General features: G+C 38.5%; 1 protein-coding gene and 1 long non-coding RNA gene across 3 annotated transcripts; one reads left to right on the top strand and one right to left on the bottom strand.

The window, feature by feature from the left end:
• Window positions 1-17830: 17830 nt before the first annotated feature.
• Window positions 17831-31574, top strand: LOC149088291 (uncharacterized). 2 transcript variants are annotated; one of them, XR_016194377.1, is made up of 5 exons: window positions 17831-18135; window positions 25229-25347; window positions 25794-25890; window positions 27534-27664; window positions 29487-31574. It is a non-coding gene; the product is annotated as an uncharacterized LOC149088291 (long non-coding RNA). The 2 variants fall into 2 exon arrangements; XR_016194378.1 differs by having other exon boundaries at window positions 17893-18135; window positions 27534-27691.
• Window positions 31575-34338: 2764 nt separating this feature from the next.
• LOC149088290 (BMP and activin membrane-bound inhibitor homolog) lies at window positions 34339-57020 on the bottom strand. Its single transcript, XM_089246449.1, has 3 exons — window positions 56664-57020; window positions 36348-36701; window positions 34339-35788 (listed from the first exon to the last, which is right to left on the bottom strand). The coding sequence occupies exons 1-3, from the start codon at window positions 56785-56787 to the stop codon at window positions 35289-35291; spliced, it is 978 nt and encodes a 325-aa protein (XP_089102575.1). The 5' UTR covers window positions 56788-57020; the 3' UTR covers window positions 34339-35288.
• Window positions 57021-61852: the final 4832 nt, after the last annotated feature.

The raw sequence follows: 61852 nt of genomic DNA, 5'->3' as shown, positions 1-61852 counted from the left end.
AATTCCCCAAACATTAAAAAAAATTTGCTGTCGTCTACCGGTAAAAATACGTAATAAAGTATTTACCATTAGTAAAGTATTGCACAGCATTTATATATACATTTTTAAACAAATTCTTTTGTTTAATAAAATCTCAATTTCCCACAAAAAAAAAAAAATTCCCACGAGGAACGATTTTGGCCAATTTTTTCCACGAATATGGAAATTTCCCACGAGTTACCATGACTGACCAGTGGGAAAGGCTGCCTACGCACTTGACCAATGTTCCTCGGCGAATACTTCCGGAAATTTTTCCAAAGATACTCCCTTGGGATATCGTTGGCGTTTTTCGACCAATTTGTGGCCTGGCGGATTGGACGATCGGGAAGGTAGGAGGCTCCTTTGACTTGGGGTGGGGGCTGGAAGGTTCTGGTCGTTCTCTTCGACCAGTCTTCCAATATCTTCTAGTCTCCAACATTTGATGTTCATTGCCAATAGTTGAGCGTTCTTCGCCCATGAACCTCAGAACGTATTGGGCCAGGCTGGGCACGAGTGTGGCCTCGGCTTTAGAGTATAATTTAAGATCTGCTACACCAGTGTTTCTTAATATTTTTTTCCTGTGCCTCTCCGTCTTAACCAGGATCAACCAACATCGAGGAGGACAACATTTTCCACTTGTCAAGTAAATTTTGAATTAATTCACATAGCGTACAAAAATTTCATAAAGACGACGGATCTCCGCACTCTCTGCTTCCTTCTTGTTGGGGGGGGGGGGGAAAGGTGTGTCTACGGGTATTCTATGATGATTCACGTCTGCTTTTTTTTTTCACAAATCTATGTGGCCCCCTTAATAACCTATGCGTCTCGTCACCTAAAATACAGTAGACTCAAGACTGCCTGGCCTAATGTGGCGTAAGAGCAGGTTAGATAACAGAAAAAAAAAAACTGAATAGGCCGGAGTTTTATAAATGTTCACTTCCTACTTCATACATACCATTGAAAATACCCTTTTTATACCAAAAAAAAACCCGGTCTTAGGCCGGGATTACACTATAAAAGTTGGATAAGAGATCTTTTATAAAACTTTTATAGTGTGATCCCGGCCTTATTTCCTAGCCTCTAAGTACAGGCTAATAATGTGTTTAGTAGTTTTTGTACTGTACAATAGCGTACATAGACAGATCTTTCTTGGGGGAAGGTTTCAAATTTTTGTTTCCCACACAAGTGTTTCATTTTTTTTACTGCATAATACGCTATAATCTCGGCTCTAACTCCCTTAAAGAAAATCTTTGGTTTCAGCGCGTTTTCTTTGCCCCTCTTAACATTTTCAATAACAATGAATGTAAGCTGAATGAATGTAGACTGACACGGTCGATTTAGTGAGTGTGAATAAGTCAGCGATGAGAGAGAGTTTGTTCTGTTTCCGACAGAGAAAGCTCGATGAGCGATGCTCGAGGTTCACCATCGATACGAACGAACATTTAATCGATCGTTGCGAGAGGAAATAATGGATGGACGCACGCGAAACGGCTTTCCCAAACGAATAAGCTTCGGCCTTTAAAATGGAATATGCGGCTGCGCGATGAAATAAGCGGCTCTCTTTTCTCGAAACAATAACAACTGGATTATATTCACACACACACACTACGTTCGACTTGAATTGATCGATATCGACCCGTCCAAATTTTGAGATATTAACGTCATTTTGTAAAACGTGTTTCTAATCATGTTTGAGCAAACAGAGTGCTTCAAACGGCGGCGCATGTTGCTACTTGCGTCCCAAGCTCCCGACATGTCTCGACTTCATTTTGGGGGTCATCTAAAGGATTTTGTGCGTATGTAACTCTCATTGAAGCCCCCGAGTATCCCGTTGTCAGAGTTATCGTCGGTGTTATTACCGTGTTTTCCACCTCAGCCCCTAATATTCGACCACGCATTTCCATATGAAGACAAATACAGCGATCTCTAACTTATGCGTCGGTACAAGAAAAAAAGACGCATAAATGAGAGAGGCGTATAAGTAAATAGCACTATTTAATTATAGCTTTGACGGGGTGTGTAGAAAATTGTCTTGAAAGTGAGAGGGTGTATATAAAAAGACAGATCACTGCTTGTGTTCTATCATCCCTAAGGTTTTAGTTTTGAAACATCCTGTATGCATTTCAGTTTGTCTTCCTGGTACAGTGGTTCTCAAACTTTTGCCAACCAAGGCTCCCTTGCCGTAGTCAACGATGACCCGCGGTCCCCCAGAACAGTCTAAAGCCATAGCCGCATTCGTGCCAAGTCTGGGCTTATACGTTCCATGGGAAAGTAGCATAGCCGCTCAACAATTTGCAATGATCGTCGAAAGTTGGAGGCCGGAAAGTATTAGAAAGCTGGTCGAGTACCTTCCAGCTTTCAACCCAAATCAAAGGAGCCGCCTTCCTTTTCTATCTTCCAATCCGTATGGCTAAACATTAGTCGAAGAACGCCGACAGTCGCAACACGAAGTCTTTTTTGGAAAAACCGGTTCTATTGTTCTTGGCAAATATTCGCCAAGTAATATTAAGCCAAGCTTTGCCGCTGCTGCTTCTTTGCATCGGGGGAAAGCAAGTATTGGAAGCAAATGTTTGCGAATCACTATTGGGCCAACCTTGACACGAGTGAGGCCGTGGCTCAACAAAGAAGTGCTTCAAAGATCGAACAAGCGCACATCAATATTGCCAGCTTCTCGTGATGTCCCTGACAAAGGCTGGCGATGCCCCTTTGGTGCTGCGACAAATATTTTGAGAATCACTGTCTTATGGTGTGATGTCTTATGGTCCTTAATTTAAAAAAGTCTCGAAACAGAGCAACACACCTAAAACGATACAATTATTCAATCACCACACTTCACTCATAGTGAGAGAAATTGATGACAGATGACAGAACTGCACATAACAAGCATTACAGAAACAAACTTCACGTCATGTTTGCTACTCTTACACACACATTCCAACATGTACCAATTCGTTAGAAATTCCTCAGAGGAATATGAACGAAATGTATGTGTGGTTCAGTAGTAGTAGTGGTCCTGAAGTGTTACAATAAACTCTAATAAAAGCATTTGGATGTAAATTCCAAATGTATTTGTTATACCGTCTCGTTCTCAGAATTTTTTTTTCTCAACTCCCTTTTTTTTTCTACCCATATCACCCAGTGCCTATTACAGCTCTCCCAAGGGAACAATATCGCGCACATTGAAAAATACCGTGTTTGTGATTCGAAATGCAATGTTACGAAATGCAGGGTACAGTCGGCCTCCCGTATTCGCGGGTGTTTTTTTCTTTCATTGATCATTTGATCATTTTTGCTATGCCCGGTGCGGCAAAAATGATTAATTAGACCGGGACCTACAATTTATTGCCGATTCCGAACGGTAGCCTTTTTTTATACCCATGGAGAGTTTGGTGCGCTAACCCCTAGATGTGGGACTCTCTGCGGTAGCAATCTTTTTCTGTGGCCATGTCGCTGTTTCTGTTGTACCCCTGTGTCAGGAAAGTTTCTGACAAGATCGAACCGGGTATCGAACTCTAAACATCCTTTGATACTTTAGTTGAGTATCTTATCGACCTGGGCTACCGCACCCTTTTCCTTCATTGGAAATTTTTTTTGGCAACACTCAGCAATGGCCATTCACGTGTTTTGTTTACAAAATTTGAGTTGCGCGTGTTTAGGATGGATCATTTTTCTAGTGCTACTGATAATGCTTCGGAAAGACAAAAAAAAAGTGATAACTTTACAAGAAAAATAGGGTATATTGACTGCTTGGCTAAAGTAAGTGAATTGCTGCTGTGGTCCGCCATTACGGAATCAATAAATTTACGGTGAGATATATCAAGAAAAAAGAATCTCTGAAATTCGATCAGCCGTGGCTGTAGCTGCACCTGTGGCAGCGAAAACTATTGAATCCATGTGTTTCTCGTGCAGCTGTTTTTTTTTTTTTTTTTGTTCTTTTTCGTGAGTGCAAGACTGCTACAAAAAAGTTATTCCAATTGATTGTAATATTATAATGGAAAAGGGGAAAAGATTATACTCTTCTATAAAAGGAAGGACTGATGTGAAACGTCTATATCATCAGAATTTTATGCAAGTAATGGTTGGTTTCATAGGTTTAAGAAACGATTCTGGATTGGTTTAAACTGTGATTCGTTCCGGAAGTCAGGAGGTACCTTGAAAGTGAAGACATGCCATTCAAAGTTCTTTTGATACTGGATAATGCTCCTGGACACCCAGATGTCAATGAGTTCAAAGCTGATGGTGTGGAAGTCCTTTATATGTCTCCTAGTACAACATCTATCATTCATGCCCTTGATTAGGAGGGTAATTCCAGTACTTAAGGCTCGCTAACACGCCACTCAATGAAGACGATCGGACATGCAATAGAAGATGCAAATGCAGAAAACGTCTTGAAGGTATGGAAGAATTACACTATCGCTTATACCGTTACTGTTATCACTAGAGCCGTGGAAACAGGCAACTCGGGTTGGATTAACCTTTGACTACAATGTGCGTGCGCTCCAGGACACAAACATTTCTACAGAGTCAACTGAAGAGATTATAAAAGATATTATCACGTTAGTGAAACAGGTGGGAGGAGAAGGGTTCAAATATATCGATATGGAAAAAGTCGAACAGCTAGTTAATAGCAATTCAGAGGCATTGATAAAGGAGGAATTAATGCAGCTGAGTGACTGCTCCTGAAACTGAAGCGGTACCAGGTGAAGAAGATCAAGATAAAGAAGTGGAAGACAAGTCCACCTCGAATAACATAGCGGAAGAGCTCCGTAAGTTCAAATCAGCAATAGATTATTTTGATGACAAAGATCCCTCTATGATACGTTCTTCATATGTTGAAAAATTGGTAGAGGAATCCTTGTCATCATACTCCAACATACTTGATATAAAGAAGAAACGGCAAACAGAAATCACAATGCTCTTTCAGAAAACATCGCCAACAATCACTGCAACGCCAACAATCTTTTACATTCCCTTGTTAAGTTCGGGGGAGGGGGGGGGGGAATCGAAATACCTAGCGCCCCTTAAAAAAGGGGAAAAATCATTTCTACATTTCTTTAAATCTAGATTTTTTTATTTCATGACTCGCACAGGAAGTCGCCATATTGGTTGCCTTATACACGGTTTGTATGTCCTTTACAGAAAGAGGGAGATATCACGTGATCGAAAAAGCCTCATTGAAGAAAACCCAAGCAGCGCCGGGTATTACAGCTAGTCTTATATATAAATGTGTGTGTGTTTATTTGTTTGCTTGTTCTTTATACAAATCTGCAATTTTAGACCGATCGTCGCTAAATTTTGCATATGTACCAAACAGGACCAAAACCACAGCTTGAATTTGTGAAATTCTATTTAATGAGATAATAATATATATAAAGCTCACTCAGAATGTGTAAGTACGTGTATATAGTATGTACACTGACAGCCAAAATTCTTAACATTTGATATCATCTACTAGGATGACGTCACTCTCCGCTACCATACGAAGGCTTTTAACAACTGGCTGTTGCGAAGATGAATTTTGGGAAGAGAGAAAATTTAACTGCCTTTGCGGGGAATCGAACCCAATGAATTTTCTCCTCTTTCCAAAATTCATCTTAGCAACAGCCAGTTGTTAAAAGCCTTCGTATGGTAGCGGAGAGTGACGTCATCCTTGTAAAAAGTCGCCATCTGGTGGCAGCGTCAGTAGTTGTGAGCTTAGCCTGAGTCTGGTCCGGCGGTCCATGTACGGTCCCGTTCAGTGTATACGAGCTCCAAGGAAAGATTGAGAGGTTCGTTGTTTTTGTAGTCTAGTGCGTCGTTCACCCGGAAAGTGAAAAGACGTGGGTTCGATTTCCCGCAAAGGCAGTTGAATTTTCTCTCTTTCCAAAATTCATCTTCGCAACAGCCAGTTGTTAAAAACCTTCGTGATATCAACTAGATTCTAGTAGTACTACTAATACTTTCAAGCATCGATGCTCGGAAAATTTTCTTCAAATGTTACGGGGTGAATATTTCCTTCCGTATAAAATTGAGAGTTGCAAATTGGTTCAATTTGCATTTTTTGACTGTTTTATTCTGACTTTTGTTTCTTAAAATTATGATCTCAAACTATTACAACTGAATGAAATCTGATAATTTTCCATCCTTAACTTTAACTCTGGAATGCTTCGTACAATTTTATTGCTTTTTTGGACACTCTCTAAACATCTTTTCTGTACAAGATCGAGATATCTCAGCCTTGAGCAGATGGTAGAAATACATTCGAGCCCCCTCTTTACATTCTTTTCCTTATCGTGACACTTTGTTGGCTTCTTTTAGACGGATATTGATTTTTTTGCTTTACCTCAGCATTCTTTTCTCCCTCGTTTCAGTTCGACGAGTAAAAAAAAAATAAAAAAAATAAAGTCCTGCATATAATAAGAGAAAGGTGGCTGCTGGGGATGGGGGGCACAATGGAAAACACGCTCTTATCTTTTTCTCTTCATTTCAAAAATGCTAAATAGAGCTACCGCTTTCAGAGATGGTATCACCGGTACTCCAACTAAGCATGTATCATTCAAATTTGTTATAAAAAGCCTGTATGTAAAGCGGTTGCACATATTTATACCAGATACGCATGTTGTTGTCTATGAAATCTCATTCTATGGCACTTTAGCGGATCAAGATGGTGTAAGTGTTTCCAAAATTAAAGCTCCGCTATGGAATTCTCTGATAAAAAGTGTTCCGTGTTGCAAAAAGAATCACTGCTCTACGGCATAAGCGGATACAGGCTCCTCGAACGGGAAGGGGAGGGGGTGAATGTCCACCTACGCCATCGAAACAACTTATTCACTCAGTGAGGGCTCCCCAGTATCTGTCTGCGCTCTACGTGAAAATGAAAATTTATGTTTTAAAAATGACAAAATAAATTCTAACATAAAAAGAGAGGATTCTGTACGAAATATTACGTCGTGTCGTAATTAAACAAAGAGATAGGAAAGTAAAAATAAAAATGTTATAAAGGCATAAAAATTCTACGAAAACTCATATTTCATCATTTTTATCAAAATATTTCTCTTAGAAAAATAAATAGCGAGGAAAAAAACAAGGGGGAATTCTCTATCTGAAAAGGGTACGATGAGAAGCGTTTTTTCGCCATCATTCATTTCCACGCAGACGTCACGTCTTTACCAGAGGAGCCGCTCACAATTTCTAGGAGATCTGCCAAGTTTAAGAAAAGTACTGAAAAGAGTACTTACTGTGCTTTCTGTACAGGGGGCTTCCTCTTCTCCGCTCTATGTCCTGGGCTTTTTTTTCTTTCTTTAGCTACGAAACTGAATCCGGATTAATGACAGTTTCCAGTATCCGGAACCAACGCTTAAGAAATTTTTCCTAATTCATCAGCTTCATTTTGGGATTTACTTGTGATGGCTATCATACACTTCACTATACCTACAGATACAATTTGACTTTTCGATTAGTTGGAAAAAGATAGAGATTAATCCGAAAAAATAGCAAATTTATGAATCTTAAATTTTGTGATTGGTAATGCGACGATAGATGGATGTTCATCGTTGCACGCTATTGTCATAAGAATAAGACAACAATCTAGCCAGTGTTTCCCAAAGTGGACAATATCGCCCCTTTGTGGGGGGGGGGGGGGAGGGTTTATGCAAAGGACCGGGGGATGGCAGAAGCTGCACTTATATGAAAAGGACGGGAATAGCAAAGTACGGGAATGTCCTGTATACTGGTCAGTTCAACGAGCAGGTCGGAGAGTCAAGCACTTAGTAAATCTCATCTTCAACGTAACGTATAATTGAACAACATCGCGTTGATGTGATTGATGAGCTCTAATATTCTAGGAATTTCTTGGGGAAAACTCCATATAAACGGAAGTAGAAGTGACGAAAAATTTGTGGTGATATCCGATGACACGGTGTTTTCATCGGCGTTTTAAGTAAAGTTCGTTACCATTATTCTCAATGGGCTCGGACCGCAAATAATCGACGTTATAGCCGGGGTGCCGTTACAGTCAAGGTCGTTATAATTGGGTTTGACGGTTTTTTTAAATGTTTTTTCTATTTTTGTTTATTTTAAGAAGAAGAAAAACACAGAAAGTCCTCTTGACTGAAGAGGTTAGTATTTTAAATTCGAATCGAGCTGTTTTCGAGCTTTCTTCGGAATCAAAAGGTCAAAATCGTCTTTAAATGTCAAACTCGTCTAAATGACTTCGATCAAATGATAAAAATAAATTGGAAATGAGAGAAAATGGAACCCCTCCCCCCCACACCACACACCGTGTCTATATATATATCTATCTCTTAAGTTTATTGAGAATTCTTGTAAGTTATGTTGTATGAAAAACACACGAGGTTGTGATTATAGTAACAGAGGATGAAGTGGAAGGAGACATAAAACATACGAGTAGCCAGTTTGTTGTGGCGCCCTTGAGGGTACGTAAACATTCGTTTTACTCCAGCGACATCAATATTGTCCCTGACATTCAGGACACGGGACACTGTCGAGAATACACACACACACACACGCGCACCACTTATTGATTTTGTCCCGCCTTCAGATCGACCTCCACTTCTCTCTGACCTTCTTTTATTTTCTCTCTGATGATCTTGTTTTGTAAGTTATTCTTTCATCTTAATCGGTTATCTTCGTTTTTTATTTCTCATTCTGCAGAATTAATTCCCTGTTGATAACCGATTTTGATGACAGTAAAATCGATATGAGTAATTACTTAATCGTTCCTTCGACCTTCTTCCTCATTTCTTCGACGACCTTCCTCTTGTTCCGTTTTGCTATAACGTTAAACGTTGTTTCGCTCCAAATAAAAAGTTATCGCGGTGTTTTTATGGCATTTCCACTGCGGCTGGGCAAGCCTATTGCCCGACATACAGGGACATGTAAAAATTTCGACCGGACGTGCATTTTCGACCACAAACCCGACGCGGCCATAAAAAATGAATATTACCGTTTCTAAAATTTTTTCATTGACGTTGATGCAAGTGTTCTTACACACGCATGCGTGAAATTTCATAGAGATGCTTTCTTTGGCAGCTGCAATGCAAATGTGCAGTCAGCATATTTTGATCAATTTTCACGGTTCTAATGCAATAAAACCCGTCTTAACGGACACTCTTCAGATGCGGTCCCCCCTCTTACGGCCAAATAATAATTTTCCTTTGTATAATAAAAGTATGCATTTCAAACCCCTTATTAACGGTCACCCCTCTTTCACGGACGAAATTTTCTGTCTCGCCGGTGTCCGTAAAAGTGAAGTTTAACTGTATTTGGCAGCCCGCTGCTAATGGGCCCTCATGCACTGCAAATGGGATGTTTTGGAAAACCGGAAATATGTCCTGATATTCCCGGAAGAAGAGAAAAGACTCTTATTTGGCCTAAAAAAAGTGTCCGAAAGGGATATACATTCTGTGATTGTAGAAAAAATATTCATGTACATTTTCTCTTCTACACAAAAATGTAGCGAAAATATCCGTCACAAAAACATGTTACCTTCCCCTACTGCCACCTATCAAATGAAAACTAAAGTATCTGTTATAATTTTTTAAGTAACGTGAGTTGTTGGTTTCAAACCAATACGTAACATAAAAAAGAACAAAATATGCTATTAGGAGCCATTCAAGTATTACGTAAACAGATTTTCAGCCATTTTTGACCCCCCTCTCCCCCCCCTCGTCAGCAAAAGTCAGCAAAACACTGGCCCCCCTCCCCCGTCAGCAGCTTAGAATATTTCATATCTTCAAAAAGGGGTGGTTGATGACGTAAGCCACATTCAAAGCCCCTTCCCCCCTTGTCATCAAAAGTCAGCAAATCTGAAACCCCCTCCCCCCTCCTCCTCGGTGCTGACGTAATACTTGAATGACTCTTATGCTAAAAATTATTTGTTTTAATGCTGCTTACCAGTGTAAATTTTATACTCCAAAATACTGGTAAACATGTTTTTATGTTTTCCTTTCAGTTATTATTACTTTTTTAAACACCAAAAAGCATATATTAACCGGTATTTTAGCGCATACAATTTACACCCATATGTAGCTAATTTGATCATTAATCATTTTTGTCAGTGTATGCAGCATAAAAATAAAAAGATTTAAAATCAATAAACATTTTATTTTAATATTATCAGATAGTTTCGTTTTTATTCAATAGGTGTCAGCAGGAGTTTTGCTTAAAGCGATTTTTTTATATTCATAATAGCAGTATATAAAAAAAAAAGCTATAATAAGAGTTAGAAAGTGTTAGGAGGAAATTTTCCCTCATAATTTTTTTTCCCGACAGCTCCCAAATTAATTCTCCCATATTTATGCCGATTCGCGAAAATTTTCACTCAACTTCAGTGGTCTACAATGAGGAAAAAGGGACACTGAACTATACAAGACAAAGACTTTTAGTGCTCTCTGAAAAATGTTTTTCAAGATGTCCCGGTTTTTATCAGGATTTTACCCAGTTTCTCAGCCGCGTGGCGACCCCCTCTCCTTGGCCTGCGCTTGTCCAAGTCCAGTCCCGTACCGTAAATCGGCTATGATTCTATAAGCGAAAATTCAGTTTCCCGGGGCCAGTGTCTATTTTGATATATATATATACTTGAACTACCAGACAGATTACCATGTTAATATTCCTTACGGAACCTCTAACGAATATGTATACACCCCCCTCCCCTACTCAAGTAATTTTTTAACAGAAAAACAGTGAACCGAGTGCCCTTCCTGATCCATTCCCCGGGCCCTACCCTACTTGCGGCCCTGATCATGCTCATGATTTTTTGTACTACTAGTTTTTGCCTTGAATTCCCTCTCAATTTCACATGGCAGTTGATGTGATCGCTCTCGTACTGCCACGAATTTTATTTCGTGTTACCAAAGACATTTTGTGATCGATCATTCCACGTAAAAAGTCTAAGGTCTTTGATTATTCGGACTCCGAGGCAGCGACTGCTGACCGTGTCGAGCATCATCATTGCGTGACGGACCTCATTGACCGGTCAATGGCTCTCTACTGCTGCATTTTCAATATTTAATTTCTGCGAGTCGAAAAGCATCGTGTTTTAGCTTTTTTTTTGCTCGTTAAGAGAGAGGTACTGTATTTATTGCGTGAAGTGAATGGAACGCTTCCCGGTCGGAAGTGTTTCCATTTTTCAACATAAACGTCTTCAGCACCTGATATATAGCAGAGCGGTTAGTGTACCTACTTTCGAGGGCTGCAGTCGAATTTACGGGGTTCGATCTCAGCATCTGCACGGACGTCGTTCGTTTCTTGCGGTATCCAATTTCGAAGCGCAAATGTGATCCAATCTCCCTGTTAAAAAGTCCCGTCGCAGAGTTACATCAGACCCCCCCCCCCCTCAACGATATTTCACTACCAATTCGAAATATAGATAATAGCATTAACTTAGCACAACACTAGTTGCGCAATCTTACTCACTTTCTACACAACTCACTTCCCCAAAAAGAAGGGGATAAAACGGCACTAAATTGAGCATAATTGTGATTGACCAGGGTTGTGATCAGTTTAGAAGAAGTAGAAGTACCTCACGGTACTTCGTACAGTCAGGGAACCCATATTCTAGTGCCGGGCTCCTATGTCAGTTTTTTGTCCGGGCTCCACATTTTGTGTGGCAGCTTTTATACGGTAAATTTATAGTGTAATAAAATTTGTTCCGGATGCCGGCCTTGAGCTCTATCAGCCTATATGCGGACTGTCGTTTTCACTTCAAATATGGGAAACGGATGACATCACCATAGCACACGAAATACGCATATCTCTGGCAACATAAATACGTCAAAGCCACACATAAACCACATACGCAACGCGTTCCGGCTCGCACTAATTCGTTGGAAATTCCATTGTGGAATGTTTAAGTGGAACATATACGGTTAAGTAGTAGTAGCAGTAGTTCATGTGGGGCTACGGGACCCAAAATACAATGTCCTTCCACCCTGAGACTGGAGACAAAATTCTCACCTGTGTGAGACATCTTTTTTGGCACCGCTCTGGCGTATAAGTAGCATATCAGTAAAATGACTCTTAAAACCCCCATAAATTTATGTGCGCCGTACATAAAAAATTACAGGTTTCTTTTTATCCACCACATTCATAGTCTAATTTTATCGACAAAATATCATTTCCACAAAATTTTATGAAATTATAATTTTTTTTCTTCACTCTTGATTTAGCGTCGCTCTTAAAGTGGCGCCGCGTGTGGCTGTCGTACAACCCAACAGCCACCCCCCTCTCACTCCGTGCTGAGGCTGGCCAATATGGTCCTTAAGACAGGGTCACGAATACAAATCAACGAAAAAATAATAATTTAGGCCTTCGATTGGTTGGCGGGATATTTCAACGCCAACCATAGTAAAGGGTTAATACAGTGTAACTTCGTTTACATGCCGTCAAGAGGCTGCATCAAAACTTAGCATAAATACGAAAGGCTCATACTTAGGCTCATCCCCATATACCATCGATCCCACTCATAACGTTTCCCTGCATAGTACGACTTATTTTCGTGGTTCCCCAACTAATTATTATTAAGAATTCTCGCTTGAAGCGTTTTCTCGCTTACAGTGTTTTTCATGACGGTTTCTTGAAAAAAACGTTATAAGTGTGATCCACTATATCTCAATGGAAATATCACAAAAATTCAGTAGTTTTAACCCACTTCGCTTACAATCGATTGGCAAGAAATTCGGATGTCGTCTATTCGACGAATCGGTGGATAAAGAAGAGAGACTTCATTACATTTTTCCAATATGCTTACATTGGATGAACGCAGGTGTCGGGCAGACATGATCGAAGTAGTCAAAATTTTCAACGGTATGGATAGGAGGGACCAAGAATTATTAGTACACCGTGAATCGGCTGCTTTTACAAGGGGGACACCAATATCGATTGGTGAGTGACAATGTAAGGTTATGGTGTCGTAGGGAATTTTTCTCTAGGAGCCATTCGAGTATCAAGTAAGCAAATTTTCAGCCATTTTTGACCACCCCCCCCCCTCCCTTGTCAGCAAAAGTCAGCAGAACACTGACCCCCCGCCCGTCAGCAGCTTAGAATATTTCATATCTTCAAAAAGGGGTGGTTGATGACGTAAGCAACATTCAAACCCCCTTGCCCCCTTGTCATCAAAAGTCAGCAAATCCGAAACCCCCTCCCCTCGATGCTGACGTAATACTTGAATGACCCCCCACTAGAATTGTTGATAAACGGAATAGCTTACCATCCGAGGGGGGCGGGAATTCTGACACAATTGTGTGACACGTTTAACAAGAAATACGATAAACACGTTGGGGTAAATCGAGAAGCTGTTCATACTTAGAGTTAGACAAGCATAAGTATATATTCTTTATGGACTATATATAGTCCATAAAGTATATATAGTCTTTAGTTTTCATAATTGCATTTTTGATTAGGGTTGCTGTCTTTTAGAAATACATAAATGACATCCATATTTGTTATGGGTATCTTTTTCCTCAGCCACCTTGTTGGGCATTTTTCCTGTTTGTGGCCTTGTATTTGTATATGTGGAAAAGAAATCACTATCAGGGTATAGAAAAAACCAAGAGGAAAAAAAAATTATAGGGTTGTAACAAAGCTTCGCGATGATGAGGAGACGGGAAAGAAAACCAAGGGAACTTGTTTCCATTTATTCCACAGGCGTTTGGACGCCATATTAGTCCTTGATCGTAAAGTGGTTAATTACATGTCAGACTTTGTGATATAAAAATCATACATAAGAAAAATACCCAAGAAATTTAATTTTTTAAAAGTTTATTGTTGTATAACTTAAGAAACTGTTGTAATTGGCATAAAATTACTGTTGTTGTTTCAATCTCAAGTATTCGTATGCTATTAACAGTGAGTGCAGTAAAATAAAAACAGTAATATATAATGTAATTTTAAACGTATTTAAGAAGGTGTCTTACTTCAAACAATTTAAATCCGGTTATTTGAGATTCGTTGCGCCTGTAGATTTCTCAGATAAGAGCAATAAATTCTCACGTAAGTGTTCAATTTGGAATGTCCATATATATATATATATATATATATATATATAACTGGCTCAATGCGTCTCCGTATCTGTCAACCTAAAGTTTATGATTTTTGAATTGATAATACGCATGAAAAATAATTTCTGCGACTCATTTTCACAATCTGTAAAAATTGCGTGGATTTAATAGTTCAGATTTGGAGTTCGATTCTAAGTGAAAATGTCTACTAATTAAAATTTTGTTTCGTATAAATGGAATATTTTAACGTTCAAAGGTATATGGATGAATCGTGATCGAAGTGTGTCAAACGTCTCAAAAACGTCAGAGGTATGTAACTGAGAGACACCCCCACCCCTTCTTGCGCACAAGTGGAATTTGGAACATTTACGCACAACGAGCCCCTCTTAGCCATATTTTCCTTTTTTTTCTTTTACTCCATTTCTTTCTTTTATTTCCGTCCTAAGTTGTAAAAGTGACTGCTTTCACATCTTTTTTTTGGAATATTTCATCTCAAACTATTTTTTATGTGTATATATGTTACTGTCGAAGGTCGAAGTGCGGCCAATTCGCGAACTGGCCAAGAGTTTTGACAAATGTCCGAATTGTAGAATCGCTTAGGACTTTGGCCAGTCATTTCGCGAAGTGGCCGGAGACCCCTGGCGAAAGCTTAGTGTGTTAAGACGGCCAATTTGCTGGCTAAGACCACTGAGCTAGAAGTAAACTATCCTTATAGCTCAGTGGCTAAGACGGCCAGGAATGGAGCCAAATCCATTTTTTTAATCGCCAACGTGTGATACATGTCTATATACGGCAGTTGTATTGGATCAGCTCTATGTGACGAGAGAAAAAAAAATTGAAATTTGAGAGAAAAAAATTATAAAAATAATTAATCTTAGTTTCCATTTGAGATCTTGATCAATGTATAAGCCAAGGTATTTTATCGTAGAAACTAGAACTGGGAATCGATTAAAATTTTTAACTGGTTAATCAAAAAATTTTAATCGATTAATCGAATTTTAATCGAATATTTTTTGTGACCATATAATATTAATATAAGATTCTATAAAAATATAATTTATTCATTTCACTCTCCCTATTCGGTAGATGCAGAGAATACAAATACAGGAATAAAGTTGAAAAATTAAGGCTGCCCGTTTCAAGCAATTTAATATATATATATATACATATATGCTGAATATAATAATTGCCAAAACTTGTAATTTCTTCATTTCAGATCTTTTAGTTTTTTTAAAACGGTTATTTTTGGGGATTATTCGGAGATTTCGAAACTACTTGTTTTCCTAGAAATTCTTCCCAAATGGTATTTGTGAAGACAGGAGCTGATGCTTCCGAGAATACTACTATTCATCGTGGAGACAATAAATTTTGGTCCAGACAATAAATTTTAATCGAATCGATCGAGTCGATTACCTCAACTAAAATTTCTAACTGCGATTAATCGTATTCAGCCGTAGTAGAAACCCGCTAAAAAGCTTGGCAGGTGATATAAAGGTCCAAAGTACAGTTGGAGTCATGAAGAATACTATTTATATTAGGCTGAGTCGTTGGACGTAAGGTAAAGTTAATGACTCTATTCTTATTAATATCAATTTGGAGGTCATTAGCAATGAACCATCTACGGACCTTCAAAAGATCGTCATTGACAGTATCCTGGAAGGACTGATAATCAGGTTCAGAGTAAAGAATGGCGGCATCATCAACAAATGTTATTATTTTTCTTTTAGTGTTAAGACTGCAAAGATAATTTATGAAAATAGTGAAAACTATTGGACTGAGCACAGAACCCTGTGGACGCCTTTAATTACTTTCACTGAATCGCTTATGAATGGTCCACATCTTACAGACTGTGTTCCGTTGTGAAGATAGAATTGTTTTAAGGCATATGGGCATTACCTCTTATACCAGAAGTTTCAAGTTTTTTGGAGAAGAATTGTATGATTCACGCTATCAAAGGATTTATATCAAGAAATACAGCAAGGGTTTTTCTGGAAACATCAAGGTTGTCAACTACATAAGAAGTGAAATGACGAAGCAGATTCGGTGTTTTTATTTGAAAATAAAAATTGATTGCAAGAGAAAAAGTTTTGTTGCGAGAGAAAAGAAAGATTTTCAAAACAGTTTCAACGATTTTAGAGATAGAAGGTAATCTCATTGATTCACTCCCGACCCACCCACCCCTAAGCGTATAGGATATTTAGTAAATCTGACATTGCATGCACACATTTAACTGCATTGAAACTTTATTTTACCGATTGTATAAACGTTACAGAAAATACTTTAAAAATTAGAAAACAAAAAACACATTAAATTTTATTTAAAAGAGAGAATTTTTTTTTACATTATCATTTAGGAGAAAAAGTGGAAGGATAATTACTCAACTCAGTGAGAAATTTTTGTCGCGAAAGTGCTGCCATCTTTTGGACAATGTGAAAGATATTTCATGAATTCCCAATATTTTGCACCTCTCTCTCTCTTATCCATTAATTTCTCTGATTCTCAGCGAATTTTTCTTTCTTTTAGCTGAATTTATCACTGATTCCCATAGAGAGAATGTTGTGGTGTTTTCAAGATAGCGCAAGATCGTCTAGAGTAGTGATTCCCAACGTGGGCGATGGAATGTTCCGGGAGGGGGGGCGGTAGAGGGTAGAGGTTACGGGTATAACATAGGATCCTATGGGTTACTAATTGCGTTGGGGGGGGGGGGGAGGGCGATGAGAGAAAAAAAAATTCTGAAAAGGGAGTGATGGGACAAAAAAGGTTGGGAAACTGTGGTCTAGACTCTAGAGAATAGTTTCCCAACCTTTTTTTGTCCCATCGCCTCCCAACGCAATCTAACCCATAGAATCCTATGTTATACCCGTAGCTTCTACCGCCCCCCTGGAAAATGTCATCGCCCACGTTGGGAATCACTGGTCTAGAGGTTTACTGCTTTGAAGAGAAAATTATGAGACAAAGACTTCCAACCACAGTATGTTGCGTCACTTCTCGGTTAATGTTCCTTTAGCTTTATTATTATTTTTATTAACTTTTTAGTGTTGCTTTTTGTATTAGAGTGTCACACGCTGGAAAAAATATGTTTTCACTCGGAAAAGTTCCAAACCATTGAACAGTTTCGATGTGATGTGAGCAGTTCTGCAATTAGGGGGAGAGGGAAGCAGGCGAATCTTGTGCATCGGGAGCTTGACTAGAGGGGACGTTGAATTAACGTTTAAGGGGGGAGGGGGAAGCATTTAACTCTTTTTTTCTACATCAGAAGGGGCACTAAAATGAGTGCCTGTCCTGACTGATAAAATAACCAGTTGCAACCCTAGATGTGTGAACTGTAACTCTTCCGCTTTACATACTTCCGAAAATCATTATACATGATCTCATTATGTAGGTTCGCTCCCACTTTTGAATACGAGGTCCCAGACCATGATCGGATGGACCCCACGCTTTAAAATGGCCATACTTCACTTAAAAACGCCATTTCACATTGGAATTTTGTTTTTCAGCTGTCTGTGGCTCCACGTCATAGCTCCCCTTTTTTTGATTCCCCATTTGATTTTCACCCACGGCCAATTTGGAACAACATCCTAGGACCGCAGGGGGGTGCATATGGACCCAGGTTGAGAAACATTGCTCACGAGAAGCCCATACACGGGAATGCACGAAATGATCGTAGTGGGGAATCACGAAATTTTGGATTAGCATTTTATCCCCCCCCCCCATATTGAGCTTTCTGAAAACTTTATGGAAGAAAACCGCATCAAATGGAAAAAATCATTATTTATTTTGTTTTGGTTGTTGTCTTTTTCTGTTCGTTTCTCTTAGTCATCAGCAGGGGGCGCACGCACACGACATCTTGTGCGTGTCTCTGTCGTGTTTCGAGCCCGTAGAAGCCACTCTCCAGTGTTGGCGGACGACGGAAGATGGATCAATAACAACGCATTCTCGTCGATAAACCACGAAGTCCCTTATGGCAGCCTGACTCTTCCAATTTCGTGCTTTCGCATCGAGTCCCAACCATGAAACTTTTCAGATCTAATGGAATAACTTGAGAGCCGTTTCCTTCATTGCCTCACCCACGAAAGGAATGATCACGCTTCTCGGATATGATGCCCCATACACGCAAAAAGTAAGTAGCAGTTTTTTCCGAAACTTATACCACTAACTTCTTGGATTTTTCAAGGAATCCCCTCCAGCAAGGTTGGTCACCCCGAAAAGAGAAGGAGGTGTGTGTTTTCTTTACGGGATGTCGATTCGGACCAGGGCTGGACAAATCTCCAAAAATTTATATGCACGGTCGGGCACGTAACTTAAAATAAATAGATACCCGAATCAACATTTTAATAGATGCCCGAATAACATTATCGCTTGCTTTTTACGAACTTTATTTTTGTTTTTAAGACAAACTGATTTGAACAAATTGAAATTTTGAAAGAAATACGGAAATTTAAAAGGAATGTGGTCACATAAATTAAAAAAATCTAAAATTAGTTAAACCGTCAATTTTAACTTTCCGCGCAGTTTGGAGTCGGAAAAAGAAGTCACCAAGTTACAATTCACCTCGCTTACAGAATCATAGCCGGCACGAGATCGAACTTGGGCATTTGCGGGCCTAGGATAGGATGGCCGGATGGTACGACTGAGAAATCGGGATAAAACCTGATTAAAAACCGGGACATAACGCCAAAATTCCCTGGTAAAATCTGGGACATCTTGGAAAAAGCTTTTCAGAGGGCATTATAGTTATTCGAATTGCGAGGCAGTGGATAAAATTCCCTATTGGCACTAAAAGTCTTGCACGGTTATGTTCAGTGTTCTTCAATCTTTTTCCCCATTGTAGGCCGCTGTAATTAAGTAAACATTTACTTGCGCGAACCGACGTAAATGGGAGAAATAAGTTGGGAACCAGTGAAAAAAAAAAAGTAAGAGGAAAATTTCCTAACTTTTCTGACTTGTATTTCATATTTATACTTTGCTATTACAGTTGAAATATCGGACACCGCGTTGAGCTGGGACGTCTGCTGTCACCTATCGAATAAAAACAAAATTATCTGTTATAATTCTTAGAATTAAATGGTTTTGGTTTTAAACCGATGTGCAGAATGAAAATGAACAACATGTAGAGTGAAATTATGTGTTTCTTAATTTTTAAGCTGTATACCGGTGTAAACTTTATGCACCAAAATAGGGGTCACTGTATTTTAATAGATACTCGGAACAGCATGAACCCGTTTTTACGGGAACTGTTGTACAAACAGTCGTTACTAGCGGTAAACATAAAAACATATTAGCCGGTATTTCGGCGTATGAAATTCATACGGGTATACAGAATAAAATAAATAATGTGTAAAATAAACAGATTTTGTTCGTTTACTAAACCGCACACACATGCTGCTCGTCCATATTCCTCTGCGGAACTTCTAACGTATTAGTATTCATCGTTTTCGTGCTTCATACCACTTTGAAACCAACAAGTAACTTCACTCAAAAAATTATAATACACAGTTTAGCTTTTATTTGATAGATGAAGTAAGAGTCCTATATTTCTGTGATGAAGAAATCTTTTTTGTTCTTCCGTGAATATACCATCAGGATCTTGTATTTCGCTGGAAGTGAGGTTTTCCGTCTTCCAAAACAGCCCAGTTGCAGTATATGAGGGCCCATGGGCTGATAAATATTAGGACCGTGGAAATAGATCAAAATACTTTGACTACACATTTGTATCATGCCCGCTAGAGAAAGCATTTCTGTGAAATTTCACTCGTGTGTAGGAACTCTTGCATCAACGTCAATGGAAAAATTACGAAAATTTTTAATTTTTTTTTTCATATATGTCCGCTTCGGGCGCGTGATCGAAAAAAAAAATCCATGCCCGGGAAAAATGTTTACATGCTCTACGCATGTCGGGCAATTGAACATTCTCATGAGTGTATATGAAACTTTAGACCCACATACTATGAGAAATGGTGGCCCATTTAATTGTTTTAGACATTTTACTGGTCCTTGGGTTCAAAGGGGGTCGAGAAAACACTGGCTTAATAGATTGGGACGCGTGTGCTGTGCTTTTTGTTGTTTTTCTGCATCTGAACGGCATCTAATTAAGGAAAAGTCTAAGGAATTGGATGAAATTTCTATTTGATTTCTAATTCTCATTTAATAAGAAAAAGCAGTGGTTTGTAAAGTGTGCGTCGTGGCTCCTGGAACATCGCCAACTTCTGTGGCGTCGCGCTGACTTCGCGATGCTGATATGTAATATAGTTTCAAAGTGGTTCTTTATTCTTCTATTCTGTGGAGCCGTGTTCAAACGTTGACTAGGACAAGGGAGCCTCGGGGAAGAAAAGTTGAAGAACCTCTGGTCTAAGCTATCAAATGGAATTTTCATGTAATGAGGAATTTCTAAGAAATTATTATTATTATTATTAAATACGAATTATCCGGCATAAACATTACATTTCCGTTCTCTCCCTGGAAACGAAACACCCAATCAATAACTATAACATTCCTAATTAATTTAAACACAAGAGCATGATAATGTACGAAGTGTGAACGAACAATTACCGTAATTTCCCGCGTATAACCCGCGCATTTATACATTAAAAAAATCTTCAGAATTTCCTAGAACGTACCGCTGCGTTTTATCTCCCGATTTTTTCCTAAGAGGTTGGAATAGAAGTGAATATTTTTTAAATTAATCAGTAAAAATATCTTTACAAATATTTACTGATGGTGTACAGACGTGAATAGAAAAATACAGACATTTTTCCTACAGAAACGGGACAATAAACCTTATCCATTCCTTAGTATTTTATTACTGAGGAATGAACGTTTCACTTGCGGATTATACGCCGCCGTGGACTATACGTAGGAAATCACGATGGGGGGTTGAAGAAATATTATTTTCTTACTTGAGGATCGAAATTACATCAGTATAAGGTCTCTAGAGAAAGTCAATTTATTTTGCCAACAGCAATACTTTACGAATGTTTTTAACAGTTAACAGTTAAAAACCTTCGTATGGATAGCGGATAGTGACATCATCCTCGATGATCATCCTTTATCAGTGAAATAAGAGGTATAGAAATTTAAGAAGATCAAAGTCGAAGGGTCACCGTCCGAAAACGTCCAAATTTTTTTTTTCTAGTCCAACGAGCGAACAGACATTAACCCCGTCGTTTACAAGGTATTGGCGAAAAATTCGGAGGATCTCTATTTGACGAAAGGGAGATAAATATGGTAACCTTATCCTAACCTAACTGAACCCCTTTAGAAAGGAAAAGAAGTTGAAGGAAAAAAGTGTAAGAAAAGGAACCGAAAAAACAAAGGAGAGGTAAACAGTATACTAGATAAGTATAATAAATAAGAGAGAGAGAGAGAGAGAGGGGGGGGGGGAGGATGTATAGAGATAAAAGAAAGAGTAGGTATACGAAGTAGATTTCTCTTTTCCCCCCCTCACCCAACCTGTTCTCTTTTGCTGTTATATGTGTATAGTAGAAGGACACATTATAAGTGGGGAAAAAGTCACTAATAATTGTATAGAAATAAAAGGAATGTAAAAAGGACAACTTCGTGTGTGTAGGATTATAACAAAGCCTCGCGATGACGAGGAGAGAGGAAAGAAAACAGAGAGAACTTGTTTGAATTTATTCCACAGGCATTTAGACGCACCATTACGTCTTTGATCGTAAAGTAGTTAAATGATGACGATATATAAGACGAATAAATGAAGTCGATATCAGGACCAATTAGTGAAGTTGGTTTCCCAACCTTGAGGAGCGAATTCCAGTTCGTCGCCTGTTTGCAAGAGACCCTCCACAGAGAGAAGGCAGTCCTTCAGCGTGATACGTAAACTAAACGAGAAAATTCAGGCACATTTCACGTTCACTTCCAATGTGGGAGAAACAGAAGATGGCAGCACTTTTCAAATCGCGCGTAATCCTGACATTACAAATACGTTAGGACCACGAACTACGCACATACACATAACGTTTTCCACAGACTTGCACCAATTCGTTAGAAATTTCGTAGTGGAATGCTTATGAGGCGTATGTGTAGGGTTATATATAGGGTTATACTGTAGTATTTTAGTATACAGTACCTTCAAATATTATACTCTCGAAATGTAAACTACTCCAGATACGCAAGAGAAAAGCCTTGGGGGTTGTTGACCTTTCGCGTTCTATAGACTCCTTGTACCAAAACAATGAAGGTCATACCCCCCCTTTTAAAAGTGTAATAATCAATTGTTTTCTCATCGAAGCTCACGGACCCCGATGAAGGCTACCCGACACCCTCGGTTAAGCGCCTTGATCTAGTGCATACGAGGAAGGTTACTGACACAGTGGCGTCACAAAGCCGGGGTATTCATTTTTTTTTTATCACAAAGCAGAGCACCTCCAAAATCGATTCAGAAATCAAAATCTCGTAAAAATCAAGCCGGGTACCCACGGGTCTAAAACACTTCCGACGCTTCTGTGCCAGCCTACGACTATTTTCTAACGCATGAGGAATCGTTCTATCCGGCACCAAAAAGGGGACCTTGAATAAAATTCGTAAAATAACGGATAAGAGACGATAACTAGGTAGACACTCACGGTATCATATGGTTCTACATCATTCGACATCTCTCGAATTGCAATAATAAGAAAGAAACCGTTGGAGTCGTTTTTCTTTCACGATCCTCCCCAGAAACCGAGTTGTATCTGCGAAATACGATTTCGTGCGAAAGGATGTTTATTCCAAAGTACATACAAAAGCAAAAGCCATTTTCCGAGAAAAAAGGCAATACATACATACTCGTGTGTATGTATTGTTTTCTCGGTTGAAAAGGCAATGGACAGTCGTCACGGGCAACCATCTCTGGGGCGGGACACGCCCGAGCATTTCTTTTATTTCCTCGTTTCTTTCCGGGGATCATGATTTTTGTTTTTTTTCCCGTTTTTAAGGGCCTCGGAAATTAATATTCCCTTCGACTCTCTCGTTGCCCTGCCCTCTTCTTCTTCGTTTCAAAAAATATCGACACATTGGACACCGGTCTAAGAAAAAATAACCCTTTAAGTGTCGTATCTTTCTTCTTTATAATGTCACTTACTACACGCAACAGAAAAAAAACACGTTATTTTCGTTCGGGAAACACAGTATTAGTTGAAAAAGGATTGAGAGTATAGCCTTTTTATTTGGGGCATGAAAGGCTTGTTTCAAACGAATGAAAAGAAGAGGAGGAGTAGGAAAAAAGAGTAGAAAACGGGAGCGAGTTCTACTTTGGAAGATTGAGTGCTATTTTATTTGATATAGTTGGATGTGGGTCCATTTTTTTCCTTCCAGAAAGAGGCTTAAAAATTACATCGTTTTCCGGAACGAGGTCGACTGGTCACCTCACCCGTGATTATGTTGAAAAATAAGTTCACATGATCCCGATATTATGACCTAACCCTTTTCATTCGCCGAATTATTGATTGCCATGGGATTTGGGAGAAAAATAATTGCGATAATACATTTTAATTGCTATTGAAGAGCTGATTCGTATCAGAATATAAGAGCAATGGTGAGTTGTAACTTGCTTCCGGCTACAATTTATAGCTGGCCATTTTAGAGTTACATCAAAAAGATTCACACTTACGCACAATAAGAAAAAAAATCGATTTTCCAAATTTTATACTGTAATCTAAGTTAGTATCAGCTAATTCCACACCAAAGTTTCATTAATATAATTAACGTGATTTGAATTTAATTTCAAAGCCACGCACTTGCAGATGAAGTTTTGATCAATTCCTTTTCAACAAAGAAAATTTCTCCAAATCAAAATTAGGGGAAATTCTGGGAAAATGTAAAATATGTGGCAAAAAAAACAAAACAACAAAATATGCAAATATTTAATAAAAGTCAGGGGAAACTTCTGTGAAGGGAAAAAAGTGAAACTCCAGAAAAACATTTTGTGAATTATATTTCTATCTTCAGGAGCTTTGGCCAGGGAAATACTTGAGTTTTTGTTCAGAGAAGTTCATTGGTCAAAAATAGGGAAAGTTTTGTTTTGTCAGGAAAAGTAAGGGAAATTTTTGAGTAGGGGGAAGTATCGCAACAGTTTTTGCTGGGAATCCTGTAAGAGGGTTAATTTACGGTTAATTGCGTTTAAAAAACGCAATTTTCAAGAAATTGATTATGGACATCTTTACATTATGTTTAAAATATCAACTAATTAAATTGCATCTCTTTAGAATCACAGCTTTTGGATTTCATGATTTCCTTGTTGAGCCATGAAATAAAAATTGTGGTTTCTCGAACAAGGTTCAAAAGGCATTAAAAATTCTACGTAAGAGATTGCACAGACTGATTCAATTATACAGCAAAATGAAAGTGAAATACGAAAAATAAATTAAGCGAAACAAGGGATATTGAGCTACGATAGTTCAACTCGCGTAAAATGATGGAGAAAATAGGCTTAAATAGACTTGAAAGGCTGGAGGGGGGGGGGGGGTTACGATCATGATGCAGTCAATTCATATATATGCATATACATTAGATCAGTTGGCCCCGTCATTGACGCTGCGGGAGTGAACCCCTCCTCCAACGTCAATGTATCTCCCCCACGTTAGGGGAACTAGAGAAATTTTGATTCGACCCTCAATCAAAGAAAAATAAATTGGTATAAAATTTGCACCTCTCCATTTTTTTCCCGAAAAAAATTCATTCCGTAAAAATTGAATAAAAAATTTGCCGAGATATCGATGATTGAAATTCTTGATTCCTGTCACGTTTAACGTATCGGGATTTGTAAAAGGAATATCTAGAGATAGAGTCGTAAAAAGAGTGGGGTGAAAATCAATCATATCTAAATCCCGAAGAATATTTATTTAGCCTAAATGCTATTATATAGCGAGAGGTTCACTTTGATGATTGTAAATTTTTTAGATTGGGAGGGAAGGACGGGCACGCACTGATGAAAACTCAAAAATGTTTATATTTCTTTCAGTTATCTCTCATTTTACGGAAACAAAATCACTACAGCTTACGATTTTCCTATTTTTGATCAATTTTCAAATTTTATACTAAAAATCCTAGAATTTTTATTCTTTTACACTTTCTCCATGAAGCACCCCGTATACATATTTGTGGTTTAGCTACCGTGTTTGCCTTTCTTTTGCACCATGGGGTTCTACATTTAACTTTCGAATTTAAATGATTAAAAACTATTGAGTATATATTTCTTTGTCTCTCTCTCATTTCAGACGCCTTTGTTCACCGCGAGTACTTCCAAATTGATTCCATAGGATACCGTGCAGTAGAAGATGTCCTCTGAACTTTCTTCTTTGATGTAAATAAACCATCAAACTGGATGGTACAGATGGTAAGTTCAAACGAAAGGTAAAGGACCGTATATAGCGCCAAGGACCTTTACTTTCGAAGTTTGTTGTTGCAGTGAATTCCTCTTGATACGTCCTTGTCGGGATACAATACGGTTGAATCCCGCTATAACGAAATCCGAGAGACTGGAGAAATCATTTCGTTATACCGAAATTTCGTTATGAAGGAATTCTAGGTTTTTGCATTGTTGTCAAGTAAACTTATTCATATTATCATTGCGTCATTGTCAAGTAAACTTAAGAATATTCATATTTTTTTTAAGAGTGGTTAATGACATAAGCCTCATTCCAACCCCCCCACGTCATCAAAAGTCAGGAAATCCGAAACCCCCTATCGATGCTGACATAATACTTGAATGACCCCTAACTCGTTATTGATTTTCATTTTTCTACGTTAATTGTAGTATTAATATTTAATTCCTTTACGTAGGACAAGCTGGCGGTCAGGAGCCAACGGTTCCAGCCTTGGCGAACCTCGACCAAGAAATTTCCAGCCTCGCACCTTTTTACTTCGAGTGGTATTTTTGGTAAGTCTATTGCGAGAGAGAATATGTAGAAACCTCCATTCACACACGAATTTTTCAGTTTTTCCTGTCATTTACATTCTTGCAACCCACGGTGTCCATAATATTCAGAAATAGACAGACTAAAACATATCATAGTTCCACTAAAAAACATTATTGCTCTAAATAAATTCGACCTGTTCCATGAAAAAATCTTTTGGAGAAAATGAATGCACTCATTAACCTCGTAAGTTAATTTTAATGAGTAATATTTCTATAGGAACATGATGTAAATCGATAGAAGACATTTTTTGTAAAACGCATAGCGTTAATTTACGTTGGTGTACGTTTTCGCGCTCAGCGCATAAAACAAGAAAATAATTGACCTAAAGAAAAATAAACAATAATAAAAAAATCAAATCACCGTACTGTGTTCGGCTTAGGCTACAGCTCCTTGAAATACCAGGCTAACTCATCCGCCATCTTTCGGCGAAAGTGTGACGTCAGTATTACCGCTACAGACAATCGTTGCTATTCTGCCTTCTTTTCAACGATTTCCGGGACATCACTTGTAGGGTTGAACGTGTTCTCAACTAAGATAGACGACGAGTTACTTCTTTTTTTGGTGCCTTAGCTTGGGGGGGGGGGGGAGAGGGGGGGGGGGCTCTCGTTTTTGTCTAACGCGACATCCGCTTCTATGTTGAGAATATTCAGAGGTGACAATTACTGACTTGGTCACGGGAAGCTGCAGCGAATGAAACTGAAGAAGTTTATAAGAGGAGTAGCTCATCCCCGAAAAAAAGATACTAATTTTACCTCTGACGATGCTCGACATAGCAGCGGGTGAAACGTCAAGAAAAAAGGCCACCGTCTAATAGCTAGACACATTGTGGCTTTTCGGATGTGTACAAACTAACATTAATATTGCTACGAAATTCATGTAGTCTTTATTTTTCATCAATTATACGATTTTCTCGCTTGTAAATAATATGAGCAGCCTTTTCATTCTCTCTAAATCGCGCCAAGTTGGCGACAAACTTTGCGAGTTTGGTGACACTGCTGATGTTCTGATATACGCCCGAGTGTTGCAGTGGTAAGATGCTCGTCTTCCACTCCACTATGAACATTATACCGTCAAGGTCCACGAGTTCGAATCCTAGTTTAGAACATCGGAAACAAGTTCTTTACCTACCGAACCTGGGGCGACCACCGATAAATGGTGCCTTCATTCCCCCGCTCCCCCCAACTCCACTGGATAGAGATTGGCGATGTATGACCGGAGTTGATGTGCGATAAAGTAGTTCTAATGACGTTGTGGCGTGGAAAGAAGCTTGTGGAAATAAAGGGAGAGAACGCCAACCTCTCTCTCTCTCCGAGACTTTTTCCTTTCCTCCATGAAAGAAGCTCTCGCCAAGAGAAACGAAGCATGCGCATTTCGCCCTAATTATTGGTTTTACGTAGAATAAAGTATTCACATTATTTACTAGCAAAAAATGACATAATTAATGAATCATTAATCATATTGGACATATATAATGACTGTTTACATGAATTTCGTAGCAATATCTAACGTTTCCTCTATTTAAATTGAGAAGTTTTTCGCCGAATCATTTTTATGGATTGTCTTTAATTTGTCTTTTAAAAAGAGTTCGTTTAATTCGCTGCAGGGTTTGCCTGGCTGTCATCGGCGGGACGACTGTCAGCTTTACGATAGCATGCCTTTTCTGCTGTCGTAAACCGTACAAGACCGCCGTCGTCAGACTGTCCGAACCAGTGCCAGAAAACATCCTTGGAACAGGTGAAACTGTCAGGATTGAATTATTTGGTACATTTTCTCTCTCAACATGTTGCACGAAAAATAATACACGTATTCATATTATATTTTGTTAACACCGGGATCTGTCAAAAACAAGTTAAAGGCTGAAACACACTAAACTGACGTGGAGGGATTTAACGTCATGTCAGAGACGTTGTGGATTCTGATTCGTGGAAATTCTGTGATGTGGGAATTCCACGTCTTATAATTTGTACGTCACAGAATTTCCACGAATAAGATTTCACAAATTCAACATCGTAGTGTGTTTCGGTCTTAATGCATCAGACCAGTGTACACACAGTATAATGTCTGATATGATATCGCACCATCTGGCGTCACGTGGTTTTACGTCACGTCATACAGTGTGTATCCGCCTTAAGACGCGTCATATAATGCCAGCTCAAAACGAATAATACGCGAGTTCCCAATAAAATTCAAGTCGATGTGTCGGGTGGGCAGAATAGTATAAGTTCTTTGAATCAGCCCGTATTTTACGGGACAGATAATTTTTTCCATATTAATCGGCTGTTGGGAGAGGTGATCTCGTTCCGATTCCCCTTCCCAACTGGACCTGCACCTGAGCGAAGGCAGACATCTTCATCTGCGAATGGAGCAGAGGCAGGCGAATGCGAGGTCATGTGTCGAAGATCGACAAACTATTGTGCATGTGCATTGAAACAACCCGTATTTTACGGGCATATATTAAATTTTAACCATATATTCGGCTCTTGGGAGGCCGCCGTCCGCTCTGGATCCATACTTGGAAATTATCAATTCAATAAAAATTTGAATCTTCTTCGTTATCTCTGCCAGCAGAAATTTTTGTTTTGAGGATATCGTACCCAATTTTCTCTCAAAATCGTAGAAAAGACGTTAATTGCCTTGACGGCAATCTCTCGTTAGCATTTCCCTACAATACAAAGACTTTCAGCGTAAACATTGCGTGCGTTCCTAGAAAAAACAAACTTTATTTTTTTATATTTAGAGTAATAAAAATACTCAGTGATGATGTTATTTGCTTCTCTTACGTTAGATGTGGCTGTGTTAATAATTTTCTGCACATTAAATGCAAATTATAAGTACGAAAAATGACGTTAAGCTGGAATCCCCCCCTGCTGCCATCTATTGAATAAAAACGAAACTACCGCAAAAAATACATGTCCGAGAGCAAATTTTATGTGCCTAGGCCATGTTGGGCAACAGCTCTGTTCAGCCCTGCAAAGGATCCTTGATTACTTCTGCGTTTGGCCAAGGGGTGGTAGGGTAATGTTATATTAGGAAAAACTTTATGGAACTGACTTTATATACCTTTAAAAGTTTATGAATATTATTTTGACTTTTTTCTTCCATTTTATTCCCTTTTCTTCGCTACCGAATGTTTCAACATTTTATGGGAAACAACAATTTATAAGTTGTAGTGATGGCGTTATCACATACGGTTATGTTGATGCAAAAAGTCTAATTTTTTTTGGGATGGCAGATTAGGGGCCGTTCAAGTATTACGTAAGGAAATTTTTAGCCATATTTGACTCCCCCCCCACCTTGTCAGTAAAATTTCGTCATCAGCTCTGTCCCTCCGAATCCTAACTCATATTTTCATAAAGGGTGATTGCTGACGTAAGCATTATCCAAACCCCCCCCCCTCCCCCCTGTCATCAAAAGTCAGCAAATCGGAAACCCCCCCGCCCCATCCATGATGACGTAATACTTGAACGGCCCCTTAATCACTTTTTTTGTCACATTTGGACGAAAAGGATGCAGACACTATTATGTTATTTGATTAATGGTTTTTTTTTTAAAACAGTTGTAGCACCAGAAGGTATAATTCAACCGGACGTGACGTTCTACACGACGCCAGTGTTTCATTGCCAAGACTTCGTGATTCAATCGGAATCGAGGATGAGTAATTCGCCTTTGCCGCGTTCGGCCAAGACACCGAGCGAGAGACTGACCACACCGCTGATGCCGCTGAATCCGGCTTACCAAGCCATTCAGCCGTTGACTATAACAGCCGTGCGCGTGCCTTCGCTCACCAACGATTTGACGCTTCCTCCTGGATACGTCTCTATAAGAGACAACAAATAACTAATAGTGCACTAAAAAAAAAAAAAAAAGTGGAAAACATTGACGCAGTTTCTCTTCCTATTGACATGCGTGCTCAGTGTCTTTTATTGTCTTTCAAATATTCAAACATAAACATACCGTCCACGTTGAAAAGACTGAAAATTTCTTAACTCCTTAAAAAGCGAGCTTTTTTTTAAAATTACGAAAGCGAAATTCATCTTCATACGGCCGTTTTAACCGTGCTTGAACACGATACATAGCGTATTTTATGCTGCCTTGTTTTCTGGAATTGTGCGAATCGCAAGCACATATCAAGAGCAATAAATGTCTAAAAAACGAATCTTAAAATTATGGCAAATAGCCAACGAAAGTTCAAAATTTGACCAATTCAAATTTACTTTTTTAGTAGAAAATATTTAATTCTCATAACTATATATAAACACAAAGTGGGTTTGGCAATGGATAAATTTAGAGCATACCAAATCAGTCAAAAAGAAAATTGTTTAACTCGAAGATGGTAGAGATGAGACTGAAGTGACTGCCGAAAAGCTGTGTAGTGTTCTGCGAGTCATGATAATCGAAGAAGCCCGCCCTTTTCTAGAGACCTTTATCGTTTCTTTCCTGGTGGGCCGGAAAAGCCACCGGTAAACATATCATGTTGTTCAGGTGGTGAGTCGGAAATCGTTAAAAAAACCAGGGCAGGAAAGAGCGATAATACTGACGTCACATTTTTTCCCAAAAATGGCGGGTGAGTCACTGCGTTATTTCAAGGAGCTCCAAGTCCACGAAAGGAGACTGTTCGTCACTAATCTTTGAGCTAATAACATATTTTTCACTCCAAGTGGTATCACAGGAATCGAAAAAAAAATCAGGATAGGTTTCACCGATTAGCCATAGCAATAATACTGACGCTACATTTTTTACTCAAAGATGGCGCATAGGTCAACCCGGGGTTTCAAATAGCTCCATGTCCACGCATACACACCCTCACACAATGTATTTGGGCATCCAACCAACTAGCTGGAAATTACCCATACGAATGTTTGTGAGGAGTCTGTACGGGGATCAATATTAGCCAACACTTTTTGGAAAAAAACTTGTTTCGAACTCAAATTTTGAATTAAAGTTTCAAAAGTATTGATATCTTCGCGACCTTCGACGTTCACCATTTGAATAAATTGTAGATTTATAACATACGCGATTGATATTGCCTTTGAGGACGATGCAGAAATTTAGACTTCGTAAACATAATTTTTATTCATCCGATTCAAGGAATAAAAAATAGAAATGATTAATATAAATCCAAAAATTACCGGGAAAAAAAAGAGATCAAATTTGTCGAATCGGGTACAATGTAGCTAACGCCTAAAACACACGGCACATAAACTCACCGCTTCTAAAGCCTTAAAAAAAGACAACAGCATAATCAATTTACTTTGAATTACTCTTTTTTACTTTGAATCTGATACGGAAGATGCGCTAGAATTATTTTTCATCCAATATATCATCGATAAAACTAATCATCGACATAAACGAATAATTTCTTTTACTGAATCTCAGCCACTGAACGCGAAGAAACCGTGGTTTGGCTCCCCTATAATTGATTGATGTCGTCGGTTTTAATCCGTCGTTTATACGATGAATTCATTTTTGTCGAGTGAAAAGATGGAGCGTCTCTTCTAATCGTAAAGAATTATTGAGTTTCAGAATCGAGATGTTAATCATGAAAAAATGAATTGTATACTTAATCTTTATACCTGTTTATCTAGTTAAATTTGAGATACGGTAATATATAGATACGTATATAAATAAATGAGTCGTTTTTCTTCTAAAAATTCGGTTTGATTTCTTCGCTGTACACTTATATAGATGTGTGTATGTAGTGGCTAAATGTGAAATGAAAGGTGACGAGAATGTGATGTTGCGGTGAACTGAATGATTAGGCGAATGAGAAATATGTACACGTGAGTTCACGAGACCTCCATGTGTGCAGCGGCGTAAGTGGGGCATTAAGTGTTTGCCCCCCACCAAACCATCCAAAAGTTTAATTTTTTTAAATACTTCCGTAAAAAAAATTAAAATATACCGAAACCTTTATCTGTATAATATCATATGCTATCGGAAGCTTACTGTGCCTTTTATATGCTATTTTAACCACAAGTTCCGTTAATTTAAATACTATTTGAAGATTGGTAACTCAAAATTTCTGTAGAAGAAATTCCTTCCTTGTGCCCCTCCCCCCCACTTTCCCAAAGGCCGATTCTGCGTAGGCCCGTGCATGTGTTCTAGCAAACAGCCGGCGATCTTGGCAAGACCGCGTTAAAATCATCATGGGCCACCTTACAGAAAAGTGATCTTTCTGCGCGGGGATTGTCTACCTCTTTCTACTGTGCCTATTTACCACTAATACGCTTACTCGCAAGAAAAATAACCACCATATTTCATTATCTCATGAGGCGCCTTCTGCAATTGAGGTTGGGCCTCATGCGTTAAGACGGCATTGCTTCTTGCTGGACAAATCTCAAAAAGCGTACACGCCCTGTCGGACACGTGGCTTAGAATCATAGATGACCGGATAAATATTTCACATGCCTGAAAAAATTATCACTCTCTGGATTTACTTAAAAATCAAATTTAAAAAAAAAAAATTATCTCCATAAAAATATCGAAAGCGATTTTTGTTTCTAAATCAAAATTTTGAAAGAAATACGAAAACTTAAAAATTTATTCACCAATTTTTTCATCTAAAAATTAGTGAAATTGCTAATAACTTTTCGAGCTGTTGGCGTCGGGAAACAAGTCACCATACTACAAGAAATATTGACCTCACTTATAGAATCACAGCCAATTTGCGGTACGAGACTGGACTTGGACAGGCGCAAGCCTAAGATAGTGACCAGATCATGCGACTGAAAAAACGGGACAGGGCACAAATTCACTGATGAAAACCAGGATATCTTAAAAAAAAAGGATTTTTAGAGGGCATTATATGATGTCAAATTGCGAGGCGATAGATAAAATTAACTATTGGCACTAAACGCCTTGCATGGTTTAGTTCAATCTTTTTCTCGTTGTGGGCCACTGAAATTAAGTAAAACGTTTCATGAGAATGTAAGGGGGAAAATTTCCTGACCTTCTTAATGATTATATTTCACAATTATATAGTTCGTTGTTATAAATACTTTCTTTCAAACCGAGCACAACTCAGGTCTATCACCATCTATGGGCGATTTACTACCTAGTGAGTTGTGCCGGAAGTATAACTGCGTGTATACCTAACAGTTCGAGTGTTATGATTTTTCAGTGCCACCATATCTATATTTCCGAAGTGAAGTGAGTGATGTGTTATGATTGAATTACATTTGTACTGTTTGTGGGTCTGCTGCTCTCTGTGGCGAGACTTTTTAAAGGGGACATCGACTCGCATTCGCACCTTGAAGTTGGGAACCACAGAAAACCAACTTCAGCCGACCTGCTATAAATACTAGAAACTACGTTAAGCTAGGACCCCCCCCCCCCCGCCGCTGTCACCTATTAAATGAACTCAAAACTATCTATTATAATTCTTAAAATAAAATGGTTGTTGGTTTTACACCACGAGTAGCATAAAAACGAACATTAGCATGTGAAACCATAATTAATTATTTTATTTTTACGCGGCACATACCCCGGTATCAATTCTATGCTCCACGAGAGTCATCTATCATCAACCACCGTTGGTCACTAAGTTTGAGTTTTCCGCAAGAGCAATTCCGGTAACAAACGTTGCTGCAAATGGTAACCAATATTTTGGCACGTAAAATTCGCGCAGGTATGCAGCATAAAAAATTATACTTTCATACCACATGTTGTTCATTTTCATGCTGCACATAGTTTTGAAATCAACAACCATTTTATTTGAAGAATTATAGCATCGAGTTTTCATCCAATAGGTGACAGCAGGGGCCCCAGCGTTCAAGAAAAATATTTAGGTGCATTTCGCTTCCATACAAAAATTATAGGTACGAGAAAGCGTATCGCCCACTCACCAATATTCACCACCTTCTCCATTTTTTTTCTTAAAAATAATTTGATTTCGTTGAATCTTTGATTTACGGAGAAAAAAAAAAACCGGAACAACAGTGCATTTATTGGTAAAACGGGACGTCTGACCACCCTAGTCTAAGATACATCCTATAATTTTTCTTACCGGAAGAGTTAAGTTTTCTGAAAAGTTAAAACTACCAGAGAAATTTCCTAGAAAGACCAGTAAAGATTCCAGCTTATGAGCCCACTTGCAGTATATGAGGGCCCATGATCACAGCGGGCTGCTAAATATTAGGGCAGTAAAAAATAAAGCAAAATACGTTGTGTCGGGATCATGGCTGCCAAAGAAAGCATTTCAGCGGAATTTCACGCGTGTGTACGGGCACTTGCACTGTCGTTGCAAAAAAAAAATAATTTTTTTATATGCCCACGTAGGACACGTGGTCAAAAAATGCACTTCGGGCAATGGATTTGCTGCTGAAACACCTACTCTTACAGTCCAGAGGATTACAACAAGGTTGCGGCTTAATAAAAGAACTTGAAAAAAGAGACCACAAAGGAAATGATTCGCTCAAGATTTATTCGTTTGCTTTGAAATGATTTTTCGGTTTTAAAAAATGAGAAGCTCGATTATCATTTGTGGCCTGCGCATAATTGATGCGCAATTATTATGGTATACATATTTACACAAAATACATTTCTATTTACACGAACCGGAGAGAAGTATCAAAGTCCAATCTAACTTTTCTTCGGATTTGTTCTTTCTCCATCGCTTCTTCCTGTTCGTATTGCACTAAGCCACGTGTTTCATAAATTACTGAAATTCACTATTTATATATACTATATATATATTTGCCCGTTCTTCTTTTATATATATTCCAAAAAAGTTCATCATAGCTCTGAAAACGTCGTTCACAAAGCGGTCATAATCCCGAAAGACGAAATTCCCCGACACGGTCAAAAATTCCGACGTTACAAAATAAATTTCTAGAAAATTATGTATTCAACGGACAACAGGATGTTGCGTTAATTTATGACAAATTAAATAAAAGCAAAACGATTTTCAACGAAAACAGCGGTATTTTACATTTCTAATGGCAAGAGGGGCAGACCAAAATTGCAATCAAATATATTTGAAAAATTTAATTAATCGCGCCCCCTTCCTGCGAAAAATGGAGATTCTGAAAGAGGGGGAAATGCAGCTTATACGTAGAAAAATTAAATTTTTAAAATTTATTTAATAATGATTGATCATAATCTTAATTTATTATAAACTCTGCGTTGCAACATCCTGTTGTCCGTTAAATACATGATTTTGTAACGTCGCGATTTCGACCTCGTCTGGACTTTAACCGTGTCGGCTTATCGACATTATGATCCAGACCCGATTCAAAGGTATCAGGCCGCGTAAATATCGGCGGGGCCTAATGCTTGTGTGTGAGGAAGATATTTGGCTGCCCTTTGACGGGGATGAATTAACGGGAGGAAATGCATAGCAATGATGAGTATGAAGAGCTTACACGTCGAAAACGAAGTACTTGTCCTTGGACGAGTCCGAGCACGAGGTGTCGGTCGACAACGCGATGGAGCCGTTCCTGTACAGCGAATTCGGATAATAGTGGTGATGGCGTTCCGTCGCGTTGTCGAACGAAGAGACGGATGCTGCTGCGAAGTCTTTGCTGATTGGTGGATGGATGGTGATTGTGGCACTGCTGATGGATTTGGGGACGAGGACCAGCCTGTGCGGCTGCGATCCCTCTCCGTACACGATCCTCGTGTCTACGGGTTGCCGAACGGTTTCCGGCGACCGGTGATGCGTCGGCAGTCGTTTGCGATCCTCCTTCAGCATCCTGGCCGCCATCACGATCAGAAGTATCAGTATGAAACCTCCGGTGATGGGGACAGCTATGACGGCCGCTTTGAACCACACGTCGTTTTGCTTGTTGGACCGCGGTAATTTGCCACTGGGTGGAACGCCGCCGTGGACGAACAGGTAATCGTCGTTCGAAAAATAACCTGCAATGAAAAAAAAGAGAGATGTATTTAGCCAGGTTGGCGAATGTCCAACTTTGTAGTAAAAAAAACTACTTTTAAGTCGTTGCGTGTGAGCGGAAAATTCACCAACAATTCACCGACATGACAATTCATCACTACGAAAAGTCACCGACAAACAATGAATTGACAAAGTGAGAGTCAGTGAGTGGATAAACTGGTGAGTGAGCAATCAAGTGAGTCAGGGAGTTAGTGAGCAGATAAACAAATGAACGAGTGAATTAGCGGATGAACAAATGAGCTGGTTAATGATCAGGAGAGAAAATTATCGAGTCAGTGAGCGGACAAGTAAAAGGAGTCACTCATAAGCCCAATCACTCACTCGGTGACTCATTTAGTCATTAGCTGTTTGACCCACTTGTTCAAGCACTCGGATAATCACTCACTGGTGACAAGCTGTTGTCGATGAATTTTCCCAGCAATTTTCCGTCGATGAAATTTTCTATCGGTAAATTGCATGGCGGTGAATTTTCGATAAATCTCGTCGTTTTTCCCGGAAACACTAGGTTGAGAGTTTGCTCACCAGTCATGTAGCTTTGATTGAGCCTATGGATCGGACTGCTGTGATGCTGGGCTATGTTGGTGCGCGCATAGTTGCACATGTCCTCGCGGCAGCAAGTCCTGACTGGCACCGAGGAGGTCTTCATCGAAGAGACTTCTTCCTTTGGCGAACATTCCAGGGAAGCTGCCCTCAACACCACCTGTTTCGTTTGCACCATTTCGAGACAGGCGTGCCTGCTACTGCTGATGTAGTCCGAGGCCAGGCTCTCGTCGGTCTCGTACCCGAAGTGATCGGACACGCAAACTCCCAGAGACGACTTGCACATGTAACCCGAGGAAACGCAGGCGGGCAGGTTACAGTAACAGCGCACGTCAGCTGCGTACAACAGAATGAGATACATTTAGCGCAATTACAAATTAAATGGTATTCATTGTTAAAAAAACACAACAATAGAAAATATAGAAATATTTAATAGGACCAGCTAAGCATCGATGTGTTGAGAAATTCTAGTTTACAGCGTTAGTATGAATTCTGGGATACCGGTCAGGGGTATCCGAGGGTCCTGTTCTGGGGGATTTGTATGTTTTAAGACAGCAATCGATCCATAATTCTCAAACACTGAGTCACGGCAATTTAAGGTGCTGTGAGATATTTAAATTTCATCTCAAAAGTGCCTCGAACGGGAAAAACTTTCTGGAGACTACTACAGTGGTTGGTTATGAATGAAAGAAGTTCCGACGACAAAATCGACTATGCATCATTAGATAATGTGAATAAATATCTTTTGGAAATTAAATTGGATCAAATATATAGGGTCTATAAAATCACTGCTTTCTGGGCTCTCTACAGCCCTAACTAAGGTGCCTACGGAGGAAAACGGACTCGTTGTCCATCTTTGAGCAAAGAATGAGTTTGGAGGTGCAATTGATGTCTCGGAAATCGTTGAAAAAAGAGTAGGATAGGGAACCGTTATTGGCTACAGTGATAGTACTGACGTCCCGCTTTTTACTCAAATATGGCGGATGAGACAGCCCGGCGTTTCTAGAAGCTCTAGCTATAGAACTCGATGGAGAAGAAAAAGAAGTCAGTTTGAACATTCACATCATCGGAGGTCATTTATTAATGAAAATGATAGAGTATTTGTTCATTTTTGTAAGCATGGGGTCCATATTCGAAACATGGTAAGACTTCATACAAGGGTAGATAAACATCTTAAGCCCAGAAGCGCGTTTCCGTTCTCATTTCTTCACTAACGAATATGATGGCTAGTTGAACAGAGGAAAGTGCTTTGCCGATGAAGCTCTTTTACCAAAAAAAAAAAGATACTAGAAGCTCTCTCTTTTTGTGGGCGTCTTCAGTCTTTGACGAGGATTTCGCAAATTCTTTCCATCAAGACTTTTCGCAAGTTTCTTATCTTTCTGATGAATGGTTGGGGCTGTAGAATTTTGCATTGAAAACAATCCCAAAGACGAATGTTAAAAGTACTTCGAAAAAAAAAGGAAATGTTTCGCGAGTTTCATTTTTTTTTTCAACTGCCATTTTACATCGACGACGTGAAGATTCCACGCACACTCAAACAAGAAGCAATTTCTGACGTTATAAGTAAGTGTCGCGCGTGTGTGTGCGGTTCAGTCATTCCTCCATTCAATGCGTGGAACTGAATGAAATGAAGGACACGCAATCGATAAAATCACAAAAGACAGCAACTATTACGCGCTGCTCTGCCCAAAGATGGCAGCACCGAGAGACAGAAGAAATTTTATGATCCTGCAAGACGATGTTTCAGACGGAAAACAATGTTTTTCAAAAAATTGAGAACATCACACAGAAATAGAAAAACATACATCCGTTTCAAAAAATTAGAGCATTCTAGAAATTCACGAGGGCAGTTCACGAAATGGCAAAGCTAGAAAGCCCGAATTAAGGGTATGGTTGTATAATTTGTATATATTCCATCTTCTAAGAGGTTCTTCTTGAGCATATCGCCGGCAAAAAATTTGCACATAAAGTAGATTGAATGTTTCTTAGATTGCCAAATTACTTTTTCCTCTTTGTTTAAAAAAAATTAGAACACCTGCGACTGAAAACGGATTATTACACGAATATTTTCATGAAAATTTCATCAATTCGATCGAATTCGTGTTTTATGTACTTCCTCGTTATGTATGTAATCGTAGAATCGTTCAATCTTTGAAATACGGGTAGAAAAACGGGACATTACAGCAAACGCAAAATTACATGAGCATTTGCATATATACACAAGAAACGCAGATTGGATCAAGAATTCGGCAACGTCCATCAAAAACATCATCGATACTTCGATTGTTTCGTGATATCTGATGATTGCACCTGATGCGATCCTACTACGAGATTGCGGAGTCGTGCTAGAAAAAAAGGCTGATCAATTGCAAACCATCTACTATCGGCTCTAAACTAAAATAGCGACGATGGGATTATTGGTTGAGGTCAGATCCAGATCTGTGCCGGAGACATAAATTTAATGTCTTGATGCATCTATCTATCTAGTGAGTGGCATAAAAAACAATAAAAATATAAAAATTGCGCGAGACAAGCAGCGCCACAAGTGATATCAATAGAATCGGGCCGGAAAAATATACTGTATATTCGCTACTCTTCCATTTCTTAAGGCATTTCAATTTATTTCACCATTATGGGACACGATTCGAATTGTTCAGTCTAATAATTATACAATAGAAAGATGAAATTTCTGGGGGTCTTGTTGCAAGAGGGAAAAGCGTCTCTCTTGTTCCACCCCCCCCCCCCAAAAAAATTTTTAATTGCATTTTTTTCTTTTCTTTTCGCAGTTTTGAGCATCAGTCATGATGAATCCCGAGCAGTAGGAGGAAAAAAATTGTTTTCGCATACGCTTTCTTTCCTTAAGTAAGAACCTTCTTCAGTAAGAACTTTCGATTGATCTGCGATCAATTACATTGATTTGCGCCAAAATGAAGAAAACATTGAGGGGGGCTGAAAGTTGCTAGTTGGCCCGTATATGCGGGATTCAAGCTCTTATGTAGGAGCGGGGATGGTGCGTTGCATTGCATATTCATTTATTCATTAATTATTGGGGGAAGGCTCACACCCCCCCCCCCCCCGTAAAATTTGTGATCGGGGGTTAATGTTAATCATGAACTGTGGAGTTTTTTTTTTAATGCTTTTTCATCTACATTCATTTTAATTTGAATTCTGTTAAAAAATTCTGTCTTTAGAATATTTGACTGGTTGGTTTTATGGCCAGGTATACTGCATTCACTGCGCATGCGCGAGTACCAAATGTTTTGTCAGAAATTTCACGTGACCAAAGAAGAAAATGTCTCTTCTGTTCAAAATGTGCCGCTTAATCCCCTTAAAAAAATTACAACTTACGAACGGTGTCCATAATATTCAGAAATAGACAGACTAAAAACATATCGTAGTTCCACTAAAAAACATTATTGCACACCCTACGAAATTTATTTTCTGGAGAGAGGAAGTATATTTCTTTATGCTTTTAATTTTCAGTTAATTGAATAATACTCAATTGAATAACTTTTCAAATCAACAAGTTCTCGTGAAAACGCTTGTTGAGGACTGCATTGACCATATTACCTTCACTAGTTGAGAACATGTCCAAGAGACAGACTCTTTGAAAAACAATTTTTTATATTTTCCGACAAGATATACCATATAGATTATTATTTTTTTCTTTTAACAATATTTCAGGATAGTTTTTAGCATTATCTGTTCTTATCGAACATGCCTCAACAAAAATCATGCAAGCTTAGCATGGCCATGTTACCCTCGCTTTCCTTAGAATTATTATTATTATTATTATTTTACGAGAGTCTTAAGGCTGTCGTGTCTATGACCGAATCAAAACATGTGCCGATTTCATTAGATGAGCAGAGAATACAACTGGATTGTGTGACACGCATTATGAGATTTCTAATACTCAGAACAACTGCTAATCCACCGGACTCAATTTCTTCCATTTAACCATAACACTTGGCTTGAAACACTAATGGTAGTAAGAGCAAAAATATAAAAAAAAACCCACTGTTCTCTAAATCTTCTCTCAAGTGTTGCGATGAAAAAGAAAAACACTGACAGGGTTTTGTGTCTCTCAAGTGTTTATTTTCAGTATGGAAGTGTTATTTCCCCCTTAAAAACAGCTCGTGTTCTGAAAGAAAAATCAAATTGGGACGAATGTAGGAAAAAGGTAAGTCCTCACCACGTAGTGCCATCGCAGCAGAGAGGATTAGATACGACGATAGAAATCCTCACGAACGGGAAATCCACGAGAAGGAAAAAGTATAAATCCTGTCTGCGTCCTGAATTCCAGAAAAATGAAGAGCATAACGAAAAACGAATATCTACGTAAAGCAAACATTGAAGCTTTTCTCTCAATAAAATGTCTCCAAACAAGGGAAGAGCATTCGATTTTGGTCAATGCTGTCCTTGTTGGAAATGGCCGAGATAACGATGATGATAATAAGCTGCTTAAAGTTTCCATCTCTCCCCTATTTAAATATACATTCCAAGTGAAAACTCTTCAACCCACGAGAGATGATCTCGGTCGATTTCGATGGGAATCAGGAAACGTTCCCATGGATCATCCTCGAACGTCATCGATTTTTAATCTGGATGATCCGCTCGTAATGGACGAGGCAGGAAATACATATCTTCTGGGCTCTCTGAATACTTTTGAATTATTCAAAAACAAAAATCTTAAGATCTCAATATTGTTATCGCAAAAACTCCTATTTTGTGATATGGAAATTTAAATCTCCAGTATTTTGGTTTTATTTAAATTTAGCAATTTTCGTTTGCGGTTGGTTCAGGGTAATGTTTTTCCAAAAATGGTCATATCGAATTCTAGTTGGGGATCACAACGGAGTAGGGACTGGGTCTTCAAAAAAACCTTTCACTCACCGCGGGCCAAATTGAAACTTTTCACGAAGCCCGCGGGGCCCCACCAACTATGATTTAAGAAATTAAAATTCTACGAGGGATCATTCAGATACATAATGGCTTATCGTAATGTACAGTTGCGTCTTAACAGAAGAGTGAGCGGGACCCCAAGGCGAATACGGGCGCGGCCGGAACTAGAGCGGAGCGGAGGAGGCAACTGCTCCGGGTGGCAATTTTAGGTGAGAAAAAAACACCATTATAAAATTATCGAATTTTAAAGTTGTGGGAGGCGGCAAAACGCTTTCCCCGGGCGGCTAAATCATGTTTGCCTGTGAGGCGGAAAACAAAAACCTAGTTAAGACCCTGATTAAGGGTCACAAATAATTGAAGACTTTCATTAATCACAATTTTGATTAATTTATTCTATTATTACTCCCTTTACCAATTCTGAAAAAGTTGAAATTGGTGAAAAGTTCTAATAAATAAAAGAAATAGTTTCAGAATTGATTAAAATTCAGAATTTATGAAAGAAATATTTCCATAATTATTTTTTTTCTAAATGGAAATGCAAATTTATAGAATTTATGAAAGAAATTAATGTTGCCGTAAATGCGGCCCCCAAAACGCGGGGCCCGGTGCAATCGCACCTGTCACACACCCCTAAAGGGCGGCGGTTCACCACCATCATGGGCCCAATCTTGAGGGTCCATGATGCTGTTGAGATTGCCCTATCCTAAATTCGTTGATACTGCCTACAACAGGGAGTACGCAAGCCATATTAACAATTTTTCAAGGGGCATTTGGGGCAAGAAATATCGGGAACCACTGAAAGGGATTCACTTTTCCCATTAACTATGAATGCCTATTTTCTTCTTTGAGTTTGATTAGTTCTTATTCATTAGTTCTTATTCAATTTCTTTGTTCTGTTATGACTGAATCCCGAAAGATGGAATGATGCAAATGCAACTCCTACATGTCTTCAATTATTCGCCATCTTCTTCGTCCCGGTTCGATCCAACTAAGAACAATTAAATCGTATCGAACTTATCACGAAACACTAGAGATTCCCCGGTATATATATATATATATGACGCTACATATATAATCTCCATTCTCATCTGAATTCAGCAGACGCTGCAATTTGAAATACATCTCGAATTCAACAGCGATCCGATCCATTTCCGATAACTTTTACTAATCTCAAACACAGGAAAGGCAATATTAAAACCAGCAACGATATAAAATAAAAATTTTATTGCACCTCCAATTAATAAGTTTAAGGATTAAACTTAATCAGTTCGTGTCTTGTATTCAAGGCAACGATATCGGAGGACATTCCGCTTCTGGAACGCAATACATTTCTAATTTCGTACCGGGTTCTCGATCTTAAATCGTACGTACGGTGAGATAATTAATCGATGAAAAAATTTCTATCCAAGTATTGTTCAATTAAGCGATTCCTTGCAATAATTAGCAATAATTTAAAGCGAGAAATTTTCTGTGTACATGACATTATTATAGTTAGAAAGCGAAACATTATTAAAAGAAATAAAATGTTTTGCGTGGGAGGAGAGAGATTTTTAAGAGTTTCTTAATAGTATAGTTATCAAGAAAAGAAAAGAAAAAAACTGATAGAGACCGAAATAGAACTTTTGCAAACAACGAATTACAGTAAGAAAAACTCGGTTATAACGACGCCTCGGCTATAGTGTCAAAACTATGTAACAAAAAAAACTTTCTATACTGCTACCAGAATCACCACATTGGAGTCCCTTCTGTTCACATACAAGGAGGTGATGAGCGGAAGAAAAAGCTGGGGTTTCTCTTCATATCAGTTGAGAGATAAGGGTTAAGGTTTTCACGTGTAAAATTTGGGGAATGAATGAAATTATATGGAATTCAAACATAAGGTATGAAACTGTAGTTTTTTATTTTTTGCGCTCGATTTATGGGCTAAAAAAATATCGGTTACTACATTTTTTCACAACGGGGAACATAAAAACATGTCAACTGATATTTTAGCGCATAAAATTTACACTGGTGTGCAGCACAAAAACAAATAATATCTGATATCATAGAATATTTCGTTCGTTTCTATGCTGCAGACCGATTTGAAACTAACAACTAACTTTCCTAAACAATTACGACAGATACTTTAATTTTGATTTGATAGGTGGCAGCACAAGTTCAATATTCTTGCGATGTATTTTTTTAATATTTTTGTGTCGAAGAGAAATTATATACGCATAAATGTTTTAGAATCAATCGTGTTTAGAATCAATAGGCTTTTTTGCTTACGTTGTTAAAAATTTTTATTTCTGTGTTTATTTGGCCTGAATAACCACGAAAATGATTGCTCCCCCCCTCAAACTTTGTGTGGTGAGGTTGAACTCAATGTTTCTGTGAATTAGTCATTTACCATTGGCTTATTGGGACATTGAAAATGAAAAAAAAAAAAAAAATTGCACTGTAATAATCTTAAAAACTGTAAATAAGTTTTGAAATGTAACGTCACGGACGTTTGACGGAAAACAAAATTTGAGTTGAAACAAAATTTTACATTTAAAAAAATATAATGGAATATTTCTATCTTTATTCCCACGTGAACTTCATCTTCACGTTTTAGCTCCCAAAAATAGTTGCCATGATATTTCGATGTACTTATCCTTATGAGGTTACGCTCATAGTGGAGCGAAGAGGTACGAGTAGGAAGAAAAAATACATAGAGTAAGGGAAGAGATGAGTGTCCGCACATATTAAAAGAGGAAGAGAATAGAGAAAATGACAGGAGGCTTTCTGAAATGTAAGGGCGTGATGATGATGATGATGATGCTACGCAGAAGAGGGAGAGGAAAAAAAGGGGAGAAACACATCAGTCAGCAGATAGTGAAAATCAGCCGATCGAGGTGAAAACAAACATACCTTTTGGTCGCCTCACTATGTGCACGGCCATGTACTTGTGCTCCAAGTCGAGAATTCTTTGGCGAAATGCTCTTTTGGGCAAGCACCCATGCTTTCTTTTAATTTTTCCGAGATGAGCGTGGAGGATGTGATGTGCCATTTGGGGGATACATTGGTAATTCCATTTTCGTACAGATTTTTGTTTTTCCACAAGCTTAAGATGGTTTTTGTTCCAACGATTACCGTTCAGCATGGAAACAAATATATTCTAAACGTATATCTCGGTCTTTGACGTTTTTATCAAGTTCTTCGCATTCCACGTTGCTTACAGCAATCGCAGTATTCCACATTCTTTGAAAAATTCGCGAAAAATTCAAAGATGGAATGGGTGCTTATCTAAATCAGCACCTTCACAAAAAAATTCTCGACTCGGAAATATTATGGCGATTTCTTTTGGGGAACTAAAACGTGAAGAGGAAGTGTATATGCGAATAAAGATGGGAAAAAGTCCCATTACTTTTTAATTTAAAATTTTATTTCGACTCAAATTTTGTTTTCTGTTAAACGTCCAGAGATACGTGACCTTATATTCTAAAACTTATTTACAGTTATTATTACAGTGAGAAAATTTCTTTTTCTGTCACTTTCAATAGTTCACTCACCCAATGAGCATAGGCGGAGATAGACTCGGAAGTCTGGGGGGGGGGGCAAGGTCATTATTGCTGGGGGGGGGGCACGATGATGATGATGTCAATTCCTACACAACATATACATTAGATCTTCCCACTCCCTTTTTGACGTTGGGAGTATCTCCGCCCATGCCAATGAGCCAATGGTAAACAATTACCAATTCCCACAAATATCGATCTCCTAACCACAAAAACAAAGTTTGAAGCATAAAATTGTTGTATTCGGTCTTTTTCAGTCGTAAGTCATTGGGAAATGGGGTCTGCTAATCGAGGACAAATATCGTGTTACATAGTGTAATTTGTGGTCTCCCGAGTGATTGATTCAATAGAAAATAATATTAATGAACCCCTCGCTTCTAACATTGAAGAAAACGCCACGAACGGATGTAACGACACTTTTTCGACGCCCTCGCATTCCTAGAACTCAAGGGGACGTTCGTCTGTTGTTCTACTGTTACCTAATTACAAAAATAAAATATTTACAAGTTTGACACTCCCACTGGGTTATTGGTATGTCCCGTCTACGGGACATTCTCGTATTTTCTAGTTTTTTTCCCCATAAAAAAGTCCTATTTCTTGATGAAGCCTACTTCAATTTATCATTTTCCCTAAAATTGCATAAATTTTTCCACAATATATGGAACTACAAAAACATTGGAAAAATAGATTTTTGTGGTTGTTATGCCGATATGAACGTTTAGAAAGAAAAGCTGTCTCTTCCGGGAATCAAATCTGGGCCCTCTTTCATATCAAGCAAGTGCGCTACCACACCTCAGGGACACAACCTTATTTCCTTTACATGCATTAATAGTGTGCTGCGCTGAGTGGAAACATTGCAGCCTCCCTTAAGGCAGGGGGACACGATGCTGCAAGCGATGCAGGATGCAACTCGATGCGGATTAGTTAAGAAACCTGGAATTCAGGTTTTTAAGCCATCCGTGAAAAATTGCAGGCTGCATCGCTTGCAGTAGCGCACCATCATGGAGTGCGCCGAACTTAATTAAGGGAGGCTGCAACCCGGGTTCTCGATTCCCGAAGGAGCAGTCAAGGCATAACAACCAGACAAATCTTTTTTCAATGTATAACGGGCCGAGAAAATAGCACATCATCTCTCTAAGGGAAATATATTTAACTGAAAAGTATTTCAGTGCATCTAATTATATTTTCATGCTCAAAAGGTTTTGAAAACGACAACCTCAGTTTTAATGACCGCTCGGTTATAACGACAAAGTTTCGCGGAATTGTCGTTATAACTAAGGCCCCTTTCACACGAGGCCCGAGTGAACGTCGTACGGGGATAGCGTTGTTTAATATTAGTATTGTTTTTAAAGTTTAAAAAATTAAAAGATTAAAAATTTAAAAAATAAAAAAATATTTAATTTTAAATATTTAAAAAGAAAAAAATTAAAATCTTAGAATTATATTCGTAATGAACGGCTTATAATTTTGGTCCAGTCAGTGGCAGTTGTTGACAGGTTTTATTGTATAAATTGTAAAGTATGGACAGAAGGCAGTTAAAGTTGCTATATGTCCTTCATCTCAGAAGAAAACGGAGGGATGAACGTACGTGGGTACATCATATATTGATAAACACGGACCTTCATAAGGTGTTTTTAAGAGTATTTATCGCAAATAATTAAAAAAAATTCATCTTTAAAAAGTAGCTAAAGATGCGGACGAATTCGACCCGAATCCGCGTCGTGTGAATAGCTCCGAATAACCTAATTGTTAAAACTTGTACGTGCGGATGCGGAGCCCGCACTTAGGTTTTGACACGTGCGGACCCTCATGAACACTTCGAACGAAATTGCGGGCGAATTTCGCCTCGTCTGAAAGGCTCAGTATATTCCAATTATTAAAACTTCTTCCGGACCCACGTCCGCTCCATGTGAAAGGGCTCTTAGTTTGACTACAAGTATATTTCACTGGTGAAGGTGGTGGTTACGAAACGATCAATTTTCACCAGTGGTCAACATGTGTTTCCAAAACAATCCGATAATTTTGAAAGAAATTTGAATTTAATTTCACACAGAAAAAAAGGTTACAATCCTTCTTCTTTCAAAATGGCAAACGGGGAATGTGCACATCACTTATATTAAGAGCGCGGAATTTTTCCTTCAGACGTGAATTCTAATCAGTCACAACTACTACTAATTTACTACGGAACTGAAAAATATTAATTAGTGATAGTGCACTCGCATCTTCTTCACGGCATTAATTACCAAATGTTGATCAGTAGAATATTCGTCATGGCGAGAGTGAACGAGTAATGCCGAAATTGAAAACCGTTCATCGTCGAAAGAATGGCTCTAATTGGAGGGGTCGGTCTTTTTTTCCAATTCAAAAGCTGCTTATACTTGCACATCGACGCACCTCGGGTTATTCAACGTTATTACAGAATTTGAAGGAAACTTTCGACAATACATACATTCATTATGCTTTCCAAAAGCAGAAAAAGAAATCGAATCTGCGGCTAGAGGCCGATCCAACAACGAATCCATCGAAGAGATGGGCAGAGAGATATAAGAATTCTTATAGAAAGGAAAAAAGGAGAGAATCCGCAGGCAACGGAGCTTCTTCGGAATATAAAAATGCATTTTCTTGGTCACGATTTTTGGTTCATTCGAAGCGCAATCTGGTCGAATACAGGTAGCAAAAGTTTTGCGCCAAAAAAGTTTTCCTTCGTATCGATCCGCGTCTTGAGAGAGGGAAGGATTTTCGACTCTTTTTTTGAGATAGAAAACTTTTTTCTTTTCAGATTTTACTGCTGACCCAATTATATATTAGTATAAACAGTTTTTCGCATGTCGAATAAAGGGATCCATCTTCGGCAGCCATCATTAGTGACCGAAACACATGTCGAATTCGTTCTTGGTTTTCGGTGCTTGTGTATAACAAGGATACCATAACATTATTTTTAATGTCTCGACAAATTTTTCATAAGTATGAGCGATTCTATTCAAAGAAGAAGATGGCGTTTTTTATTACGATTGCACGCTAACGGAAGACAGTTATCACGCAATCTGAAACTTTTATGCTAAAATTAGACTCGAAAAAAGTAATTATCGAGGTGGACTTCTATAAATCACGTCAAATGCGTTACAAACACGTGCACTGATTTTTATAGAAATTAAGAATACATTAACAGCTTCTTCGCATAAAGTTCTCTTCGTCATTTTTATAATGAGATGGGAAAAATTTGTTAAGATCAGGTCTTTTGAAAAAGAAAAAAATCAAAAAGTGCTGATTTTAGACACACGAAAGATGGAAAAAAAGAAAGAAATGGGAAAGGAACGCTCTGATATTGACACTTCAAATATGTTTTGTGCTGTGAATACTTATTAAATCAAAGCGTAACAATTCCTGACTAAATTGGAGTCTAAGGACAAAGCCATATTTCCGGAATTTATGCGCTTCCGCGAGGGCTGGACGAATCGATTGCCCGACATGTCCGGGGAGTGTAAAAATTTCGACCGGGCATGTATTTTTTTCGATCCCGATCGGCAATTAAACACTTCCTTTTTTTTTCATCCGCGATAATATAAATGTTTCTATTATACACATGCGTGAAATTCTACATAAATGTTTTCTTTGGCAGCCATGATGTTAACAAATGTTAACGTATTTTGATGTATTTTCACAATCCTAATATTCAGAAATCTCTGTGCGGTCCTGGGTCATTATAAATAATACAAAAGCGCTCAAAATGGAATTATAACTGCAACTGGGTTGTTCTGGAAAACGTCACTTCCAGCGAAATTTACTTCTTCTGATGCGGGAGAAAAGACACCTCTTAGTATGCATAAAAACGTAAAAAAATATATTTTTCCAAAAAATTAAAAAAAATTATATGGCCCTATATCATACAGTTAAAGCGGACCGGATAAAAATTCTACGATTGATTCTAAAACATTTGTGCGTATTTCTCTTCCCGGAAGAAAAAAAAACCCATCACAAGGTTATGGGACTTCTGCTGCCATCTATCAAATCAAAATTACTTAACTATTTGTCTAAGAAAGTTGGTTGTTGCTTTCAAACCGGTCTGCAGCAGAGAAACAAACAAAATATTCCGTGATAACATGTATTATTTGTATTTGTGCTGCACACCGGTGTAAATTTTATGCGCTAAAATATCGGTTAATACGCTTTTTCAGTTTGCCGCTGAATCACGTTTTGTAAATAACAGTAGAATATAGTAACCTGTATTTTGGCGAATTAAATTTACACCACGGTATGCACTCGCAAAAATAAAAAAAATTATAGTTTTATAGCTTTATTGTTCATTTTCATTCCGCACGTCGGTTTAAAACCAATAACCATTATATTTTAAGAATCATGACAATTAGTTTTAATTTTTTTCAACAGGTGACAGCATAAAGCGGTTTCTCCCATTTATAATAACAAAGTGTAAATATGAAAAATAACAAGTTATTTAGAAAGTTAAGAAATTTTCCTCCCGATGTTTTTTTTCCCCATCGGGGGTCGGAAATTATTTCTCTCATTTATGCCTGTTCGTAAAAAATTGCACTTGATTTTAGCAAAGTAGAAAAAGGTCGAAGAGCACTGAACTTGACCGTTGAAGGCACAGGCTTTTAGTGTCAATAGATACTTTCATTCATTTGCCTTACATTTCGACGTTACAAAATGCTGCTCTCTCAATTTTTTTTTAAGATGTCCCGGTTTTTATCCGTGAATTCGCGTTATGTATTTCGGTTTTATCAGGATTTGTCGCATGAACTGGCCACCCTATCCTAGGCCCGCACCTGCCCAAGTCCGGTCCCGTACCGTAAATCGGCCGTGATTCGACAAGCGAGATGAATTTTGACTTAGCGACTTCTTTTCCGAAGCCACCACCGAGGAAAATTGTAATTAGCAGTTTGACTAATTTTAGAGATTCCTAATTGTGGGAAGTTCGAATTTGATATTGTCTGCTTCGTCACTTAGAAAGAAATTCATAATCACTAAAGAAACGGACGTCCGTTTACAGAGTGTGTCGGATAATCGAGGCTATACAGAATCGACTTTTCTTTCACGAAATCACTGAAAATAAATTCTAGAGAAAGCGAAATAAGTAAGAGAATAGCAAAAAAAAAAACAAAAAAAAAAACGGCGAAAAAAATTCAGAAGTGAATGCAAATTACTAGCAAAAATAACGAGCAAAATAAAAAAATGTAGTGACAGGTAAAAGCTATATATCTATTAGGGGGGAGTTTCTTCTACCTTGGCACTGTACTTGCTCTGCACTGTAGTATCTCTGTACTAACCTCGAAAACCCGCGAGAGGGAAAATATGCCCCATCTGTCTTCTCCTTCAAGGAGTCAAAAGGAGGCTTTTTCCGAACTCAACTATGCACTGTATTATCAACTGGTTCTCGCTCCTTACTCCAGTACAGAATATAACGAACGTAGCGTGGGGCAGTCACGGTTCCCCCCAATGATGAAGTAGCAAACAAAGGTGTAGGGTCAAGGCGGCGAAATCATTAATCACGTGATTCACTAGCAAAAAACTTCGGAGAAAGAAAGAAAACGACGAATATCAAATTTCCGTTGCTTCAAACATTAGTCATCGACTCCAAACAACAAGAAAGCTCTCGTCGAGAGACGGCCAATGCAACCATTGGAATTATACTCGACCCAGAGATTGACGCTATATCACTGCCGAATTTATCCTTTCGTTCTTCACTGAAATTTTTCCACATTACAGTATTTTATAGTTCTGGAATCAACCGCAGAAGTTTTGATCATTTCGAGCGTTCTTCGTGAAACAACTTTGGACGGGGTAAAGTAGTACGAAAACTCCTTCTATACATCCTCTAAGGAAGCGATTCTCAACCGGTGCTCCGCGGAGCCACTCGCAGAAAATAAAATAAATCAGTAAATTTGATGAATGAATAAAAAAACGAGGCCTAAAAGGGTTCCGTATAAATTAAAAACTAAAAAGAGCTCCTCGAGTCAAACAGGGCTCTGTCATCGAAATTATACACTGGATCCGCGATGGAGCTAGTGTAAATGGCTCCGCGATCCAGAAAAGGCTAGAACTGCTGCTCTAAGGCAGAGGTTTGCAAGTGACAAAGGGAGCCATCACAGTTATGGGGGTTGGAACAGGCCCCAGAGAGCTGTGAAAAAAAAATAGAGATGCGAAGAAATACTTTTTTTCAAGTGAAATGTGCAGTGAAAAAGTGTGGCTACATTCAGAATCCAGTAGAGTTGCCCCTGCACTACTTGAATACATAACAAGCATTCCAAAGAAACAAACTTCACGTTAGGTTCACAATACATTACTCTCGGATACAATATGTTGCTACACTCAGAACACCCGTTCCGGCATGCACCAATTCATTATAAATTCTTCCCTAGTGGAATGTTTAGGACAAAGGCGTTTAACCTTTAGAAAGAATGCGGGTCACTTCACTCGTTTGAAAAAGTGACGCGGGTCGCTCAAGTGCTTCGAAACTGTGCCGCAGGTCACTTAATTGATCTGTAAATATGCTGCGTGTCACTTAAGTGATGTGAAACTCCACCGCGGGTCACTAAAGGGATCTTTACAGTTGCTACTGGTAGTTTAAGTGATCTGGAAGTGCACCACTTAGATCATTTTTACAAAATTAGGGTTGAGTTCGCGGGTTACAGCAGATGACTACTACTGCTTAACCGAACATGCACCTCGTACACATTTGTCTACGGAATTTCTAACGAATCGGCACATGCCGGAATGTGTGTTCCAAGTGTATGCTTGGCCCTAACGTATTTATGTTGTCGAGTTGCACTTGTTTCGTGTTCGTGCCGCCATCTGACTGAGTGGGCCATATATGACCCGGGGGCCATGGGTTGAGCATGCATGGCTTAGGACAAAGCGCACAAACTTTTTGGTCCACGGAGCAGATATGGGACGTGGCTACAAATGGCGGGCCAGAAACTATTGTACTTCATGTTGTGTATATATATATATATGTGTGGATTATATTAATACTTTTCTTTTTTTAGAAACACTTTTCACGGGCCGGATTGAATTTACTTTGGCGGGCCGTACACTCCTGGTTTAGGAGGTGCATTTACGGTTAAATAGTGCATGTACAATGCCATTCAGAATATTGAATGACATTATACACGCATAAACTCGAGCCGGGAATTTTCAGACAGTGAAACTGCTGGACATGAAGTCTGCGAAAATGTTGTTTCGAAAGAAACGACGACGTGCCTTTTTATTTCTGGCTCTGAAATATTTTGTTTTGGGACTCATTAAGTTGTCTCAGAAAATCGAATTCGTTCACTTAATCTAATAAGCGTCGTACGACAATGAAAGAGACAAATTTCATTCGTTGGAAAAGACCCGCTTTTTTTCAGAGCAAGAGCGAAACAGCAAATATATATCTTTTTTTTTTAAAATATTATTTCTGATCCTCACGACATTTTCTGCCGCTGGGAATAATTTTCGAAGTCGCCATTTCACGGATTCTTATACATCGTCTCTGTTCCGCTTTAAAAACTTCCAGTTCAGTTTGTTTAATCTCCACCGCCGTCACTCATTCGATTCCAAGAGATTGCGGAGTTTCGAATCGTCCTATTCTACCAGCAAAAACTCAACTCGGTGCGTATATGATGTGCCTGCGGTAACTTTGAAGTTTTCGATAATGAAAACGTGGGCAGTAATACTTATTGAGTGCTCTCAATGTCTGGTAAAAACTTATAAGTGGGATCAAGTCGAATGCGTTTTTAGGAGGAAGAGCCTCAAAAACGCTATCTTTAATCAACTTGTGACCACAAAAAAGAAAAAAGTAGACCATTAGACTAGTTAGTTACGACTTGGGACCGTTATTTATTCTAGAATACAGTCTCAGCCTTTGTAACATTTTAAGTACTAGTTTGAAATATCATATACCTGGTATATATATACAAGTTTATCCTTTATACACCAGGTTTTACCAAACGGTTTTTTTTTTCAAAAGGCTTTCCAAAGAGATTCTACTCCTCCTCTTTCCCCCCCCCCCCATCAAGAATTTTTAGGTTTGTTTTCCGACGAACTCCCTTTTTGATAATTATATCGATGAACTCTTTTTTTTTTTTAACAATTTCATCCGTAAACTCCCATTATCAAGAATTTTTTGGTGAACCCACTTTTGAACAATTTTATCCGTGGATTCCCCTATTTTAGAGATTTCAACCGAATTTTATTTTTGAAACTCCCCATTTTCATGAACTTTCCGGCGAAATATATATTCGACGAAGGTAATATACCCCCCCCCCCCTGAATGTCATAAGCATACTCCTCTATCATAAAGAATTTTTCTGCGAACCCCCCTCTCCCTTTTTAAACAAGAATTTCATCGGCGACTTCTCCTTGCTCCGTCTCCTACCCACCTCGTATGGCGAAAATCCTGCAATCAATCATGTTTTCATCGTCATAATTATCACTGAGCAAGACAGACACAAAACAACCCCGTTTTCATCAACATGTTGAGCACAATTTCTATTAATTTACATTAAAATCAAAATGTCGTTATATCCGACGTTAAATTTCGTTCGCGTAAAAAGCGAAGTTCATTAATATCATTCATGAAGGAAATCCGTAGAGCTGCAGCTTATTGACGTTATATCAGAGGTTGTTTAAGCTTATTTTTTTAAATAAATGCTTTAGGATAATTTTTTACGAGATTTTTCGTAACTCTTAAAAAATTACTCTTTAGGGTAATTTTTTGTAATAAACTGTTAATGCTAATTTTTTCAAATTTATTCATGGACTCGGAATTGCAGGGAAAAACCCATACCATCTTTTAATGGATAATATGCCGTAAATGTTTGTTTATCCGAACGCAAAGTTGTCATTCAAATCAATAGATTCCGTGACGATGGACATAGGAGTTTTGTACTTTTCCTGGCATATAACAGCGATATAAAAGAAGAGCACGGCATGCATTTGTTTGTTTTCGATAACCCTAGACCCAAGAAAAGATCGCAACAAAGGGAACGGACGCCCCCTCCTCGTGACCATCTATTCAGAGGGTTGTCTTTTTCATAGCATGACCCTGCCCGTAGGAAACCACGAATAGCAACAGCAATAGTTCTTCCTACCTTCTTTCTTCTACTGTACTTGAATCTCAAACCGACATGAAAAGGAGAACATGCAGCGGGAGGGCTCCCCCCCCCCTCCAGGAGATCTCTACTTCTCTTTCTTTTGTAAAAGAAATCCATACAAAAGAAAGAGAAGCGTCAGCAAGCACTACAGTACGTATGTACTTCTTTTTCGACGGAGAGAGTTGCTGGCACTTGAGAGTCCAAAAAAGTTCTTTTTATACGTTTGCTCCTTAGAAAGGAGGAGGAACTGGAGGGGCTTGGTTCAATGGTAAATAGAAAGATATGGGCAGGGGGGAACTTCTCTCTCTCTCAAAGGATGCACGGAATTCGTATCCGCGCTGTAGGAAAAAAAAAAAATGTTTATTAGCAAAAAAAACCATTTCAACGTTAATTTCACCCCAAACTGATTGTGTAACAAAGTCCGATATAACGAGAATCTCGATATAATTCGTTATTGTTTGAAGGTAATTCTCAAACAATCAATGTTAAAGATACAAAAAACCATTCTATCACAGCGAATTGGAAATTAAAAGCGTTCGCAATAAGGCCGAGTTTTTGTTTTTACCGGTCGGTTCACGGTAAACAATTTGATCAATTCATATAGATATCGCCGGTACACAATTTTGGATTTAAAAAAAAATTGTATTGTCTCTCTATATTGGTTTTGTTTTAACCGTCAACAGGTCCTCAAGTTATTTCTCCTACTTATTTATTTTTTGCCTGCCCGCTATTTGTACCGGTCCGCAGTTGCGAAAAGGTACAAGAACATTGTTTATGAGTCCAAACACCAATTTGCAGACTAAGAGGCCTGTTCATTCGCAAGAAAACTAGAGCTAAATAATCATAAAGACGATATAATGCAGATAAAGGAGGCTACAATTTATTGCCCAACAGCAAAAAAATAGAAATTTGCTAACAAAGATAAGTCCTTTATAACGACAATTTTTCCCGCGATTGTGAACTCCCGCTACAACGGACTTCTTCTGTATAAGTGAATTTAAGTAGTGCAATTCAATTCCAATCTGTATTATGAACGTCGGATTCCAGGATCTATATCCAGTAGGAAATCCGGGTTATTTTCCTCAGTGACTCCTCTAATGGCATGAGGGCATTGTCAAGTTGCCACCAAAGTGATGCCGGCATTATTAAGGCATTTGCGGAAGGAATAATTAGCTTCCCATTAGACGAAGAGAGAGAGGCCTTCAGTCATTTCAGACCGTCTCCGATCCACCTTCGTAATAATAACGTCCGGATTGACGTAGAAAATGGGCAGCGGCATTACAAACACCGTGCAAATTCACAGCAGATGCAAGTGGAGGAAGGTACACAGTAACCTACACATACAGCAAATGTTAAAGCTGCTGCTCGCTTTCCGTGAAACGAATCAAAATGTCATAAGAGACTACTTTATGGACTACCAGCTGCTGCAGGAGTAAAACCGAGCAGAGACATTGTTATTATTATCAGAACACTGAACGCGTTTACAATCCAATTCTGATTGACTTGCTGGAAATATATTAGGTAATTAAGTTTAAGGCAGTAATTAGGATTGCCAATCCACACCAGTGGACACTCTCATAAATACGTGACATTGAAGAACGAGATCCTCTTGTTAAAAGAAATATAAAAAAAAAATTACGCTCCCCGCGTAATCTGCTTGATCATTTCCCGGACCAAAACTGAAAAATTTCCTTCACTCAATTGTAAAGATTTTCGTGACTTCCTCTGATCAATATGCAAAATTTTTCCTGTGTTTTCCCTGACAAAAATGCAAAAAAATTTCCTGACTTTCAGTTAATCTGTAAGTGATTAATATATCTAACTCGGGATTAATATATAAGTATTACATACAATATTTCTACATCTGATTGGCTTATGGTGGGGGGGGGGGGGTAATAGCTTTACTTCCCCGCCACGTTACGGCCTGAATGTTTTTCATATTTACAGTCAAACAATATCGATATTTATGTAATTACTAATTTCCAATTGCGCAGAGTATTTCACGATATTCTTAAAAGCATTTAATAGAATTGCAGATATAAAGTCTTTTTTTTACCCGGGGCTGGGAAGAAGGGTCCTTTGAAAGAATTCAAGAGGTTTCTGGATCTTGGATAAGTGAACAATCAACTCATTGATTTCCCATTGCTATTTTCCGAATATTATTTTTTAATGTGGCCCGCCGACTTCACGTCATTGGCCCAAAGGGTTCGCCGGAACGCTATAAGTTAGGAACCCTTGGTCTTACCAAGCGCCCGCTGAAACTGACCGACTTTGGTATTGACCATTTTCAGCGAAAACATTCACGATTCATTCGAGTTCAGTGCGCTACATTTCTACAATTCAATCGCGCGCGGATAAGATCGCGAAGTGTAATTGAATTATTACGTGGTCAATGACCACATGCATGCAGGGCCGTCTTAAGCTGGGCTCCCGGGGCAAAGTGATTTTTTTCTGAGCCCCCTACCTAGCGAGAAATGTTTACTTTCTCGTTAGTAGAATTTCTCGAAAATTTTAACCAGATGCGATTATCACGAGGCCCTAACGCACTTGAGGCCGTGTCCGGGTGGGCACATGACTCACTACTCGGCACTGGAGATTTTTGCCCGACTTATAAAAACAAACAATTGATATTTTTTCTATTACCCACCTACAGTCTGATAGAGTGTTGAAGGAAAAAAGAGGGGTGAAAGCCCCAAAGAGAGATGTAAAATGATCACGTGCCATATAAATGATGAGAAGAAGAAAAAAAAAGGAATCCGACTTACCTCTGACACTGGAGATTCCCGTGTGCAAGAAGGACATGAGTAACAGGACAACGTACAACAAACAAGACGCTGTATATTCGCTGGAATTGGAATTAACGGGAGATGACAACAACATCGTTTGCATCAATATGTGATAACTACACAATCGTTATTCAAAAAATAATAAAATGCGAATAAATTAGACGAGAGCCATATCGCCTTTGCTCACGACATTTGCCGCACCATCCAGACCGGATCGCGTGCAACTGTTCCAATGAAAACGAAAAACTTGCATCTCCCGCTTTTCTTCCGAACTCGACTCTGGCTCAAAAGATTTCTCTGTTCCAAAGAATACGTGAATGGAAAGTCGCCAACAGCCGCCAACGACGAATCGCCGCGGCTTCTATTCCCGTGGAAGTAAACTTTTCTCGACACGTGACGTGTTATATCCACAGCACACACACACACAAACAAAACGTGCATGGACGGCTCTCTGTGGCTCCCTCTGCTCCCATTATTTCTCTTAAAACGACGGATGAAAACGAAATCCCGAATGATAACAACACTACAAAAACGATTTTTTCACACTCAAAATTCGTAAGTCGACGCCGCTTATTTTAATCACGGATAATGCTATCATTTGCTGGATATTGTTATCACTTTTGCAAAGAACGGAACGGACCAATAGCATTACATGGAAAAATTTCGTTTGTAGTTATCGGGACTTCGGATAATGTTACCATTTTTTTTACTCTTTTAAAGTTTTTTACGCATTTTGAAGCTGATTTAACCAGATTAATTTATTCCCTGTAAATTATCGTAACCATAGGGCTCGGATTTCTATGTCTTTTTGCATATATATATATATATATATTTCGCTATTTTTGCGTGATAGAGCATATTTTCACAATTTTAAGGCATATTTTGCATGTTTCATAATTTTCGATAGAAAGTTCAGATGGGTCCTTTCGGTTCCTACGAGAGCTCTTAGGGCTAGGATTTTTATGCACTAAAAATTGCACGTCGTTGCTGATCGGTAAAAATATCCTGAAATTCGGGGTTTTCAACCAATCAGCAATGACATTGAGTAGTTTGAGCATAAAAGTACTAGCCTTTCAATGACACTGGTGTCTTCTTATCAAATAAAAAGAATTATTTATTTCAATTTTGTGCTTTTCTAAAGCTATATAACACATTTTCTTAAATACACTAGTTACTGCCGACGACACCCCCCGACACAGTCATACAAAATATTATAAAATTCAATGTGTTTAATCGCATCTCTAATTGTGTGTATCATACGCGTCATACATGAAGGGAGAAATTAAATATTAAAATCGCGTATCAAATCGCTTAGAACTGGCAGAACATTACCACCTTTTGCTAAAAAATCTCCATTACTTACTTTATATTCCTTTGAAGATAAAAGAAAACAACATGAGTGTAAATTATTTTGATGCACAGCCAACAGGCAAAGTACAACAACGGAAATTCCACTGAAATACCTGATACAGTGTATGTGTGTGTGTACCGTATGTCTTTTATTGGTAGATCTGTTCCCAGTGTCGTTTTAAAGCATGGGCCTCAGGTGATAATAAGATTTGGTGCTGTTATTTTTCGAAAAAAAGCATAAAAACTTATAAGCAAGTCCTTTTAGCTAATTAGGGTCCCACAGAATATCACTTTGCCTGAGGTCCACGGTGCTGTTAAGTCTGTCCTGCCCCCCCCCCCCATACCCTCCTTGCTTACAATGCTTACAATGTAATTTACCAACACACACTTCAAAAAATTATTTTTTCGATTTAGCGTCATCTGCAGTTGACACAAAACATTAATTTTTTTTAATTGATGCATATTTTAGCAATATTTTTATTTGTTTTTTGCATGAATTCATGTTGTAAATTATTATTTCAATGAAATCTATAATAAGTGAGCTTGATGGTAGGGAAATTTGTGCATTGTAATATCTGTTAACATAATTTTTTTTATGTTGTTGTAGCAAATAATTTTATTTATTTATTTATTTACAATAACCCCAGAAGGCATGAAATGCACTTAAATTTTAAATTTAATAATTTTCTACGTACCAAAATAAATTAGTTTCGTTTTCTAGCGTCATCTATCTTTGACTTTGAATACTACTTTCTAATTTCACGCGCATGTGAATTTTGGTCATATATTTTTTTCACTTTAAATCGTTGTTTTCCTTCATTATTGTCATATAGATATATTCGTGTCACATATTTTGTCAAACAAATGCGGTTTCTTCTTTTGGTGAATTGCATTCAATCCATTGCGAGTTGCAGTAACCCTCTATTTCCCGTCACTTGACGTTTTTCCATTAATTTTAGCGATACTTGACAACTTTTCAAACTTTTGACAATTTTATTGGCTATGATTAGCAACTTTACATGACTTTGATAATTTTTTTTGGTTATAATTGGCAAACTTAGTTGGCCTTTGAGAATTCTTTTTAGGCTATAATTGGTAATTTTTCATGCTTTTGACCATGTTATTTGGCGATAATCTACGATGTGTCAAATTGATTTTGATTTCCCGTATTTTCATCGAAGAGATATTATCAGTCTTGCTATATATAGATTAGTGTTTCTCAACCTTTCTTAAAACAAGGATCGGTAAAATGTCTGGAACAATTTGTCGAACCACTTATGTCTCGGGTTACGGGACTTTCCTATAATTTCGATTTCTTTTGTATACTTGTCCCGTTTTTTCAATGATACTTATTTGAATATGCAATATTTATTATAGTCGTGAATACACACATGCACAGCGTTTTCATAATAATATAAATTATATTATGATAATTGTGTGACAAAAATTTATGAGTATTCATCTCACATATTTGTCAGGTTTCACGTTTTGCCCACAAATTTTTCGGAATTTTAACCACTACTGGGGTGATTGTTCCTACTACTGACAATCTTTTCTGATGACAATCCACGATGTCCCATATTTTACGGATTATTATTTAAGATCCCATGCAGTTCACCGAATTTTATTTTTCTCAATGAAATATGGTCATCAGATCATTTGAATATTTTTTTTCCCTTTAAATACATTTTTGTTTATTGTGATTTGTAGCAGCGCTTTATTTCCACACCTTCAGCAAATTTTAGCAGTAATCAACAAATTGAATTTAAAGCAATTTATTGCAATTTATTTTGCAAAATTTAGTGATGTCCCGTATTTAGGATCGCACTTTTTTGCATTCCCCTCGATGATGTATGGTGAACTTGAGTATAAAGGTATAATATTATTCGAACTCGTACTATTATTAATAACGTCAATTACACACACACACACACTGGGTGAATAATTTTATCAAGTCCGCGGACCATAGGTTGAGAAATGAGGTTATAGATCATATCGTTACTTTTTTACCGGAACAGCTTTCGCGGGCCGGATGGACCACTTCGGCGGGCAACATTTGACCCGCATATGCACCCCCGCTTTTAAATGATGTTGCTCGATTCACGAAGACTTCTCTATAAGCGATTTTAAAAGTAAAAAAAAAGGAAGAAAGAAAATGTTAAAATGTAGTATTTGAACGCCTTAATTTCCATCAACAACAAATTTACTCTTAATATATGTAAATTGAAGCAGCTATACGTCCATCTATTTTCGGGAAGGTATTTACAGCGGCAATATCGAGACCGATTTCCCTCCACCCCCTTTAAACATCAATTCACTCGAGATCCGAAGACATCGGATAGAACTTTGGTTAACTGTGGGGAGAAGTTCATTATTAGTACCAAAATGAATAACGCTCATTATTGGAGCAACGAACGCATCAACATATAAATTGGTCTCCCCACAGATAGATTGGAGGGGAAAACCTTTTTGTTTCCTGAGTGGAGAATCGCGGTCTAGATGAGGTAGCTTAGGAATTTCCTCATTAAGGAGGCGCAGAAATCACTGCGGAAACAGAAATTTCCGAAATATTGCACCAAAAATTAACAATTCATCCAAAAAATCGGGTGTTCGTGGGATCAGAGTCGTATTTACAGGAAAGCTTAGCGGGCTGTAGCGCCACGTTCGGAGGGGCGGCAAATTTGAAGAATGCGGGGGGGGGGGGGAAGTCATAAAAATTTGTAGGATGGAAGAACGTGGCAAAATTTTTATAGCTCACAAACGGTGCTGCTGTAGTGGTCGAGCGGTCATAGTGACGAACTCACGTCGCGAGGTCCCGGGTTTGAACCCCACCGTCACCACAGTGGTGGTTGGATGAAGTAGGTTTTCTGTGGTTCCCAAGTTCGAGGCGCGAATGCGAGCCGATCTCCCCTTTAAAAAGTCTCGCCACAGAGAGCAGCAGACCCACAAACAGTACAAATGTAATTCAATCATAACACATCACTCACTTCACTTTTGACATACAGATGGCAGCACTGGGAAATCAAACACAACACTACATGAGCACTCAGACTGTTAGGTGTACACACACAGTTACACTTCCGGCACAACTCACTAGGTAGTAAATCGCCCATAGATGGTGATAGACCTGAGCTGTGCTCGGTTTGAAAGAAAGCTCACAAACGGTAAAACTATAAATTTTCTTCTGCTTAGAGAGTGACGGACTAGGTAAGTAATTGACCAAAGGAATGATCCAGAAAGTTTGCAACCACGAGAGTGACCAAAAGACAGACCCAGACAGCCAAGAACCAGGTCAGTGAGCGATTAAAAGAATGACCTAGAAGGTTTGAAAGCATGTGAGTGACCAAAAAACTGTGTGTAAGCATGTGAGTTACCTAAAGAGTGGCTTGGAGATAGAGGTGTGTTTACAGGGGTGACGGCTAAGCGGGCAAATTTGAGGAATGAATGGGCAAGAAAATTAGGCTAACGAACACGACGTGTGATGGCTCGGTCTATATCCTACAGGAAGAAAATGGGACTAGAATGTGTGTGTGTGTGGGAGGAGGAGGAGGGTGGCAAAAGCGTAAATCCCCGCCTCTGCATGGGATGAAACAGGAAGAAAAAAAGAAAAGCTAATCAAAAAAACTGACGAAGATGATCCTTTTGTCTGTTGCAGTATTAATACTTGTGTCAACGAAACAAAAGAAAAGTGCGAATCCCTCGGAATCATCTTCCCGCGAATATACGATACACGAGAAACAGCAAACAATACGGAAACGGCCAATATCCTCGCACCGACGGGTTTCATCAAACAGAGATCACAAGCGTGTGTATTACTG

Source organism: Pholcus phalangioides, unplaced genomic scaffold, assembly GCF_987345545.1.
Source record: "Pholcus phalangioides strain wild (caught in Gottingen) unplaced genomic scaffold, Ppha-v1.0 ptg000003l_1, whole genome shotgun sequence".
Classification (NCBI taxonomy): domain Eukaryota; kingdom Metazoa; phylum Arthropoda; class Arachnida; order Araneae; family Pholcidae; genus Pholcus; species Pholcus phalangioides.
This window is presented reverse-complemented; position numbering and strand designations above follow the sequence as displayed.

Coding starts and splice junctions, on each gene's coding strand:
- LOC149088290 (XM_089246449.1), bottom strand. CDS start 56,787: ATGCAAACGATGTTGTTGTCATCTCCCGTTAATTCCAATTCCAGCGAA. Junction 36,702..56,663: donor GGGAATCTCCAGTGTCAGAG/GTAAGTCGGATT, acceptor TGTTGTACGCAG/CTGACGTGCGCTGTTACTGT. Junction 35,789..36,347: donor CAATCAAAGCTACATGACTG/GTGAGCAAACTC, acceptor TTTTCATTGCAG/GTTATTTTTCGAACGACGAT.